The 72,089-nt window shown below is 36.3% G+C and overlaps 2 protein-coding genes across 3 annotated transcripts; one reads left to right on the top strand and one right to left on the bottom strand.

Annotated features, from left to right (window-relative positions):
* Positions 1-23,478: 23,478 nt before the first annotated feature.
* On the top strand, positions 23,479-29,365 carry LOC133877886 (serine carboxypeptidase-like 51). The gene is made up of 13 exons (XM_062316337.1): positions 23,479-24,179; positions 24,264-24,358; positions 24,523-24,630; positions 24,723-24,963; positions 25,134-25,177; positions 25,257-25,324; positions 25,419-25,524; positions 25,842-26,035; positions 26,129-26,198; positions 26,569-26,619; positions 26,989-27,041; positions 27,158-27,290; positions 29,098-29,365. Exons 1-13 carry the CDS (start codon positions 24,053-24,055, stop codon positions 29,170-29,172), a joined length of 1,365 nt encoding a protein of 454 aa, XP_062172321.1. The 5' UTR covers positions 23,479-24,052; the 3' UTR covers positions 29,173-29,365.
* A 287-nt stretch (positions 29,366-29,652) lies between these two features.
* On the bottom strand, positions 29,653-64,965 carry LOC133877885 (uncharacterized). 2 transcript variants are annotated; one of them, XM_062316335.1, is made up of 25 exons: positions 64,434-64,965; positions 61,209-61,376; positions 56,667-56,741; positions 56,338-56,416; positions 50,499-50,563; positions 50,269-50,358; positions 49,920-50,009; positions 49,713-49,799; positions 49,537-49,620; positions 42,624-42,743; positions 41,658-41,686; positions 41,431-41,563; positions 40,225-40,806; positions 39,006-39,553; positions 38,829-38,892; positions 38,597-38,696; positions 38,233-38,405; positions 36,680-36,805; positions 35,961-36,031; positions 33,904-33,966; positions 31,770-31,842; positions 30,538-30,657; positions 30,348-30,425; positions 30,171-30,221; positions 29,653-30,065 (listed from the first exon to the last, which is right to left on the bottom strand). In XM_062316335.1, exons 1-25 carry the CDS (start codon positions 64,656-64,658, stop codon positions 29,964-29,966), a joined length of 3,396 nt encoding a protein of 1,131 aa, XP_062172319.1. In that variant the 5' UTR covers positions 64,659-64,965; the 3' UTR covers positions 29,653-29,963. The 2 variants fall into 2 exon arrangements, with proteins under 2 accessions (XP_062172319.1, XP_062172320.1); XM_062316336.1 differs by lacking the exons at positions 61,209-61,376; positions 64,434-64,965 and having other exon boundaries at positions 50,499-50,558; positions 56,667-56,722.
* Between the last annotated feature and the right edge of the window lie 7,124 nt (positions 64,966-72,089).

Raw genomic sequence — 72,089 nt, 5'->3', positions numbered from 1 at the left:
AGGGACGATGAATGATGATTTATAAATACTTTAGTTATGCATGTTGAGAGTCAAAGTATTTATTTTGACGTGGGTTAAGAGTTAACTTACAGAGCATCAATGATGTAATTATTTATTGCAAATGAAAAAAAAAAAAAATAAAGAGAAAAGAAAAGAAAAAGAAAGCAAACTTTGGCTCAATTCGTTTTGGTGCATGTAAAATGTTTTTTATGGGAGAAAACCCTTAGGCAAATCTAGAGAGACGACTTTGCAGAGAAAATAAGGAAGGGAGACGACCCTCGATTTTCAGGTAAGTCTCGGGTTTACAGGTTAGCAAGTTTTCAAAAAGCATGGGCCATCCATGGAGATAGGGAGAAAATTCTAAAGAAAAACAAGAAGGTACATAGCTACCCTAGAGAGAGGAAGAAAACCCTAAGGAAAAAATAAGAAGCCATGGGGGGTCAGATTTAACCATCGGGTTTGGAGTTTTCAAGGTTTTTAGAAACCACAAAGGCATCATACAATTTCGATAGGAGCCAAGAAACAAATTTTTTGAGACACGAAATTCTCATTATCCGAATATGCATCGGATAAGGGAATTGTGGGGTAATTGTTGGGAATAATTTCACTTAGACCGGCCCATCTAAAGAATTATGGGCCTTCAGGTTAGTACCGGCCAAAGAGAATTGGCGGCCGTAAAGTCGAGACAGCAGGACTCCCGGGTGGTCCTATCCTAGGAGATAGACACCAAGTAGTCATCCCCGTAAAAGCTATTCCAAAGAATACGCTATAGGAGGTACATCTTGATTGAGTCCCGGGAATGCAGACATCTTGGGACCGAGAGTCAACTTAGTCAACCAAGGCCTAGGACATTTCCCGGGAACTCAGGTATCAGTCAGCCAAGGCCCGCGATAAGCATGCCCCAAAAACTCAGGTATCAACCTCACCTTAGGAAATCCGGACTAGAACCCTACTCCAAGTTAAATTGAGGTAGGAGTCACAATCCGGGTCCAATAAATCCGGTCAACAGTCCTATTCCCAGTAGAATTGGGATATGACTCCAGTCCAAATCTAATCCTTATAGGTCTGGGAATCCCTGAAGATTCGGACCATATCCTATGTCTACTAAGGAATCGAAGTCCAAATAAAACTCTGACGGCACTCCTAGGTCAATAAGGAATAGGAAACCTAATTCAAGTTGATCTCTACCTCTTTGCCTATAAATAGACCCATATTACAGGTATAAAAGGGAGATTGAATATTTTATGTATAGAGCATACTTTTCTCTCAAAGACTGACTTAGGCATCGGAGTGAGACCCCGGAATGGTCTCTTAATTTTAGTTGTTTTGTAGTATTATTGGCGAGTGTGAAGAACATCAATCGAAGATCGTGCACTTCACATCGTATCGAAAACTGTCATAACAAATGCCAACTCGAACCTTTTAATTTTTAAAATTAGAAACTCAAACCTTAATTTGTCATAAGGGCAAAACTTAGGAACTTTAGGGGGCAATTCTTACTTTGAAAAGAAAATAGGTTTTGCAATTAATTATATCAAACTGATCCATGAAGTGATACCACGGATCCAATGAAGAAGCTAGAACCATCATTTATCTTTCTTTATTTAGTAGTAGACTAGTAGTTATATAGCAAGAAAAGTGGCAGTTATCGGCTTGTCGCTTTGATTTGAGGGGAAAGGAAAATTATCATTTTCTTCTCGTCCTGCGGGAAAAATCTAGTTATGAAAGCCGCATTTTCCGCCTTTCACACAACAAGGATGTTTTAGGACACTCTCACGGGTTTCCTTCCTAACGTACGTACGTGTCGCTTTCTCTCTCTTCTATGGGTCTGAATCCAATAATCCAACGTGCCACACGTGTTGCACATGCTGGCCCTTGGATTGATCAAGCCAGTGAGGTGGCAACGCCATCACTGTTGATCCAAGCGGTGGCTAATATGGGGCTAAAACTACATACAAGCTTATCGACTTGAAAAATAAGTAAATTAATGATTTCCTACATTTTTAGATCAACAAAATGTCAAAGGAGTAGATTGCCAAACGTCTAGGTGAGCAGGTCGAGACAGTTAATTAAGCCTATGAATCTATGATATAAATATATTATATCCTCATTCATTTTTTAGTGAATTTATACTCTATGATTTTTCCCATTAATTCCATTATAATTGAGAAAAGTATGATCTCTTTCAAACAAATAAAAAATAAAGGTATGATCAGCACTTGGATCTTGTAGCAGGGTCATGTTTATTTAATTTGCTTCAGCATGCATGCACTGTCTATATTTAAAAAATCAAAAAAAAAAAAAAACCTACCAGCTTATGATTTCGCCTGTTCAACCACCGGTATGGGAAGGTTTTTTAGTTAAGTATGCGACATATCACGTAACTTGTATATATATTTTTCCATGATTTTACCTCACAAACTTCTGTGGAAGATCCAGCAAGCAATAAATTAGTAATTAAATTCATAGAAAAATAGTTGCAGCGAAACTAACAATTAATATCGACATATATGTGCTGTCATGTTACATATATATCATCTGGAATTAATAGCTGATCGCAGTTATTTTGCACTTACTGATGATTATTTCAATCAAGATTACATGTATATAATCATATATATATATATATATATAGATGATTAGATGTTAGATACATCGAAGAAGAATTATTTAAGTAAACAAAAACTACATAAAAAGAACTTGTAATTTGGATAATTAATTTATAAGAACATCAGAAACCTATTTAGAGAAAGATATATATATATATATCATACACTGGTGCATCTCCTCTTAACGGCATGAGACAAGATCCTAGGAAATTCGAAGCTTGATTGAAAGAAGGATTCCAACTCCTCACGCCTTGTGGTTTCAAAGAAGTGCAACTCCGTCCATTTCCTCTTGTTCACAAATACTCCGGCACGTTTCCGTGGTGTGGGTGGGCAGCTCTGTACGGTCGGAATTTTGTAATCACCGGAAGTTGGAGTTCGACAGCCTTCGTCACAATCATCTTGTTCCTTTGGATTTGGAAATTGAAGTTTTGGTAGATTTTTCTCGGAGGTATGGGCCTTGGACATGATGTAGAAGAGATGTGGATGCAGGAAGTTGAACAAGTTGGAACTTAGAGAGAAGAAAAGAAGAAAAAAAAAAGTGCAAGTGACGGAAATGTTGAGAGAGAGAGAGCTTGAGGTTATATATATGAGTGTGTGTGTGTATATATTGCTCTTACCTTCTTCTCTTGTATTCCTCCTTTTTATACCATCTATTTTTTTAAAACGTTCTTCGATCTGTATATATTTTATATATTTCCTTCGATCGATTCAATAAGAGATATCTATTTTGCCATGCTCAGTTTGTATTGATGATGTGGAACGGAGGTAGAAAGTATTTTGTTTTAAGTGATCGATCATTCAACTAATATTACGTTAGCCGGTGTAAAGTGGCTTGGCGGTAAAAAAAATAGATTTATTAAATACAACCATGCATTATATTAAGTGATTAAAAAAAAAACAAAAAAAAAAAAGGCCCATGAAAAGTATCAAAAAAGAGTAATGCTACTACTCTTTACACCCATTTATTTATCGCATTTTTTTACATTATTTGACATGTGTTTTAAGTGGCTTTTTTTTTTTTTTTTTTTTTTCCCCCCCTAAATGACAGATATAGAAAATTACTTAAAACACGTTACATCAACCGATGTGATTATGAGTGTGAAGAGTAATATTACTCTCTGACAATTTTTTCTTTTCGATTTATTTTTAAAAAGATATCCAATTAGACATTTTTTTTTTCTCCTTATAAGGGAAGGATGTCAATTATCATTTATTTAGTAACCTGAAATACATTTTAATGCATGTCATGTGCGTTTATATTTGTAGAGTTTAAAATATTCTTTTAGCTATCTATATATTTTTAATTTTTCATTAATTTTTTTTTATCTACTTTCACTATTTTCAACGAAGAGAGAAAATCATATTGATTTTATTTATTAATATAAATTATGCATTGTTGGATGTTGAGCTTTTTGAGATTTTTTTTATTTTTTTATTTTTTACTAAAACTCTAGCTAAATTAACATTTTAACTATGCTTTACTAACCTAATGTGAATTAATGCTCTTACGAAGAGAAATAATATACATACATATATATCTTATACATTTTATATTCAAATTTACTATTAAATTTATATGATTTACATATATTAAATTTTATAAATTTAATGATAGATTTAAAATTTAGTTATACGGAGAATTAATATGTATAGTATTTTTATCGTATAAATTATACCTGCACAGCATCGATCGGATTATAGCTCTTATGTACCAGGTTCTTTAACCCTGCCTCCAGAGCGCGCATCCCATGGGTACGTACGAACAATATTAATGGTCCCTTATCCCTTATGTCTCTCTCTCTCTCTTCACCTGTCATATCAGAACTCTCCCTTTCTTTCTTGTAAGTATCTGTGAAATGGACTTAGCGGCATTGGATACCTTACTAAACACTGCCAAATGATTTCTAAGTTGACGGAATAACGGATACATAGAATACCTTAAGCAACTATCTCTTTTTTTCTCACCTACCTCATAAACTAATCAAACTTTACCAGCACGGCTAAAAAAAACAGCCATTGATTGCATGCGGTTGGTACAGTTTTGTAAAACCGTAAAATTTGGACGATTATGCTGAATCAAGAAACTCCAACCAATGAAGGTGCCCGGTGAAACAGGACGAAAGGAAACGAAACGTACGGACGCTGCGCTGCAGGGAAGAGCAGTTTCCTTTTTCTTTTTCATCTCACAATTTTTGCCATTTACCTTTTCACAAAACCTACGCACAGGCCAGGGACCAAATATGTAGAGATACGTAGTTAGATTTACAGTGGCTGCTGGTCCCCAACTTGAAGTTTCGTGAAGCACTGTCACATGCATGCACCTACAAACAAAACCTTTCTACTACTAATAGATATACTTTCTGAATGGCTTGAAGCCTCAAGGGGTTGTCAAGTATTATGTACTGCATGCATTTTCAAGCAGAAGCGTGTTTCTTGTGCATCAAATACACATTCAGATGATAAGTTAGCATTTGTCTTAAAAGTATTTGAAGTTTGACGAAAAATAATTGATTTAATCGGTGGTAGAGTCAATATTTTAAAATTAACGTTGGATTTGATCTTAAAAGCCACGTCACATTTGAAAATAAAAAGATAAAAATCTTACATAGCATTACCGATGAAAAAATGATAGAAGTTTTATGAGTTAACAAAGAGCTAGTATTTTGACAAAATCTTACTCTGATAATGATAAGGAGAAAGATTGTCTTAATTTATAATTGACTTAGGATGCGTTTGTGATTGAGATTTCGTAGATAATAAATACGATTTTAAATCAAATCGCAGAACATAAATCGTTTGGGAATTTCGTTTTTAAAAATTGCGATTTGAAAATACAGAAAATCTGTTTTTTAAAATCTCAGGTAAGATTGTGTTTTTTTGAAAACGCATAATTTTAAAGGCTAAACTGTGATTTTGGCAAATGCTTAACTGCGTTTTTTAAAATTACTTTTTCAAATCACATTTTTTAAAATCATTATTTTAAATCGCACTTTTTAAAATTGCAAATCCAAACGGATCCTTATGTATCGATTGAAAAGTGCAATACAAGAAGGGGTTAATTCCCTTATATGCATGAATCATTGAATATAAAGATACGGAAATTTGACTATTCAATTGTATGTTAATGGCCCAAATTTACTTTCCTTTTTAATTGAAAAATCAATTAGCCATTAACCCAATAGATAGACTCTACTCATTATAACTTTTGTCCGAGGCATGATATAAACCGTCACCTGTCAGCCTCTTTTTAATAAAAAATACAATTTTAATAAAAAAATTTATTTTTGATGTGACATCATAGACAACTTTTTGATTAAAACCAAATTTTTTAATGTAAATAGTGTGATGGGGGACCAAATTTTTTTAATGTAAATAGTGTGGTGGGGGACAGCAAACCCCCCCCCCCCCAATTATTTTTCCTTTTGCCCAGTTGAATAATTGTACAGCATTGATGTTGTTGAATCACATTCGTCAGTTAACATAGTAATTGCTTTATTATTACAATAATTGGGTTATTAACTTCAGAAGGCCCAATGGGTCTATTAATAGATCGACCTATTCTTTGCTTTGCTAACTGCAGATAGCTTGAAATTCCTTCAAAAGAACGAGATTTTTTTGTTTGAGCTCATTCTGCAGATTTCGTTTTTCCATTATTTTTTTGTAATTTTAACATTAATTTTTTACCAACAATAATTTTTTATGAGAATTTACAAACCGATCACCAGAGTATCAACTGAACTCATAATCAGTTTCCCTACAACTTTATCATGTGATAAGAAAATGTCAAAAATAAGGAAAAGTAGTACGTCGAGATAAAACCATGTGAAAAATATGGGGAAAAAAATTGTTCTACCTAATTCCTCTGTCACACATGGTAAATTTTTTAATGCCACCTATATATATACATAGTAATATTTGTTTCCTATATTTTTATCAAGTCCATTAATGTCTAAGAACTTTTCTAAGCGATTTTAACCTTACATTAATATAATTTTAATTTTTACTAATTTTACAAGACGTTTACATAATATTGTAACATAAGATTTGTGGAATTTCTTCAAAAAAAAAAACATAAGATTTGAGGAAGATACCAAAAACCTCACTCAGTATATGGTAATTCCATAGCTCTCTCTCTGTCCACATTTGGTATGTTGCTAATGGAAACTGTAACATTTTTTACATCCTTTTCTTTAAGGCCATGCTTCGTCGAGTACTTACAAGTACAATTAGGATTCCATTCTACATATGGAATTGACAATAATAACAAGCATTTTGATATCGTGCTTCGAAAGGCCATTTTCTTTTCTTTTCCTAGCTATGATCAAATGCCAGTAGCAGATTACACAATTTCGAAATCTCGTTCGAAATCCAGTTCTTTTATGGGTAGAATCCAAAAGCTATATATCATCTTAAAATGAAATGTCGATCGGGTCATAAAAACGATTTATCACATTTTTATCATACAACTATCAAACAATGTTGATTATTAGTCATACGATGGAGTATAAATGCTTCCTACCTACCTATATATATATATATATATATATATATATATATATATATATATATATATATATATATATATATATATATATATATATATATATATATATGGATCCTAAATATAAATTGTGCCAACCAGAGGCAATTGCCGGGAAAAAATGAAATTAATTAATGTACACAAATAATATACGAGTACACTTATTTGAAGATCAAGCTGAGCTGTTGTTCTTTATATAAAATTATTCATGTGTAACATTTACAACTTTGCGTGTTTCAAATATTAATACAACAATATTGCAACCGGGTAATGCTATATTCAAGATTCATATCCGTCTTTTATCCTTTCAAGAAGATAAAAAAGAAATAGAAGTCTTGCATATAACATAATTACCTCATTGCAGCCCATCCCTAAAAGTAGCCAAATTAAACCTAACCTTTGTCTAAAAAACCATTAGGACAGGGGTCAGTTTCCCCATTTGTTTAGGACAATACATAAACGCACATGTGTCTTGTGAGAAATGAGCTGGCCTGTGCAAGTTCTAGGAACATTAGTGCACTAAAGGGTAATGGACCTAATAAGGAAACATAACAATATACACCTCTTTTCTAAATGGTTTTGTGCATACTCTGCAGCCAACCGACCTCCATGTCCATCATAGATTGCAAAATGAGCACATTGATAAGTACCGAATGTTATACATTCAAGTTCCTTAACTTGCATATGTTAATTCTTTACCATTGTTATTTGTTTGATTTTGTGTTGTTTTATTATTTTCAGGTTTTAAGTAAACATACAATTAATTCTATTAATTTTGGGCTTAAAGCACACTTTGAAAAGACCTAAAAGATATGTTTAAGCTTAACCAGTCATAATAGAAAACCTATATGATGTGGTTAAGTTTAATCAAATCAAGTAAATGATTAAATCGGAATTTCTCCAATAAGAGTCAAAACGAATTGGATTCAAATTTGGATTCTGCACATGTCTCAGTGTTTTAATCATACTTTCTGCTCTAATCTCGGATTGCAATGAAATTGGTGGCGTTGGAAAGCTAATAAACAATGCAACACATAGGTCAGAAATAACTTTTTCCTAATTCAGACGTTTACTATGCCAAAATCACCCCGCAATAAAAGACTGCAAATTTGGATGAATTTGGAATCATTTTCCTACTTGGACTAAGAGACAAAATTTTGATTTTTCTTGGATTCAAGCTTTTAGGCCTTTCAAAGTCTCTATAAATAGACCCCTAAGCTTTAAGAGAATGTGTGCTTAGCTTTAGACAGAAAATTCTTCTTGGAGGCTTGACAAGTTAAAAAGAAGAAGAACATGGCAGGAAGCCATCACAGTACTACGATGAGCGGCTAAATTCATAATAGGGTGTTGATATAGCCATTTTCAAGTAACAATGATTTAATTGTATTTTAATTGAAATTTTCTATATGCATGATGGTTGTATAACTGTGAGAATTGATCTTAATGTTTATATTCAATCATTATGAATTTCTTATCTTGTCTTAGAAAGTCTTTTATATTGATTGAACTCAATCCTTTATATTTTCTGTTATTATGTGAATAATTGTTATATAACGGTTTTAATCGATATATGATCAAGAGTGTTAGATAGGCCATGCCTAGGGAAGACGGATTGTACTACACCCTAGTTTAGTGTAATTTAGGTAGACAGTTCGTACAACCGAAGATGGGTTATACTATTCTATTGATTGTGTGTATCCTATTAAAGATATAGTTAATCCATACCTAGGGAAGACGGGTCGTACCACATCTTAGTGGTTAGGTGGACGGTCCGTGCCAACCGAATATGGATTATACTTATTCTTTAAAGGTAATTTCTTGACTACTCGAGTGAGACGAGCTTTATATTATGCATAGTATAAATTTTCTTTGTTAATTTATGATTGACCATTGTTATGCGATAAGTGGTGAAATTAATCTCATATTCTTTCTCTCATCACTACTCTCTTTACATTTATGTCTTTTACTTTTATGTATTTATTTTTAGATAACAAAAATCAAATCAAACATCTTTTAAATTAAGTTATATTTAATCTCGAAAAACTTGATAACAATACCTACGCAGTCCTTGAGATTCGACACTCTCAATATAGCCCTATCCTACAAGGATTTGTACTATTGCGAGTGATAATTTTATTATTGATATTTTTGTATAGAAAACGATCACATCACACACCTAGATAACAAAATAGGAAAAAAGAAAAATAAAACTCATGTACCCCCCAAAATTAAATTATGTGATGATTTAATTACCGAGAACTTGGAGCAAATTCATGATGGTCCAACTCTAAATTCAAGATCAAACTTCCCATGGGTGCTTACACAAAGTCAATTATTGAGTTTTGAAGTATATTTAAAGAACAAAATATATCATATTAAGCTCCAAATTCACCGAGCTAGCTAGGCATATATACAGAAAATCATTTGTTTTTTTTTTAAGGGGGAACATTACAGAAAATCAGTAATTATTTTAAGAAAAAAATGCACATATCCTCCTCAAACTACCACTCAATTATCAATGTCCCCACAATATACTTGTTGCTTATGAGACCTTGCACTCAATGCAGACCAGACATTGGGGAAAGACCGATTATGTGCCGGTAAAGCTGGATATGAGCAAGGCCTATAACAGGGTTGATTGGCATTTTCTAGATGAAGTTATGAGCAGAATGGGTTTTGCACAGGAATGGCGGGTCTTGATCATGCAATGTATATCCTCAGTTCGTTTTTCCATTCTTATTAATGGACAACTTACGGAGTCTTTCACACCCTCGCAAGGCATTTGGCAAGGGGATCCACTCTCCCCATATTCATTTATTATGTGTTGAGACTCTTAGCAACCTTCTTTCACAAGCAGCAAGCTCGGGGTGGCTCACGGGGGTCCCTTCATCTCCTAGGGACCTCTTTTGAACCATCTTTTTTTTTTTTTTTTTTTTTTGCAAATGATAGTCTGTTATTTTGCAGGGCTACTTCAAGAGATTGGGAGAGATTGGCTCAAATTCTTGAGTGTTATGAAAAGGCTTTGGGACAACAGCTGAATAAGGAAAAGACCTCGATCTTTTTTAGCCGCAATACAAGTCAAGAGGCTCATGATTGCATTCTCCGTTTATCTGGAGTCCCGAGCACACAAAGGTATGATAAATATCTGGGGTTACCAGCTCTTGTGGGGAAATCTCGGATGAAGGAATTTAAAAGTATAAAAGACAAGGTGGAAGAGGCTACATGATTGGAAGACTAAATGTCTTTCTCAGGCAGGGAAAGAAATTCTCCTAAAATTTGTGATCCAAGCCATTCCGACGTACAACATGAGTATTTTCCTTCTACCAGTGGGTTTGAGCATGGAGATAAATTCCACGATACAAAAATTTTGGTGGGAACATAAAGAAAATGAATTCAAGATCCATTGGATGAGTTGGAAGAAAATGGGATTTTCAAACTCAAAGGGAGGTATGGGTTTTAGGGATTTGAGGTGCTTTGACAAAGCTTTACTTACTAAACAAAGATGGAGGCTTATTCAGAATCCTAATAGTTTAGCAGGTAAGATTTTACAATCGAAATATTTTCTTAGGGGAAATTTTTTGGAGGCAAATCTTGGAAATAAACCTTCTTTTGCATGGAGGAGCAGCTTTGGAGCTAGAGATCTTCTCAATAAATAGTATGGAGAATTGGGGATGGCAAAAATGTGAAAATTTGACTTGATAAATGGCTCCCCACCCCAACTACTTAAGCAATTCAATCTCCAAGGGTTATTCTTCCTGCAGATGCTATGGTTAGTAGCTTGATTGACCTGGATTCTCACTGGTGGAATAGGCAGCTCATCTATTCTATTTTCAGTAAGCCGGAAGCATATGTTATTTAACAAATCCCGATGAGTAGGTATGGCCACAAGGACACGTTGATCTGGAGGGGGACTACCACAAAGGATTTTTCTGTGCGGAGTGCTTACCATTTGGAAAAAGGATAGTCTAGAAGCTTCTCGTGGTGAATGCTCTTTTCAATCCGATTTGAACAACCTGTGGAAGAAGATATGGGGGATGAAGGTGCATAATACTCTAAAAAATTTCCTTTGGAGGGCCTGTCATAATATCCTTCCCACGAGGGATAACTTACATCGAAAAGGCATGGATTTGGATACTTTGTGCATTTTCTGCAAACCTAAACCGGAGACTATTTTTCATGTGTTATGGACGTGTCCCTCAGCATTTGATGTTTGGGGGAGCTATGAAGGGAAGATCCAAAAGTGCACTACATCAAGTAACTCTTTTGTGGAGGTTTGGGAATATTTTTTTGTTGAGTTTAGATCTGATAAAGTTGATATTTATACTGAAGTGGCCCGACAATTGTGGTTTAGAAGAAATAACGTTGTTCACGGAGGGGATTTTGTTCACCCAAATAATCTTATCATTATGGCTAAAAAACACATAGCAGATTATAAGGTAGCAATGGAATCTATTTCATTGGTGAATGAGTATGAGGTAACAGGTCATTTTGCGGAAGATATTGTGTGGAAATCACCTCCATCTAGTACTTATAATGCAAATTGGGATGTTGCCAATAGAAAAAAAAAAAAAAAAAAAAAAAAAAATTGGTAAAATGGGTTATAGAAGTATTGTGCATGATTTTTAGGGGAATGTACAAGCTGCTTTCAGTCTACAAGTAAATATCTCGGCTGAACCAGTGGTTGGTGAGGTTTTGCAGCGCTCCAAATGATTGAATTTTACAGGATCTGGGGTTATACACGAATTATTCTGGAGGGGGATTCTCTTATTGTGGTACATGCAATTAATCGTATAGGTGAGAATTGGAGCAGGTATGAGAATATTATTGCAGATATTCAAGCAATTCTTGCTGGATTTCGTAGTTGGATAACCTGTCATACAAAAAGAATAGCAAATTCGGCTGCACATATTTTAGCACAAATAGGATCTCACAATATGAATCATAGTACTTTGATAGATGTTATTCCCGATTGTATTCGTGAGATTGTTTTATCAGAGTCTTCATATCTGGTTTGTAGAGTTTTTTGTTCTGATTGATTTTATATTATCAATGAAATCAGTATTTTCTTCAAAAAAATTTATCAATGTCCCTCCAAACTACAAATTGTGTCAATGTCCCCCTTCAAACTATCAAAAAATATCAATGTCCCCTCTCCTAAAACCAACAAAAAAACAAAAATGACCCCAAATTTTTTGAATAAGACAAAAATGTCCTTATAAATCAGGGGGAAAAAAAAAAACAAAAACAAAAGAACGATTTTTTTTTTATAAAAAGAAAAAAAAAACTGAAAATTATATATATAAAAAAAAAAAAAAAAAAAAAAAAAAAAAAAAAAAAAACTAATAGTGTAAAACACATATAAAATCTTCTCATGCATAAAACAGAAACAAAGAATAAAGGACAAGAATTATCTTCGTGATCAAGATATAAAATTAATATATCTAATGATATACATGAAATTATATTATTATTTTTTTTAAAAAAAAAATGCAAACCAACATTATTGACTTATAGATTCTATTATGTTCATCAATCTCTTTGATTGAGATTATAGGAATAATATAATCCTCTTTTATTTAATGATTTATTTGTATATTGATTCGTGATTTGCTCTATTGGAGTGACTAAATTAAATAATCAATCACAACGATTTTTTAGACTCTGTTGGGCTTGGGCGAGTCAGATAATTGGGCCAAATCAGGCCCGCCATGCAGCGAACCCAGATTAGATACTCCATCACCAGGCCCACGTACAGCTCAAGCCCAAGTTTCTGGAAGTTGGGGTTTACAAGTTCCATATATTTAGCGGGCACATCATAAATTTTATCCTCGTTTATTTATTTGTAGAATTAGCCATGTGGTACACCTTATCAATTTGTTGAGCTATATATATATATATATATGATTTTGAATTAATAAAACAGTAACATATGATTTATTTATGGGATAAATGCATTTTTGTCCCTTAGTTTGGAGTTTTGATAAATAGCTTTTTGAGTTTTAAAAAAGTGATTAAAAAAAAAACAAATTAGTCTTTACTGCTAGAAAAGTTGAGAGAATCCGTTAATGTGTTAAATGAGGTAGTCGAACAACCAAATGGCACAAATTTTTTTTTTTTAGGACGTGGTTGAACCACCTTATGACCGGCCTAATTCATGCTCATGTAAAACATTTACGGATTCTATTAACTTTTCTAACAGTAATGGCTAATTTAATTTAATTTAATTTAATTTTTAACTCATCTCAAAAATTGATTAATCATTTTTTAAAATTCAAAAACTATTTATCAAAATCTTAAATCACATTGACCAAAAAAAAAAAAAAAAAAAAAAAAAATCTTAAATCCCTTTATATATCGAGAAAGTTTGCCTTTCTATGTGAAGGTGCATGTGAACAAGAATCCTCCAAAGTGACAGCTAATTGTATGGCGAAAATGTTTCTTAGTAGAGGAATTAGCAGCCGACGGAAAAGAATATCTTTAGCAGAGCTGGATTACAGTAAAGTGGCCCTACTACCATGTTTACGCGTGAGATTAATTTGTTTGATTCCTTTTTTAGCCCTACTACTAACCCGCAGCCACTCTTTTTTCTTTTTAATTTTTTTTTAAAGGTTTTCTTTTTCTTTTTCTTTTTTTTAATGTTTTTAATAGATTTATATTATTTATTATAATCGACACGTGTCGCCATCTTGTTGACGTTGACGTGACACCTAACAAAATTTGTCAAATTTTTTTAAGAAATTTGACTCCAGTGAGCGATTTGTAAATTAACCCAACCACAGTCTGAATTAATTTTGATACCAAAGAAAGCGATTTGTAATTTAGGTCAACCACAAGGACTAATAGTGCAATTTTCTCTAAAATTAATAGTATTCATTTCATAATGTCAACAAATTAAAGTAGCTTTCGAAAATTTGTCATTTCCGATCAAGAGAAAAGCATACATTCGAAGAAGAGATGTGTTTTATTTGAAAATTGTGTTATTTGTACATATATTGTGTGCACAAACATTGTACACACACACTCACATTTGGTGTAGAACCCATGTATGTAGGATGGGTCACATGTCAAATATGAGTGTGTGTACAATGAGTCACAAACCAAATGTAAAACTGTGTACAATATATGTACGCACAATGTATGTACAAATATATCATTAGCCGTTATTTGTACACACTTACATTTAGTGTGGAACCTATATATGTAAAATCCATCTCACATACAAATATCATTAGCGTTCGAAAAAACGAAGCGGTCACATTGTGGCAAAAGGGGTTTATATAAATACGCATCATCATTGGCCCCTAAAACTCATAATTCCTTTCCATGATGGATTCCAATTATAAATCACATAATAGTGTCACATGATGGTAGTGGAGCCTAAAGTTGCTAGAGTAGGAAAATTATTTGATCTTGTGGGGGGAAAGAAATTGATTTCTTGCTTAATGCCAGGTTGTTGTCTAAACTAGCCCCAATACAAATCCAAAAAAAACTGCCTAAAAGTCTGAGTGTCACTGATATTCCTCCATGGAAATCTTGTTCCACTTGTCTTGGTAATAAGTGTCCAATGTGTGTGTTTGTTCTCGTCACTATCATAAGATCGTTCTAATCAATTTTAAAATAATTTTAAAAATCATAATTTTGCATATATAAAAGATAATTCCTAAGTATTGATTATGACAGAAATCAAACGCTTATGTCCCTGCTGTAAAATATTCACTGCCACAGCTTTGTTGAGTGACATTAATTATCATTCTTCCTCTAAATCACTCCTTCCTGTTGATGACCAGCTTAATCGAGGGCTATACCATCTTAAGTGTATTGTAGTTCTTGGGTACCTAAAAAGCTAATCAAAACTAACAAATAGTGGGTCCAAAACTTTTGAAAGACAAAAATGAAGTGACAAGTGTTTCTAAAGCACGTGCTCTGTGCATGCTCTTTTATTACTAGTATTAAGAAAAATATGAAAAGCGCTTGATATTAAAAAAAAATATGTACTTTTTATATGTTAAAGGACACATATCACTATAGATTGATTTGTAAAAATTAGTTACAAATTTCTGTCCAATATTTTGCAACCAAACAATTCGGAAATTTGAGTTAGGGATGAAAGCTAGGCTATTTCTGACCCCAAAATGTTTATTTTTTATTTTTGGATATAGATATCTTCATTAGCCGTAGTATAGCCCTAACCGACAATTTATTTATTTATTTTAATATAAAAAAAAAAAAAAAAAAAAAAAAAAAAAAAAAAAAAGAAGCTTTGCTTAAAAACTACACTACGTTCTATCCATGGTCCCATTCACGTGTGATGAGTCAATCACAATATTGACTACACCCCCAATAATTGGCAATTGAACTTTTTTCATCATGGACCTTTTTGTAGGATCATTTGTGTAGATCTTGTGACTATAGCTACTAAACGACATAGGACTTATATCACTTTTGCTAACGTATATATTTGAAGATGAATGATTGATATAATATAATTGAGCCAAAATCATAGGTTTAAGTTTTGATTAACCTAACAAGTTATATCCAAGCCTTATTGATCAACTCTCATCCCTTCCACTACCATATAATTAGGTTGATGTAGCAGTGTCCATTAGCTCAGTTGTATAAGACTAGGATGAGAGTTTAGCATTAGGGTTAGTGTAAGTGGTAAAGGTTTTGGACTTATGCTCCGTTTGTTTCGACGTAAAATGATTTTCGTCGTAAAATATTTTTAGCAAAATCATTTTCAGAAAAAATGATTTTTTTGAAAATATTTTTCGGCGTTTGGCTCACACGGAAAAAATTACAAAATGCAAAAATTAGAGTTTGGCAAATGTCACTGGAATTTGACAACGTGAATCCGGCAACGTCCAATCGCCGTTGCCGGACTCCGGCGAGCAAGTTTGGCCGGATCCCAGCCGGATTTGGACGAAACCGGCCGAGTCCCAGCCGTTTTGGCTAGATTCGGCATGATCAGTCCAAATCCGACCGAATCCAGGCCATTTTGGCCAGATCCGGCCGGATTCTGGCCATTTTGGCCAGATCTAGCCAATTTCTGACCATGGCTGGAATCCGGCAATATTTCTGCCAGTTTCGGCCGGAATCTGGTCCGTTGGCATCCGGCGACGGTGGCCAGATGTCGCCGGATTCCTGCACTGGCAGAATTTCGACGATCGGATGTTGCCGGACTCCGGTGCCAGCTGGATTCCAACGATCGACAATTGCTGAATTCCGACAATCTGATCTCAAACGTGCGTGCAAGGACGAAGAGTTTAATTTCGGAAAACAATTTATGATTTTAAAAATCGTAAATCGTTTTTCAAAAATTAAAGAAGCTTTTACGGTCAAACTGAAAATGATTTCCGTTGATCATTATTTTCGACCCTACCAAACACCGTAAAATGTCGAAATCATTTTACGCCGAAACAAACAAAACATTAATAACATCACTATCAGGTCTAAGGTTTGAATCTTCTTAGGTGCAAACCATTCCTTGGCATCATGCTCACGGCGAAGCCGAGTCATACCCGATCCGAGTGGAGGTCGCCTTGCACGAATTCAGGGTTTGTCCTTCAAGGATAGATATATACAAGAAGTGACCCTACTTTGAGGGGTTTCCCGTCATTAAAAAAAAAAAAAAGTTACTTAAAAAGACCCATTAGGTTATTTTATCTCTAGCTCCAATAACAACTCAGAGGCCCCATTGAACTAAATTTCAATGGAGCAAAAAAAAAAAAAAAGAAACTTATAATTTCAAGCTTCAACTTAATCTCACTATCCAACAAGCAATTGTCATCAGGATGCTAGTCAATAAACAACTTGGTCAAAGGCAAATCAATCCCTAATTAATCTTAGGGTTCAGAAACCGAACAATTATGAACCTTAAATATTAATGTTGTACCAAACTTTTATTTTTTAGGGCAAAGTAGTTGGCAACTCTAAATCATGAAGATGCAGACAACCATTATCTACTATCCATTGAAGCCTTACAACTGTGAATACACGTGGATCATAAATGTGTACCTACTTTCTGATGGTCCAAAATCCAAATGTGCACTTCAACTTCTGTTAGAATATATAATTTTAATGCATATTTGATTGTATTCAAAATCATTCTGATGACATATCGTCTCCGATCTTTTAGTTAATTAATCAGATTTGATTATAAATATTAAGTACTAAATATGGTTTGATATTATTTCTACTTATCATATTTGTATTATCTTTCATTTATCATAATTCTCCTATAAATATGATCATTTGTAATGTAAATCAATTAAGCTATAAGAGTGAAAATGTAACCCTATTGGACTATTCCCTAATGGTAGATGTAAGTGTCTAATTCCAAACCAATCGTAAACTTTCCATTTAATTATAAGTTTCTTTACTATATATACATCAAGGTAAACTGGGATACTGCTATAGATAAGTTCAGTGGGCGAATGAGAATTGGTATTGTGGTGCAGGATCATAAGGGATAGGTGCATGCAGCAACGAGCATGACAAGATTGGATCATTTAGAACCGGTAGCTGCAAAAGTCTTAGCAGCTTTCCATGCTTCTTTATTTTGCAAGGAATTAGGTTTACATCATACTATTTTGGAAGGTGATGCGCTCCAAGCGATTAAAGCGGTGAGTTCCAATGTTCGTATCTAGAGTAAATTTGGACAACTAGTGGATGATGCTCGTTTCATATTAAATTCTCTTTCTAGTTGGCAGATTCATTATATTAGTAGAATCGCTAATAAGGCGGCTGTTAAACAGTTCATAAATCAGGTTTGGATGAAAGAAATTTATGAATATATATGTGATATTGTTTTACTAGAGCAATCTATTCTATTTCTTTGATTGATCAATTTATAAAAGTATTACTGTATGATTCAAAAAAAAAATTCCAATTCACTGCTTTCCACGTGCATGAGACTTGAGAGAATCAAAAACTTCAAATGATTTATAAGTTTTCCCAAATTAACATACTATGATTTGGCTAAGATGTTGTAAAAAATAATAATAATAATAAATAATGTTTTCAACAACTTTAATGGTCCGTTTTGGTGTTCAATTTTTGAAATCAGAATTCAATTCTTATATATCTGGTACGTGAACTTCGAAGTTTGACTTTGTGAGATAAAATTAAAAGAAGTTGAATAAAATATGATTTATTTAGAAAAAATTAAATTAAATATTATTTGTTTTTGAAAAAAGCAAAAACAGAATTATATTTATTTTTAAAATCATAGTTGCCAAATATAAAATTAAATCTAAACCGTTGAAAAAAATTATATGACTAAATCATGTAGAAAACGGCCTATCCACCAACTTTCACAAACTCTGAAAGTTGGATTCCACTCTTCTTTTACTTGATGTTACCCAACAGGCCCCTCCTTCTGATTATAATTTATCTTTGGAGCTTCATCTCAAGTCTTTAATTAATGAATATCTTATTCAATAAGAATCTCTTTGGAAATCCAAATCTAGAGAACTCTGGCTCACCTGTAAGGATTTTAATACTAGGTTTTTTCACACTAGTACTTTAATCCGTCGTCAGCAAAATGCTATTGATCTTCTTCATACTCCCCATGATGGTTGGCTCTCTGATCGGACTGATATTGGTGGTTGCTTTGTTTCTCATTTTAAGAATATTTTTTCTACTTCTAATCCTGCTCCTTCTGAGGAACTATTGGCTCTATTTCATTGTTCTATTTCTGATGCTGAAAATGCCATACTATGTTCTATTCCGTCTGAATCTGAAATCCATGCTTCCCTGGCTAGTCTTGGTGTTTCTAAAGCACCTGGTCCTGATGGTTTTACTGCTCTCTTTTACATGAAATATTGGGATTGTATTAAAGATACTGTTCTACAGGCTGTATGGAATTTTTTTCAAGCATAACCAGCTATTGAAAAAGCAGAATCATACCTTTATAGCTCTTATTCCTAAAAAGATTGGAGCTTCTACTGTTCATCATTATCGTCCTATTAGTCTTTGTAATATTATTTATAAGATTATCTCAAAGCTCATGGCAAATAGGCTCAAGCCTCTTTTTTCTAATATCATTTCTCCTTTCCAGACAGCTTTTGTTCCTGGTCGTCATATACAAGACAATTCTATTTTGGCGCATGAGATGTTCCATACTCTTAAATCAAAGCGTGGACGAGGGGGCCTTATAGCTATTAACATTGATATGGAAAAGGCTTTTGACAAAATGGAATGGAATTTTCTCTTGGTTATTCTTTAGAAGCTTGGCTTTCATGCAAAATGGATTCACTGGATTCGGCTCTCTATTACTACCTCTTCATTTTCAATTCTGCTCAACGGCAGTCCTTTTGGCTTATTTTCCCCCTCTCGGGGTTTGCGGCAAGGTGATCCTTTGTCTCCCTTCCTCTTTATTATTGGGACTGAGGTTATTTCCCGTCTTTTCCATGGTAGTCTTCGTGGTTTTAAAATTGCTCGATCATGTGCTCCTTTAAGCCATTTGTTGTTTGCTGATGATTTGGTTATTTTCACAACTGCCACTGTAAGTGAAGCCTCTATTATTCAGAATTGTTTGGATAAGTATAACCTTTGATATGGGCAAACTATTAATGTCACAAAGTCTAATATTCTTTTTAGTAAGAATACTGCTCCTGCACTGATATCTGCTATCCAGACTATTCTTCCTTATACTAAAACCCCTGCTACTGCTCGACATCTGGGACTCCCTATGTTATTTGGTAAATCCAAAACGGCTGCCTTTTCGGATATTTTGGATAAAGTACAGGGGAAAATTGAAGGCTGGCGTTCAAAAACCCTCTCACAGGCAGGGAAAATGGTTCTGGTTAAGGTAGTGGCTTCTGCTATTCCCTCTTATGCAATGAGTACTTTTCTGCTTCCTAATGGATTATGTTATCAGTTGGATAGAGCTTTCAAAAATTTTTGGTGGGGATTTCCAAAGGACAAATCTCGAAATCTCTCCCTAAAATCCTGGAAGTCTTTGTGTTTGCCTAAGGATCAAGGTGGCTTGGGTTTCCGGCTTATGAAAGATGTTAATTTTTCTCTCATTTCTAAACTTGGTTGGAAGTTATTATCACAACATGATTGCCTATGGGTTTCTCTTTTCAGGCAGAAGCACATTAAATATGGTAATATCTTATCTGCTCCTCTTTCTTCTGGATCCTGGATTTGGAATGGCATTTGTTCTACTATATCTTTTCTTTCTTCTAGAGTTTGCTATATTCCTCATTATAATTCTCAGAAATTTTTTACCTGAACCTCGTTTATCCTCTTTTAGCTCTTCTTATCCTTTAGTCATTGCAAATCTTATCCATCCCTCTTCTTTGACTTGGAGGCAGAACTTATTGCAGTTTCTTTTTACGCCATCCACTGTCTCTAAAATTTTGAAAATACGACTTCAACCTTTGTCTGATTCCATTCTCTGGACTCCTTCTACTACAGGTATTTTTTCCACAAAATCAGCTCATCACCATCTTTCTTCCTTTGTTCCTTCTTCCCTTCCCCACTTTCCCCAGTTTGTTGGAAAGCTCTGTGGAAGCTTAATTTAAATCCTCGTTTAAAGCTTTTCTTGTGGAAAATGGTTTGGAATATTATTCCTACTAAAGTGCGTATTTCTTTCTCCATTCCTCATTCCATTTGTGATACTACTTGCTCGTTGTGTTCCTATCCAGTGGATTCCCTTTATCATCTTTTCTTTACTTGTCCTATTGCTCGTATTGTTTGGAGGCAATCATTCTGGTGTTTGGATTCTACTGCCTTACCTATTGCTGATATGATTGATTGGATTCACATTATACTTAATCCTGGCACTATTGGTATTCTTGCCTCCGATATTCATCTATTTCAAATATTTGTTGCTCTTGCCTGTGATAGTATTTGGTTTGCACGCAATAATATTGTTCCAAATACACTTGTCCTCTCTGCTACTATTAACAGGACTGCTTTGGAACATCATTTTGCCTGGACTTCAAAACGCTCATCTCCTGCTCCTTGGTTGAAACCCTGTGCTCTTTTTTACAAGATTAACTATGATACTGCTATTAGGGATTTTTTTTTCTGCTCAAGCTGCAGTCTGTCGGGATTCTTCTGGTTCTATCATACAGTGCTCATCTCTTATTAGTCCTCCTTGCACAGCTGTTTATGGGGAAGCTTCTGCTGCTCTTTTGGCTGTTCGTCTAGCCTTATCTTTACAGCTCTCTTATTTTATTTTAGAAGGTGATTCTCTCACTGTAACTTTGGCTCTTCAGAAACCGGATCATACACAAGACTGGCGTATTGCTCCTATCATCTCTGAGGCTTTATCCATGATTCCTTCTTCATCTACTTGGCTGGCTAGTCATGTTAACCGAAGTGCAAACTTCTGTGCCCATCATATGGCAAATTGGGCCGCAACCAAAAGTTTTTCTGGCTGCATTCCCACTCTTTCTTTCTTGTCTGGACCTTCTCCTACCTGTTTTAAAAAGGCTTCCGCCTCTACTTTTTTAGTTCCTTAATTTGTTGTTTCAAGGTTCAATGCTCATGGTTATATTAATTAGACTGGTATTATTTTAAAGGGTTTTTATTATTATTATTATTATTATTATTATTTTTAAAGAGTGGTATCATTGCATTAATTAGAACAAAATCGCAGCCTAGTATCCTCAATGGTTAGTGATGGCAGCCGGCCATATGGTCATCATCGTCATCTTCATCATTGTTCTTTTCTTAATATTAAAGTTGGTATTTTTAGAATGTGAATGACTTTTGAATATTATGCTTAATTATTTATGACCTTTTGTTTTGGATTCATCAATAAATCCAACCTTTTCTTTCTCCCTTCTCTTACGCAGTTGTTTGCCCACATAACATCAGATGATGTGTTGAACCCCTTAATTGGGCCACTTGGCAGAATCCCCACTTGCCGGCCGGCCAGCAAATATCAATCTGAAATGGAACAAATGGGAAGATTAACGTCGATGACTTGTAGCAATTATTGGTTGGAAGATGCAAACATCTACAAACTTCGTTTTCGTTCATAATTTTACAGCCAGAAAAACAGAATAAGTGGAGCATGTCTTGTAGTATTGTATTTGGTTTGTTCTTGCTACGACTACCGTATAATTATTATAATTAAGATGATGTGACGGTAAAAATTAATTTTTAATTTTTTTTTTTTTAACTATTTCTTTTGCTGTTCCAAAGGTTAAATTTCGCTGTTACTGTTACGTCATCCTAATTTTACATACTATATTTTTATTCCAAAAAAGAGAAATAATCAAAAAAAAATAAAGGTTTTGTGATATTGTGAGCCTTGTGATTGGTGGTGTTGTGTAAGTAGTGAAGATTTGGTTGTTTGTGTTGATAGAAGGAGGGGTATTGATGTTATATTGGTTGTTTGTGAAGAAGTTTATAACGTACTGTCAAAGGTTTTACAATCATAACCTTAAATTATTAAAATTTTCAATGTCAATATCTCAAGTTTAAACCCTTTTTAATTTCACCTCTCTAGTAGAATTTTAAAAAAATTTCTAACTGTAGATGCCAAAATACCCAAAATATCCCATTCTTTTTATTTTTTATTTTTTTTTTTAAAAAAAAAAAAAAAAAAAATAGAAAAATTTCTCTGGTACCCATGACGTGGCCATGGGTCTGGTTTAGGTTTAGGTTTAGGGGTATTGTTGTTATATCGGTTGCTTGTGGGCAAGCAAGTATCATTGGGAGTTCTCCAGTCTAAGTTTAGTTGACTTGCAAGCCACTTTGAAGATCTATAGTTCTGAGACTTAGAGTATTTCCATTGTATTTTTTTATCAGGAAAATATAGTAATGGCGTTGCGTGAATGCATGTAAAATATTACATTTATCAGGGGTTACAGAACCCGGCCAATTTTATACGTAAAATATTGCTTTGTTTGGAAAAAAAATTATCAAATATTTTTTAGTCTAGTTGGGTTGCATTTATTGAGGTCGTATCATTGGAAGTTCTTCAGCTAAGGGAGTCATTGGGATTGGGACGAGGATCCTTTTCAATTTAGATGAAGTGGAGAGGAGCTGTTTCTTTATATACAAAGACATTTTTATAATTTTAAACCATAAATATAAAGGACTAGCTCCTCTTCAACCGGAACCGGAGAGGCTCTGATGCCTGGGAGTGGTCCATGAGAGGATGGATCTAGTCTCTTTTCTTAATTTATTTTTTTAAAAAAAAAAAAAAATTACAAGGACCAAACTTTCCATGTTTTTCTCCTGTTGAAAAGGTAATAAAAATGTCGAAACCCCTTACTTTATGGGATGTACTTTTAACGAAAAGAAAATCCAACCACTCTGGGTTGGATAAAAGAGCAGTTGTTTTTTTAAGACTCTCAGCAACTCTAACGTCCCTTTCCTCACTGCCAAACAAAGCTACAATATTCCTGCAAGCAATCTCCCCTTTTCTTTCTATTTTTAATAAATGAGATGAAAGCACAAACAGAAACATTACAGATCGATACACGTACAACTGGTTGTAAATGTAATCTCCATACTCCCACCATTCAAAGCCCATCCCTTCCTTTTATTAACTCTTTCACCATATTTCTTCTAGCTATGCCATAATACCTGTCAATTGAGATTGAGCACCATCTCAGTCAATACTATTTGTAGTTTTCATTGTTTTCATCCTACTGAATTCCATATTTCGTCGTTTCGTCCTTTAATTAGCTGATTGAATGGGTTGTATTAAAAGCTATTAAAAGTTGTTGAGTGGGTTGTTTTAAGCTATTGGTGGAAGACCCTTATCTCAAATTATCTGTACAAGTCTCCCTCCTCTGTATTAACCGACCCGTATTTATGTTCAAGACACAGACAAAATAAGCTTTCACTTCAGCTGCACGTATATTCTCTCCTTTACTGAACGTTTGTTTGATCAATTGGAGAAGTCGATCTCTGACATCTTTGCCTTTTCTAAATGGGAAAGTGGGGTGTTGTTATTTTCTCTCTTCTGTTCTTTTCTTCTCTGTTTCTTGGAACAATAGCAGCAGTAGCTTCAAGAACAGAAGGATCAGAGGAATGGGGATTTGTAGAAGTCAGACCCAGTAAGCCAATGGTTCTTAATTGTATAAATTTTCACTACTTTTTTCCTTTTAATTTTCTCAAACGGAGTGTTCATATTTACACAGAAGCCCACATGTTCTGGTGGCTTTACAGAAGTCCCTACAGAGTTGAGGATGCCTCCAAGCCATGGCCTATCATCCTTTGGTTGCAGGGCGGCCCTGTGAGTATTTTTTTTTATACTGGTTTTGAAAATGAATGAATGGGAAAAACTCAGGGACTTGTACTGTTGTCTAAAACTCATATGAGAATTCCCAGATATCATTTTCATATTCATAATTACTCTCTCCTTATCTGTATTTATTCCTTTTTTTCCTGCAAAATCAGGGTGCTTCAGGAGTTGGGATAGGGAATTTTGAAGAGATTGGGCCATTAGACACCGATTTGAAGCCGAGGAATTCGACATGGTTGCGAATAGCTGATCTTTTGTTTGTGGTAAAGTCAACCATGATTAGAACTCTGCTATGAAGTAAACGATTTTGAATTTTTTGTTGCTTCTTTTAACCAAACTATTCGGTGTAATGCAGGATAATCCAGTTGGAACCGGATATAGTTTTGTGGAGGATGACAAACTGTATGTGAAAACCGATGAAGAGGCAGGAAACGATTTAACCACATTGTTGGAGAAGTTATTCAATAAAGATGAGAGCCTCCAAAAGAGTCCCCTGTTCATTGTGGCAGAGTCTTATGGTGGGAAATATGCTGTCACTCTTGGACTGTCAGCACTAAGAGCCATAGAAGCCGGGAAATTGAAGCTTAAACTGGGAGGTAATCTCTTTTCAAGCAACATTTCTCCATTTAGCGATAACAAGAACCTGAAAAGAAGAAAAGAAGAGAGAAAAAAAAAAAAAAACAAAACAAAACAAAAAGACATGGGTCACTTTCATGTGCTCAATCTGTAAGTAATTCTGCTATTTTCATGTTTCTTCCTTGCGTAGGAGTTGTATTAGGAGACAGCTGGATCTCCCCAGAAGATTTTGTGGTACATAGTTCTTAGAATTACAGTATGTTATATTGGAACTCTTATATTCAGTTGTTCAGATTTTAAATTTGATATGCAGTTTTCATGGGGTCCTCTTCTCAAAGATGTCTCGCGGATTGACAACAATGGCCTGCAGAAATCAAACAGGTCTAATTTATCCACTTCCAACTAAGATGTAGAAGAAAACTATCTTAGTATTGGAAACTTTTCAGTTGACTAACAAACCCATTTCAGAAAACAGTGTAGCTCAGAAGATTAAGCAGCAAATTGAGCAAGGTCAGTATGTTGATGCAACCAATTCATGGATGGAACTTGAGTCAGTGGTTGGCAGGAGCAGCAATAATGTGGTACAGTACACCTCTACCCCATATTGACTAATTACTTCAATAGGGGTGGCAATTCGTATTCGTGTGTTGGGTTCGGATCGAGTCGAGGCACGGGTACAAGACTATATATATCAACTCTAATCCGACCCATTTAATTAAATAGGAAACTATATTTAATTAAACGAGTCAGACCCTTCAACCCTTACAAGCTAATTTCGCGTTGGGTTTGTGTCGAATGCGCGGATCGTGTCAAAAATTGCGAACTCTAATTACTTGTACCTAAAATCCAATTATAGCCTACAATGTATGATATTGCTTTCTTTTTTGTTGGTTTGCAGGACTTCTACAATTTTCTATTGGATTCGGACGACGAATCCATAATAGCCACAGAATTATCAAAAGGGATTGCAGTAAGAAGATATTCAAGATATTTGAGTTCCTTAAGGTTAAGGTCTACTCCTGGTGGTGGTGGTTTGGATGGCTTGATGAATGGCGCCATTAAAGAAAAGCTTAAGATTCCAGAAAATGTGACGTGAGTTTTCTTTCTTCTCTCTCTAAAAGGACCAAAAAAAGTTGCTGAAAGTACACATAATCCATCAAAGAAGTATGAATGTTTTCTTTCCAGGTGGGGAGGGCAGTCAGATGATGTTTTCACAGCGCTGGAAGGCGATTTCATGAAGCCTAGGATTAGTGAGGTAAGAAGGGTGGAATTGAAGAAGTTATAAAAGATTAAAAGGGTTTTGCATTATTCATACAAATCAACTCATTTTGAGCATGAAAATATGATGAACTTCAGATTAACATGCAATGCTTTTTCTGCATCCAAATAGAAAGATCAAAACTTTTCATCCAAACTGATCATATTTTATGGCTGGAAGGTTCCAAATTCCCTTCTGTCATTGATTTTTATTTATTTCCTTACACTGGTTCAGACGTTCAGTAAGCAAATTAAAATTAAAAGTTAATTAGTTTCTATAATTAGATTTAATTCTTCTATCAAGTTTTTGGCTTAAGAGATGTTATATAATTGAGATTAATTTGAGACCATATCTTATTCTTTTACAGGTCGATGAGCTCCTTGCTAAAGGGGTGAATGTGACTGTGTACAATGGGCAAGTAAGATTTTTCAACGATACCCTCAGTGGGCCATAAAAAACTATATAGTATTAGACATTTGGTGGGTTTCCCATCTGGACCACCCATCTCTCTGGCTTTTGGAAACTAATGTTGACCTAAGGGGAATCATTGAAGGTCCATTTGTAATTTTTAAAAACGCAGTTAAGTGTTCAGTAGAAAATCGCAGTTTAGCATTTAAAACTGCGAGTTTTTAAAAATGCAAATTTTTTTAGATTTTCAAATTGCAATTTTTTAAAACCGTATTCTTAGTGAGTTGGTTTGAAATTGCAGTGCTAAACGCATTCTTAATTGTTCTCAAACACAATTATATGTTAATTAATTTTCTGATTGTTATTTCATTAATCGTAGCTTGATCTTATATGTGCAACCAAGGGGACACAAGCATGGATTGAGAAGCTCAAGTAATCTCTCTCTCTCTCTCTCTCTCTCTCTTCTTTTGTTTATCCTTACCTTTTCTTTTTCTTTTTTCTGCTATATATATATATATATATTGAAGGGGGTTGGTTTGTGTTGTTAGGTGGGAAGGGCTACATAATTTCTTGAGCACGGTCAGAACCCCTCTCTATTGTGGGGGGAAAAGAAGCACCAAAGGTTTCACTAAGTCGTACAAAAACCTACACTTGTATTGGATACTTGGAGCAGGCCACTTTGTAAGTCATACAAAACCATCTACCGTACCACTCTCCTCATCACTAGCTTTTTTTTTACTTTTTAAAAGAATTCTCATTTTTACACTCTCAACTGCTTAATTACTTCCTGATTTCTACAACTTTTCTTAATCCATTTGTCTACTCGTCCACGTCTGAGAGCAAGTACTTGAAAGTGTAAAAGAGAGAACTCGTGTAGCGTTTCTCTTTTCTGACCTCATACCATATACCTTAACTTTCCCCCAAAGAAAAGCAAAGCAAAACAAGTCATTTTCCCTTGGCAATAGCTAATTATTGACATGAAAACAACATATCATCACGATTGCTTATGTGATATGTCTCAATAGTTGAGATGCCAGAATTATCATAGTTTGAGATATTTTTAATTAATCTAAGGCCTCCTGATATTCAGGATTAAATTAGGGTTTTCACGATCAATGACAACCTCATCTTTTTAGCTGTGAATCAATCTCATCTTTTTTCTTCTTGGCATTTTGTTCCCTTTATTTCGAATATTAGACTAGATCTCTCTTCCTTTCTTAGCTAGAATGCTATAAAAATCTCTAAAAGTATCAATTTACGTGCATATATTTTAGCTAAATGAGCAGTTACCTATCTTGTATTTGGTAGCATTCTCACTAGATTCACCTTATGACCTTTTTCTTAAAAAATAAAAAATAAAAATAAAAATAAAAAATTCCTTGCGATGAAATTGACTGTGCTGTCAGACAAATTTTCCTCCCCATTTTTGCCAAAAAAAAAAAAAAAAAAAAAAAAAACCCTAAAAGAAAGGAAAAACAGGTCTCAGCTTTTTGTGTTGCCCGCTGTACCTGTTCCAATTTCTGTCTGCATGCATGATTGCTGACTTTTCGAGTAAAATTAAACATGGGATGCTGTGAGACACACAACACATGGGGTTCACAAATGAAATGACCAGGGTATTTTTTTACCCATCCCGCCAACCTCATGTGCGCGTGGCTGCCACTGCACCTAACAAAAAAGAAGGAAAGTGAAAGGAGAAAAAAAAAACCCTAAAAGTTTGAACTTTTCGCAAGGTTAGAAAAAAGACGTGAGATTTTCAGAGTAGATGGCTGAAGAAATGAAGAAAAGAAGAAAGAAGCATGAGAGAGTTTAGCAAGTCCACGCGCTAGGAGAAAGTGTGAGATTGGCGTTTGACTTATATAAATACGTTTGACAATTACGTGAGGGTTAGTCGTAGGGTAAAATGACAGTTACTACAGATATATGATGTCATGACGGAGTCGGAGAATCAGAAGACAGAAGGCATACCACTTTCTCCCTGCCCTTTCTTGTGGGTGAGAGGCCTGCCTAATTAGATGTTGAATTACTAGCGCAGCGATGATGATGATATAGTTTATATGAGATTTATATGCCTAAATAACTGGTCGAGCGGATGAGATTTCTTATGAATTTTTTCATATTACTTGTCAAAATTACTACAATTGGTAATCCTAATCCTCAAGAGCCTCCCTCTCTGCTCTTTGGATTGCGTAGAAAATTGCATAAAAAGACATTTTATTCATAATTTTTTTTATCTTTCTCTTATTCTTTCACTTTTTGAAATCATCTTTGAATTTATGAAGTTCATGTGAATCTCAAAACATGACCCATAAATCAAATGATGATTTTGAAAAGTAGGAGAAAGAAATAATCATCAAAGGCATCATTTGTCTCGAAGAAAATCTTGATTGCGAAACGCAAAAGTGTGAGACATGCCTGCCAGATCTGAGCTGGTGGGTGGGTGGGTGGGTGTGTGATTGAGACATTGACTTTTGGTTCATAATTGCAGGTGCCTGCTGAACAGCCCTGCGTTGCATTAAACATGGTGGGTGCCATCACGCAGTCGCCAGCGGCTACTACGTAGACAAGCCAGTAGCCAGAGAGTAGAATAAACCAAACAAGAAAGAGAGGTCTGGTCAGATATGTTGGGTGGCAGAGTCAAAAAGAAGCAAACCAAAGAGTAGACTGAGAGGACAGAAAGATTTATTTCACCCTTGTTATTTCAAGTGACTATCTTACACCAAAGAATAAATGAAATTTTTCTCTTTTTTCTTTTACTTGTTTCTTCTTCTTTTGTGCATTTCTTCACCAACTTTACGAAGCCATCCATGGTTGCTAATGCTAGTACTTCGATCGAGGCTGGTCTGCTTGGATTAAATGTTTTCTACTCATTTCAACGATGAATTACATATTTTTATATTTTAGCATTTCTGGAAAAAAAAAAAAAAAAAAAAAAAAAAGAAAAAAGAAAAACCCCAGCTATTTGTTAGTACTTCGATTAAGAACAACAACAAAAAAAAAGATCAAATGGATCAGCAAAAAGGACCTTTTGCAAGTGAAAATGGAATCGGAACTTGACTATTTCCATTGAAACTCATTATTTCACCTATTATGTGATCCAAAATTACATTTGATGTTCCCTTAAAAAGGGATGATCATACATTACAAGCTCATATATATATATATATATATACTAGGACATCTGAAGATATACAACCTCAAAATACACTTTACATGTGAAGGGAGATCAAAATACCATCCAAAATATATCACTCCTATATAAGAACCACAAAAAAAAAAAAAAAAAAAAAAAAAAAAAAAAAAAAGAAGAGAGAAGAAGAAAAAGAATGGTGTTAACTAAAGTTGCATCCCTGCTCACTCAATCTTTTCCAGTACATCCAACCTGTTCTTTCTCTTCCAACCTTTCATTGAGGCAACCAGGTTGATCAGCCCAACAATTTGACTTCTACTGTATTCCTGCAAGGAAAAATGTATTTTCACGTCATGTAAAATAATCAAACAATTAATAAAGATGCCAGAGAAATCTCTCATTTTTTTTTTAGAAGGGGTGGATCTTCTTACTGGGTGAGCCCATGCCCAGTGTACAAATTCAGTTTCAGGTAGGTAGTAAGCCTGCATTAAGAGTGCGAGAATGGCAGTTAGTAATAGTCAGATAGGTCAAGCTGCAACCCTCCACCAATTCCACACCACTACAAAATTTTCTCATCATTTTTTAAGTTTATCTTTGATTACGCTTACCTTAATGAAGGTTTCTACCATCTGTAATTTGGGCTTCACATTTATAGAGACAAAATGTCGTAAACCATTAATTAAAACCTGAAAGGGATAAAGAAAAAAACTCCTTCAATATACCCAGCTTCAAAAAAAGGGAGCAAAAACCAAAGGAAATGTTGCAATGTACACATTCTTATCATGGTTAGAAAGAAACCTGAAGATCTAATGACATGAGAGCTCGTCCTTCATCAGTACACCGCTTCACTCGTGATAGACCTTCAATGAGAGTTTCCGCAACAATCTCAAGTCCATATTCTAAGAGGAGGTCTTGAACCTGGCATACAGAAATATAATATTCAAGTTGGTCAATCATATTCAGGATTTCATTACATTCAACAACTAAGCATTAAAACTCTCTTTTTCTGCTAGGGGCCCTAGACACAAATTCATAGGCAGCTAAAATCACCTCATCAAAGCCTTAGTGCAAACAAGGGGAGGAAACACGCTATTAAGATACTAATATCTAGTAATCTTTTTGGTAGGTAACTATCAGGCAGTGGAAGTGGAAACAAAACAGAAACAAGCACCAAAGCAGAAACTAAATAGATGAGGGTTTCTGAGATTTAAAACCAAGAACTCACTAAATTCTGACACCACATCAGAAATCATCAATGCCAAAGACTTAATGACCTCACTCTGTTAGAGTAGTTATATTTAATATTAGCTTGTTATTCTTATAGCTTCAGGGTATTCTTGGGTCTTGATGTTCCTACTCCTATGCAGATGCATTGTGACAATCATCCTGCTATTTTTATTGCTAACAATCCTGTTTTCCATGAGCATACCAAACATATCGAGGTTGACTGTCATTTTATTCGAAATTTATTGATGCAGAAACAGATTGTCACTCCTTATGTTCACTCTGACTATCAACTGGGTGATATTCTCATGAAACCATTACCTCGCGCCTCCTTTCAGCAGTTGTCCAACAAGCTGGGAATGTTTGATTTGTATGCTCCAGCTTGAGGAGGGAGTGTTAGCGTTGTTATATTTTATATTAGGTTGTTATTCTTATAGCTTAAGGGTATTCTTGTAACAATGTTATCTTACCCTAATATAAATGTGTTAGGTGAAGGACTTCAATGTACAGTCCTAAACCTTTTCTAAACATTCTCTCTTCTCTTATTCTTCCCTCTCTCTCTCTTTTAAACTTTACAATTCAACTCACTCCACTCCTTGTTTACAAAGAGAGGAGATGCCATTTGGTTGGAAGACCGTGATCTTATGTTGGACCAACTTTCTTGGGAAATAAACAAGGAAACTCTAGTGGATGGAACAGCATAAGAGTATAAACACAGCACAGGAGAAGTGTAAACATGGCACAAAATTTATGTTTCTTTGAAATTAATGGTGGTGCCTTTCAAAATTCACTGCCAACACCATTACCTCTTTGCGGATTTCCCCATGAGCGAGTCTTGTTTTATAGTGCTTGAATTCGCCCAACAATAGATCAACATACCTGTTGATACAACTCACTTCAGAATGCTAGTCAAGTGGTAGTGGTTTTCATATAAATAAGGAGAGAAGAAAAATATTGAAGAGATTTTTATTATTGTCAATACTAAAAAAAATTATGATAATAAAATCAACAACAACAATAATAAAGATAATACTCCTTATCTTCAAAATCCGTAAACAGTAACAGCAATAATACCAGAAGTGCTGCAAACCTTTTAAAAGTAGCCTTGTAGAGATGCACTCTAATATTTACTCTGAACAGACTCGTATATGAAGGAATCATATAAGAGTAGAAGGTTCACAGGCTTCAGGAGTCAAAAGCCACAACTTATAGGACAAAATGTTTGAATAGGCCATAGGTTTCAAACACCAAAAGCCGACCCTAACATTAAATTTAATTTGGCAGAGATTCTCACATTAGTAACAAGACGCAGCCACAGAACAAACACCATAGTGTAAAATGATTCAAGTAGAAGGCATGAAAGGGAGAAGGCCAACAAGGCTAAGGTGGTGAGCAAAAGCTTTATGAGTTATCATTTAAAAAAAGGCCTTAAATAGAGCAGATCTGACAAAAATAGAGAAGATCCAATGACCCATTCACCCCCAAACCATTCATTCCACTAATATGTCGCAGAACCCCACCTGAGCTACTCCCATGTATCATCACCAAACCACCCTCCTGCTGTTGAACTTCTTCCCCACCCGCCTCAAACAGAATTTTGTTCCTGTCTATGAAACCCCAAAAATATCCGGGTGATTAACTCCGTCCCCTCCCTCCTCGAACAAAATTTTGTTCAGACATCTTTTGCGGTTTAACTCCTTCCCCACCCACCCTCAAACATAACTTCGTTACTTTCTGTGCAAAACCTGGGCATTATCGCTTTACCTTTCTAACACTTTCTACCAACTCCCGAGCTAATCATAATTTCAGCATCACATCCCTTCCCGCTGATATCAAACTGTTTTTTGTTCTTGTCTGTGCAACACCCAAACATAAAAACTGTTTCTTTCAACTTCTGAACAATTTCCCAGCTTGCCAGAATTTCACTATCAATTCCTTCCCTTTCGCTACCAAATAGCTCGTTGGTCTCTTCTGAGTAAGACCCACCTGCTCCAGCAACTATTATGGTTGCCTTCGGAGTTCTCGCTGGTCCCCCAATAACCTCTTCCTCTGCTACTTCACCACTCGCATCTACTGTTCTAGCATCTATCGGAACACTTTCTTTCGTACTAATCTTTCTAGCATCTAGCCTTAACTAATGGTCGAAACCGCCTCTGATACACTGCCCCGCATAATGGATCAACCTCTTCTTCTTGTGTCAACCGGAATTTGTCTTCAAAGTTTACCGTCATCTTAGCCTTACTGGAACAGGCTGGTTGTTTCTCTTCTCCTATTTGGTTTCGACCCTTCCGCTCCTTTGGGCTCATAATTCCTATCCACCCCACAAAACTAATCTGATTTATATTCCCCACAGAAAGTTTTATGAAACTAAGGAAATTTAACGAAGGCTACACTTAAGTAAGCACCCAGAACTTATATAACCTTTACATCCTAATGTCCCAATTTGCAGACGAAGTTACCCACAATTGGAAACTGGTTCTATTCTAGTCTTTCACATCATTCACACTGCTATATTTTATCTCGCATTCCTTAACTAAAGTTTCTCCTTGGATTTCATGGGACAAAGGAATCCTGAGTGTTAGGCGCCCTTGCAGGAGCAGTGAGTGGGAACCCCCTAATCAAGCAAGAACGAAGCAGTTCTTCACACAGTGGAGTCACCATTGATTCTAATTAGTACGGCAAATCAGTCTATCATAGAAAAGGATCCCATGATCATGAACAATCAAGTCTATCATTATTGTGAAATTGCAAGTTTGTGTGTGAAGAGCAGATCCGATATGTCAATCGTTAATTTCTTCTGTATCCCAAAAAGAGCATTGTATACGTTAGTAACAAATATATATACAGCTTAATGTTATTAATGTCAGTGTTTTGATGAAAATCAAAAGTGTGAAAAAAAAATTATATGTTTGTTTACTCATAAAAAGACAAGAAACAAACCCATTATGCTCTAGTCCAAGCTCTTTCACTTCCCATTTAGCATTGGCAATCCGATCAACATACCTGCAACAAGTAGTTATCCATTAAAGAATTGCTCATAATAACCTTAAAAAAGGGGGGGGGGGGGGGGTGCTAGTTTACAATAACAGCCTCTTTAATGGCAAGAAAATGGCAATATCACAAATCTGATGGGACTGTATCAACATCATTCCAGAAATCACAGACACAATGGTGACGGGCGAACGTAGAGGCTAAGATGAGAGAGAGATAACGTTTACATTTAGCCTACTGGTATTATGCAACAAAGATTCATCATCGTTCTTCACAACTTTTTACTTTTGATTGGAACTTCCACTTTTCATCTTTACCAGAGGATTTGTCTAAGAATTAGGTAAGTCAGGTTGGAGCTTTATAAGAAATCTTCATACGGTGACAGTTGCTGGCAATAGCTCAGAATCTGGATGCATCTTAGAGCCTGATTAGTTGCAGCATCCAACCATCTCTGATCACTAAATTCAGCAGTTGCATGCCCCGTAGATATGCTAATGCAGATGATTCTGCATCACATTATTTCCACTCGCCTTTTACAAAGACTCAACCTTGTGAATGTTGCAAGGTCCCAGTTATCTCAGGCTATTCTAATTCATCATCTAGAGTTGGTTTGGATTTCCTCTTACGTGCCTTGTTTTCCTAATTCCAAGCAATTTCAAAGCTGTTTGTCAGTTTTAGATTTTTTTTTTTAGTAAGCAAAAAATGTTGTTGCTTACCAAATATTTTCTATAAAAAAAAAAAAAAAAAAAAAAAAAAAAAAAAAAAGTACTTATTACACTAAATAAAACAAGTAATGTGGGTGTACATTTTTCCTCACGAGCAGCTCCAATTAAAACTTCAAAAGAACGATAAAATCTAAAGATGAATGACCCTGGAAATTTCCTATAGCATATACACCACAAAGTTCTAAGAAACATAGCTTTAACCAACTTCCCATTAAGCTCCACACCATATAACACACATTGTCCTCTCATGCCAAAACAGACAACAAAAAGCAGAACTGCACCACTCTCATGATGACCAAACCTCTCTATCCGATAAGAAGAAACCTCCATAACAGTCCCAGGCATCACCTAAAGCAATCCAAACAAAGACCACAACTTGCTTGCCACTGCACAAGGTAGTAGGAGATGGTCAACTGTCTCAACACTGCTCCTAGACATACAACACTAAGCAACTATAATTTTTCCTCTCATCCTAAGGTTGTCAACTATCAAAATCTTACAAAAAGCAGCTGTCCACCCAAAAAAGATTAAGCTATTTTTCATGGAACCTTCACACACCAAAATGCTTTTTCCAAGCTACAGCCCCCCTCAAGTGCCTCATAGAAAGAACAAACCCCATACTTCCCATCTGTAGAAAGCCCCCAGAAAATCCTATCCTCAACTCAATCAAAGGAGAATTAGAACAATTCAAACAAGAACCAAAACTGATTCCAACTCCCTATCCGGAAAAGATCAAATGAATGTAATATTCCAGGTGTTGAACTTCATCTCTGGTCATTCCTAGTTGCGACTTTCCAAATAAAAGATCCTTCCCAATCCTCTGCAATTAGAAATAAGTCCAGAAACCTATCCTCAAAGCAACCTCACTACACCAAATGTTTCCCAGAACCAAATCTTAGCACCATCCCCAACCTAGAAATAAACAAACCTTGAGAAGACTCTTCAGTTTGAGAATACATTGAAACCATTATTTGGGTTACGACTTTGCTGAGTGGAGGGACCAAGGCTACCATTCAGAAGGCCGACTTCAGGTAGAAAATGAACAGCTTGAAATGATCAAATATATTAGCTTCCTACCATGTTTGAAAACATCCCAATCCCCAAAATCACAGGAAACAATACAGAAAATTGTGGATTGATATCAATCCACAATTTTAGATGCAAAAATGCAATCCATAAACGGCAGATGCAAAATACAGATGTAGATGGCAAATCTATAGGGCTGGACATAGATGTCTTAAACTTAAATACAATGTGAACAGCAATATATTTTCTTCTTACCCATTAATGTGGAGAAGTAGTTTAGCTGTTGTCCTATGAATGTGCTCTACAAGAACCGGCACAGCATCCACCTGATAAAAGTGACATATATTAAGACTATTTTCAGTAATAGTATATGCTTTTTTTAACAAAAAAAAAAAGTAATGAAAGCCAAAAACATCTCACACAAGTAGACGAAAACAATATAAATAAGGGAAACAACATGAATTACTATTCTAAAACACAACCATAAGTTCATTCTTGGTCCTCCTGAGCAACTTTACTCACTAATGAGAAAACGTGAAGAGCAATCAGTTAAAAGGAAAAATATAATCAGCAGAAATTGTGAAGACTAGTTACCTAAGAGGCTTTGTTTTGAACTAAAACCATACAACCTAAATATAACTGAACCTCAACATGAAAGACACAAATAAACAGAATAGCATGTCCGCTTTAGTGTATGTATTGTGCGTGCACATGCTGTGCATACATATACAGGTGACTCTCCGAACAGAGAACTTAATCTAACTGTTACTGTTGAAAAAGTTATGAGATGGAAGCACAGAGTTTTATGATTTTGCTCTATTAATTAAATCTTCCAATAGTCTTACTAGCCCAAAATTTCATCAAGTAATTCATTATATTTAACCAGAACTGAAATTCACATCAATTTTTGTAAGATCGCAAACCACCATAGCAAATACTGAACGCTCCAGGAGAACTTCAAGGGAGGAACATACCAGATGCACATAAAAATCTTCAACTACAGTTGCATTATTTTGCAGAAGCATCAATTGGAGATGAGCTTTAGATCTATGCAATATTCGAGCAACAAGAGATAAAGTATCAGCGCCTGCACATCTTTCCTGTAACATAATGGTCATATTATTTGTAGGTAGAAATGTATTACAAATGGCTTCAGTTGTAATTTAAGTAATCAAATACACTGCCAAGCATATGGATGAGGAAACATTATTTTTTTTTTATAAGTAAGAAAGTTTTATTAAAAAAGCGTAATGCGTCCCGTCGTACACAGGAACAGCCAAAGCAGCCCACAAAAAAAAAAAAACCCAACAAACTCTCAAAAACCAAAGCATTATAAGCAGTTCTTTCCTGTAAAATAATGGTCTTATTATTTGTAGGCAGACATATATTGCAAATGGCTTCAGTCCTTTTTTCTTTTCCCATTTTTTTTTTTTAATGACAGGGAGCCCCTCCAAAGTAGGGCCACTTCGTGTACCCACCCCTGTAACGCAAACCCCAGACTCGGGCAAAGCACCCTCTCCACAAAGATCGAATAAGACTCCAACTTTGCCAGCGGGCATAACCCCAAGAAATTGTTTGTACCCAAGAGAATTTAAAGCTTCAGTGATATTGTAAGTAACCAAATACACTCTGCGAAGCATATGGATGAGGAAGCATTATAAACAGTTTAACCACTTGAGAAAAACAAACCTTTTGAATTTGATAACAAGTTGAGATCAACTAAACATATTACAAACTGGTCATTTTGAATTCTTTTCACAACCACATGGTTCACACTCAAAAACCAGATCATTTTTTCTTCATGACCATTTTCTGTGACCACCTCTTCAGTCACCTTTGTTAACAATAGAAGCAGCAGCAGATCTCCAATGTACTGGAGTGGTAACTTTGAGTAAAACATACTACTGTAATGCTCTTAGATAGACATACACACGAACCAGAGATGAACCAGGAACCTCGTGAAAATTTTGGACAGAAGCTTACTCATCCTCCATCTTCATAAGAATTCTAGGGTTCAAAATTGTGCATTCACTCAATTAATTTTCATAATTATTTGCATTTGTAGAATGTCCACAACATTGAAAATGACAAAATTTCTACAGTAATCTCTTTATACGTGCTTGTTTGTCAATGCTTTTTGCCCAAGCCTTTTGCTTTCTAGAAAAAAAAAAAAAAAAAAAAAAAAAAAAAAAGAGCGCAAAAACATTAACAAACAACTCAAAATACAAAACACTCAAAGCTACTTTCACCTTTTTATGTTGGATCAAAGCACTTTTTCTACCAAAAAGCAAAAAGCACCTTCTAAAAAGTTTTGCCAAACAAACCCTACATTTCTCCACAAGTTCCCTTTGAGCAGAAAGAAGAGCAAAGTTACCCTAACGGGTGTAACTCTGAGAAACCACATTCCAAATTGCTTTGGTAATTCTCAGTAACATGAAGATATTTATGAGAATGGGAAATTCTTACAAAGTACATAATCATTCTTCTGAAATGAGTACATTTTTATTTTAGAAATTTGAATGAATACCTTGAGACCAGAAGATGATCCTGGAAAGTGACCAGAACTTGTACTGGGAGGACTTGTAGGTGCAACGTCCGCATGTGTAAATGATGTATTCAAGGATGTGGTTGAAGAGGACTGGGGTTTTATCCACTGGTCACAATCTTGTGTAATTCTGGATAAGGCTGTTTTTAGTCGATCTGAGCATCACAGATTATATATGGTCTTTAAGTATGTTTCAGTTGAAACTGGAAAAAGATCTACTCCAGTCAAATTGATATTTGATCACAAAACCAGAAAATAAAGATGACGAATTAAAGAATGAACAGATAAAAAAATGTATAATAGGATGGTAGAAATTGATAGGAAAAAAAAATAAAAAATTACTTACAACTAAGAGAATCAGTTAAGCCTTTTCCATTTGAACTGGGGTGCTGACCAAATGTTTCAAATACAAAATAGAAAAAAACCCCAAACAACTGGCATATCCCCTGCAACAATGTACTAATCAGGAAAAACAATTCAGATAAAAAATTGCTAGCATCATCAAGCTTTTCATCAATAAGCTTTAACAAATACAGGCAATGAAGCAAAAAGGGTAAATGTCAGAGAGAAGATCATACCTTGAAAAACTCCATATTGGCTATTTCTAATTTCTGCATAAGCCTTGCATATTTATCCATCGACCTAATAGGTAAAAATTTACATATAACTTAATGGAATCATACAGAAAACATAATCAAAGGTATAATGCCTAAGGAGGGAGTATTCTTTTTATCAGTATTAATAGAGTATTTCACCTGAGAAGACAAATAGAGGATCCTGTTTGGGCTGTAATCTCATCATCTTTCCAATTTGAAGGGTTACTTTTTGGAAGATTGGGTTTGGAAATTCGACTTGGAAGTTGGCTGTCCTCATCAATAAAGTCTGCAAGAAGGTCTTCGTTTTCATCTTCGGAAATAGAATTAGAGTTGTTCTTATGATTTACATCACTCTTTCGTGGAGAGAACTTGTCACCATGATAACTGTCACTAATATTTCCATCAAATTCACTGCAGATGGCCCCATTAAGTAGGGAAGAAGTATGACCTTCTTTGGAAGTGTACGTAATTTTTAGCGAAAATGGGTTTCCACTTTTAAGCCAATGTAAAAATCCACTCTTCTTCACACCGGTATCAACTAAGCTTGCTGATTTATCAGAAGGAAGCATCCTGGCATTACCAGAGTTACCAATAGATGGAACTATTAGGGGTGCTCCATCACCAAGAAGCCCAGGAAAACTAATTACTTGTACCGTATCTGGTGGCAATTGAAGCCAGTTTTCCTTTTCCAAAACCATTTTAAGTGCCTGGAAGACAAACAAAACATAAATGTTACTATATGGGTCGTGTTCTTCAGAGTACCAAGGCTGATTTTAGGCCAGAAACAGAACTCAATAATAAACGAGCAACAATAAGCAAAGAATTGGTGCCATAGAAAGGAAGACACAACTTCGTTACTTCACCCAATAAAGGAAGACAAACATGAAAATTTATTCTTCACTGAAGCAGATACGTATTTACCATTTTTTTATCTTATCACCTTCGGTTAACAGTTTTTCACCAAGTCAATGCAAACAGATTCAAAAGCAGTGTTTATCCATAACATACTGGCACCTGACGAATGTCCAAAAATCAACTTCTCAAAAAAAACTATTTCACAGCCACTAAGTAGTGCATTCTTCAAAAGGCAGTCACAGAGAAAACCTCTCCTGATATTCTTGAAATCCCAAAATGCTAAAAGAGTATTTAATTTGATGCCTTCACTAGTAAGTGAAATTAACTTTGATCATTAAGTATGAATTGTCAAAAGAGTCAAACTTAAGGGATCAAATGTATTGTGTGCATTGTATGGATAAAGTTCGTATCCTATCTCACAAGGCATGACATTAAATGTGTATAGCATGCAGCGCCAAACAAACATATCAAGCAGTATGATACGATACAATGTAGAGAACACGAGCTAGTAAAGGAAACGTACATAAATATTTTGCCGATGGAATGCTACAAAATAGTTTTCACAGACGACCTTCAACTTCTGCCTCAACTCAACTGCCTCAACTCCACAGAAGGCTTCCCCAGCCAAGATGAAGACATTCATATCTTCATAATTTTTCAAAAATTGGTGAATGCTAGTTGAACAAACAGCAGCAGAAGAAAGTAATACAGATATACGACTAGTTGTCAGCTGCCAAAGATTCTTGCGTCCTCTCTGAAGGGTTTGTGAAACAAATGCTGTAGCATCTTTCCGCAGTTGATACCACGGAGATCCACTACTAGATGTCGTACCATCATCCTTTCTAGACTCATCAACTGTATTTCGAGATTCTAAACTAGCCAAAGCAGTAGTTCCAGTGGTCTCAACTGAACAGCTGGTGGTTGTAGATTCCCCCCTAGATGAACCAGGCATTCTGTCTAGAGATGCAGATTCACAGACAGAGCCATTCTCTCCTAGGGAATTGCAAGAATATCTTGTATCAGAATCAATTTGTTGAACCTCTCCCGAACTCCAAGGGATGTCTTTTTCCTTCAGCTTTGTATTTGAAGCTTGGCTTGCTGAATCCTGAAACAAAATCAACAGCAACAAAACAACTAAAAGTAGAAAGAAAAGGGAGGATCACAGGAAAGACCACATATGTTAATAATTTTAACTATTAGTAACAATGGCATACACGCATCTATGTAATTCATTAGCAGCTAAAGGTAGCATCAGAAGACCAATAATTTTTCAACCAAGGAAAATTATTCTCATTCATGTTCAAAGTGCTGCAAGGACAAGAAAAATGCCAAAATGAATGTGGGAAAATATGGCTGCAATAAAGCTTAATAGCCAGCAACATTTTAAGGAGCCAACCAGCATAGTTTAACATAAGGCTTCATTGCCTTGAGAACAAATTATCCACACAAAAAATATGCCAGATTGTCATGTCATAGTTGGGAAGGCAAATTCAAAGTAATTATACGAGTATAATCTTATCACATTGCATAACTTTTTTGGAACAAGATCTCAAGTAAGGGGGAAAACAGGTTCAAAAGTACTTAAGTTAACCAGCTGAGAGTAGACAAGCATTAACCTAGTTGTATGTATCAAGAGGAAGAATAGAGAATAGAAACCAAAACAGCTTAGAAATTAAACAAGGAATAACCAAATTATATACTGAACAAAGTAATAGGAACTGGATTTTACCTTATCATCCAGCTGGAAGCCCATAATTTCATAATAAGAACACATCAACCGAAAAAGGACTGCTAGCGTAGTTAACAAACACTGCCTAAACTTAGATTCAGGTATCCGCAGGCATAGATCACTGTAGGTAAGTCTAAAATACAAATGAAAAAAAATTAGAAAGCGTATAAAAAGTATGAGATTATGTTACAACATTAATAAAGGGCTTTAAACGTGTAACTGCATACCTAGTATTTTGCATGTGTACTTCCTGATCCTGTAAAGGATAATTAATCATCAACATAAATATTTCCTCTGATAAAACAGTGAGGGAAACAATGCCATAGAGTAACAAAAGAAAACAATGGCGCGTAAAAGTACTCCTTTTATTTTTTGGCATATCCAAGTTATAGCCTCAGTGCATATATTCAAAGAAAATGATTATTTCAGTTAAATTTTATGCATATGTCCATATAACTAAAGCAGGGGTGATAACACCCTAAGAGCATTCCTAGTAGTCTCACCAAAATAATTTTTTGCTTATTTTGGTGAGCCAATTTGGTGAAAGTGTCCAAAATGGCTCTCCAGCAGCCTCATCAATTTGGTAAGTGAACAGTACTCACCAACAATAGTGAGCACTGTTCACTCACCAAATCTATATAAAAAACTATTAAAACTTTTTCTCTCTTCCCTTTTTTTTATTTCTCTCATGCATCACACACAACCTCCATTTTGAAAAATATTATTTAAACAAAATAATGATAGTGGATAGCTAAAAATGGTGAGGCTACTGGAAGTGCTTTAAAAAAGTGGATGGCTAAAATAGAGAAAAAGTAGTTTTTAACTATTTTGACTAGTAAAATTTGATGAGGCTATTAAGAATGCTCTAAGGATGCAGCTTTTCCCATATGTTCCTATAAAGAGGTTCCTTATGTAAAGGATTATCAACATGAAACATGGTCAGATGGCATCAAGATACAATAGGATATAACTATCTTTAATTAGTCACCAAGGATATCATGCAGGCTGTAACATCTGCCCAGTGAAGAGATAAGAGAAAAAAAAAATGAACAAAAATAAAAAAAATAAAACAAAATGTAAATTATGTAGGCATTAATTAACAATAATGCAGAGGTATCTCTCAATTCTTCTCTTTCCTGGTACTTACACCAACACAGTCCACGGACTGCTATATCTTAATTATGTCAGCATACCTCTTGCACAATATTCTTCAATACAGAGTGAGTTTCTGACAGAACCTCCTGCATAAAGAAGCTCTGTAACTTTTCAGCAAGACCAGATACATCCCCAATTAGTGCGTAAGCATCAACCACCTGCAGAGCATTGTAATAATCTGTCAACCTGACACAAATTTGCACAGAACTGAAGAACAATACTATTTAGTCCTTCCAGTGTTCCTTGAATACAATCAAAATGATAATGCTGATTGGAAAGTAATCTCCGTATGTATTCCATTTATCATAACAGTATGATGAAGCAGGTGATCTGAATATCTGATGAAGATGCAGTTGAAATGACTATATTGAAAATGGAATAGCTGGAGTTCTGATAATAAATCCGCCCACAGTATGGAATAGCATTGATGAGAGCCTAAACTGTACAATAATCTGAATGAAAAATCTAGAAAATAGACTACCTTTGAAAGACATCTTATCCAATTTTTGGGATTATTTCACTTTCTGCCTCTATCTACCGTTTTATATCAAACAGATTGCCAGATGCAGCATTTTCTCACTGCATTAATTGGTATTAAACCCAATCAACCCATGGCTTCACATCAAATGAGCTTACAAAGCATGAAGGAGATTAAACTTCCAATTCAGTGGATATTCAAAACACATCAACTTAGAGGCTCTCATGGAAATTCCAGAAAATGGGCTCTTCAATTCTTGTGCTATCCAGGAAGAGCCAGAAGTGAAGAGCATAAAATCCTAGTGCACATGTTTTTCAACAAAAGGTAATCTAATTTCATGTGCATCTCCTGAACTAATAAATTAGTTGGCATCTAACAAGATCAGCATTGGATAGTTTGACTTCAGTATAAAATGATGGAACTCTTTTCTTTTTTTTTCTTCTAAGTAAATCAATCTCAATAGAAAATATAGACGCAACCCAAGTACACAAGAAATATACAAGAAAGACCCCAAATTAGGGAGAGGAATTCTTAGATTGGGAAGTGATCAAAAGTAATTACACAAAATGGTCGACGTGAAAATCATTAATGGCTTTGAGACTTCTCCAACAAAGTTTTTTCACAAATAAGGATGATCTGCTTCTTTGGAACTTCTCTCTCTCTCTCTCTCTCTCAAGCACGTGTTAGCGCGTGCTGGCACTTTCTTTTCTGTTATAGGGATTTCGAGGTGGTGTCTCATTGAATCCAAATCGTTTGAGTTGGTGGTGAAGGGCAGGTCCTGGGTGTAACGGATTTTCCAAAAGAGTAGGGGTTTTGTTGGATCCACTTGCTTGGGTAAAGCTAGTGTTTCGTGGTTGTTAGCTGTTGTAGAGGATTTGATTCTAGAGGAGGGGACAAAGGAGTTCTAGAGATACTCCAAAGTTGGAATCCCAACTCTCCTCACCCAGCATTGCTCAAACAGGCATGGGCGCTTCTTGGCTGAGGCGGAGTACGATGGAGGCAGGAGGGGTCTTAGTCTAGTGCCTACAGGAAGAGGTGGTAAAGGTTGGAGGTCATTTGCCTCCGAATTGCGCGTGGTTTTTGCAACTTCTTTAGTCATTTTTCGGTGGTGGGTCAGATAGGGCTTGTAGAGATGGTCGATCATTGCTGAGCTTGGGTGGAAGTAGGTCGGATCTGCCTTTGAAATCACAGGTGGAGGTGGTTGGGAATAGGTCGTATGCAGAGGTGCTTGTGGGGCCGAGAAAGTTTCTGTCATCGTCCTCTTCCTCGGGGGGTAAATTTGCCCACTCCAAAGGGACTAATGGTGAGTGGGCAAGTAGCGTATGGGGGTTCAAAAATCCCCGATCCTCTGTTGATGAAGTCTGCTTGAGGGAAGGCAGAGGTCTTTTGGGTGATATTTTTTATTTTGCACCCTGAGAGAGACGTTGGTTCACATTAAAATGGACTTCTTGTTGTTTGGAGTGGCTTGATATGGGGCAAGGCCCATGTGGTTTTGGAAGTAGGCTAGGTCCAGAGAGCAGGGTGTTAGTGTTAGCTGAGCCAAAGCCTATCTCAGCAGATCTTGTTGTGCCTAAGGCCCCCTCTGTAGCGAGTCTCTTAAGCCCACTTTGCCGACAGTGGTTATGGAGAGTTCCCCCACCAGCGTTTCGATGCCTTTAAATTAGTATCCGGCAAGGACTTAGCCTCTTCGTTCAGCTCTGATCAGATTGTTTTGGGAGTCATAGTCCAACAGGGGGATTTTGCCAATAAATATGATCCTAAGGTGTTACACTTGGATTCCCTCTCACAGTTGCTTCCTCTATCTCTACCTTGAGACTCTATCGTCAAGGAGCCAAAGATGAAAACAATCAGGAATGGGCTATTTGGTAATGGTATATGTTAAAGTATTAATTAAATGATTAAATTCTCTTTTTCCTATCATATTAAGCATTTGGGATAAGTGGTGATTTAACATAATATCAAAGGAAAAGTCATTAGTTTGTACCTTAACTCCCCCCTGATTTCAGTTAAATAGTCCTAGTGTTAGATTTTACTTGTTGAGGAAAAGTTTGAACCAAAACATGAGGGGCAACGTTAAAATATTAATTAAATTATTAAATTCATTATTTTCTATCAGCTCAATTTTTTGGGATAAATGGTGATTTAAAAGTGTTAATTAGTGTTGTTGAGTTTCCTGTAGAAGTGACTCGTGTAGCCAGTGAGGTAGATGGTTTGGGTGATGTTGTTTTTGACTCGGGGCATGTCGGTTTTGTTAGTAAGTTAGGCCATGTTGATGTTTGTAGCAAACCCTAGGTCTGCCAAGAGGGAGTTAATTGTTAATTTATTTATTTTTCCCGGGGGGGAGGAGCATTAATCTCTTTGCCGGACTTTGCTCTTTATTCATTTTGCTCTTCTCTTGGGTATTTGAGGGAGGCCAGTGTTAATGTTGACAAGGGGAGTTAGGAACACTTTGCCTACTTTGGTTGGGAAGGAGCTAGGTTGTGCAAAAGGGAATAGCCAGCTTGTTAGCATGTTGCGGCCATGTTGGGATGTGGATCTTTGCAATAAGGAGAAGGCTATGGTCTGCACTCCTCTGAAGTCTTGCCCTTTGTTGTGTTTGGGAAAAATAATTGCACAAGAGTGGAGTACTCATATTGGGTTTTGCAAAAGGTGAAAAGAACATAGTTTTATTCATCAAAAAATATTTAAAATATTCATCAAAAAAAAGGTGGAGGAGATCTATCGTGTTGGGGGATTTCATGTGAGGGTTATGAGGAGCAGCTAATGGCTTTATTGTTAGCCGTTGAAGCGAGTCGCTCCCAAAAGGATTTGGCCTCCAACTCCAAGTTGGTAAAGAGTAAGGGTAGTTCAAGCCATGGAAAGGGTAAGGGAAGAGAGTGAGGAAGGCAAAAGTTATAAATGATTTAGAGAGGTCCACTCTCATAGAGGAGGCGAGTTGGAAGCATAAATCTAGGGCATTATGGTTAAGGGAGGGCGACCAATGCACAAAGTTTTTTTCCACCGAATGGCCAATGCTAATAGAAGATATAACTTCATCAAATCCTTGCTAGTTGATGGTTCAATTTCTACCGACCAGGGTGAATCCATTGTGCAATTTTATAATAACTTGTATGACAAGCTATTAGGTTGACAACCTAAGTTCGACTATTGATGAGGTTGAGGCCAATAGGTTGGAGGAAGAATTTGGGGAAGGGAAGGGTCGGGATGTTGTGAAAGCTATGAATAGTGATAAGGCCCTGAGTCCTAACGGCTACTCTATCGCTTCCTTCCAAGCTTATTGGGATGTTTAAAGGAAGATATTATGAAGGTCTATCATGACTTCCACGCTAGAGGCAAGTTTGAAAGGGTTCTAAACGTTATTTTCATTGCTCTCATTCCGAAGATTCCAAGCGCTGTTGAACTCAAGGATTTTCGTCTGATTAGTCTAGTGAGTGGCATTTACAAAATCATTGCCAAAGTTCTAGCTAACAGGCTAAAAATGGTCTTGGATAAGATTATTCCCAAGTCTCAGAACGCATTCATTCAGGGCAGGCATATGCTAGATCTTGCTCTCATTGCTAATGAATGTTTGGATAGTAGAATAAAATCAAAGGAGTCGGGAGTGCTTTGCAAATTTGATATATATATATATAAAATAAATAAATAAATAAAAAATCTTATGATCACGTTAATTGTGATTTTCTGTTGTACATGCTAAGGACGAGTGGTTTTGCGGGAAATAGTGCACCTAGATAGCTCATTATACCTCCTCAATGCGTTTTTCTTCCTATTTTGGTGAATGACACTCCCTCCGGTTTTTTTTAGTAGTTCTCACGGCCTGAGACAGGGGAACCCTTTGACTTTGTTGTTCGTCATTGTTATGGAGGCATTGGATAAGAAGATCTTTGTTGCAGTAAGTGGGGACTTGTTGTCTGGCTTTTCTGTGGGGACTAGGAATGATAGTGGGATTGATATCTCTCACCTCGTGTTTGAAGATTAATTTGGCTAAGTCAAAAAAGGTTCCTATTGCTAATGTCAATAATGTAGAAGGCTTGGCTGATATTTTGGGATGCAGGGTCTTCTCATTGCCTATGAAGTACCTAGGTCTTCCATTGGGTGTGTCGTTTTTAAATCAAATCTATTTGAGATGGCATTATTGAGAAGATTGATCATCGCTTGGCTGGTAGGAAGCGGTTGTACTTCTCTGAAAGGGGGTAGGATTACCTTGATCAAGAGCACATTGTCTAATTTTCCTACCTACTTCGTCTTTGTTTCCCCTCCCGGATAGTGTAGTCAACTGAATTGGGAAATTACAGGGCCTGTGGGGAGGTATGGGCAAAGAGATCAATTTTCACCTGGTAAGTTGGTCTTAGGTGTGTTCTCCGATTATTAATAGGGTTTGGAGGTTCAAAATCTGCTCATGTTCAACCGAGCTCTTTTGGGGAAGTGATTATAGCGTTATGCTTCTAAGAGAGAGGCCTTGTGGACCTCACATACGATTGTCAGTTAAGTGGGTGGTGCTCTAATGGAGTTAATGGGTCATATGGTGTGGGGATCTAGAAAATCATTAGGAGGGGTTGGTTTTCTAGTTTTACTAGATTTGAGGTGGGAGACCAATCCAATGTTAGTTTTTAGTAAGACGTATGGTGTGGAGAGTGGCCCCTTAAGGGGGTATACCTAGAGTTGTTTAGCATTGCTTGTCTTGGGGATGCATCCGTGGCAGATCATCTTCAATTCTCCAATGGTTCTCCACAGAGGAACATTAATTTTGTTAAAGCAGTGCATGATTGGGAGCTAGAACTCTTTATTACATTCTTAGATTGGCTACACCATTAGATTGAGACTGGATGGTGTAGACAAGCTTTATTGGATCCCCTCCAAGAGAGGGCGGTTTGAGGTTAGTTCGTTCTATAATGTCTTAATCCCCATGATAGGACTCCTTTCCCTTGGAAGTGTAATTAAAGGAGTAAGGAGTGTTTCGCTTGGTCGACAGCTTTAGGTAAGATCCTTACTTTGTATAACTTAAGGAAGCAGCAAATCATTGTGATTGATTGGTGTTGCTCGTGTAAGAAGGGTGGGAAAACCGTAGACCATCTTTAACTCCATTGCGAGTTAGCTAGTGTATTATGGAACTCTATCTTGGGTTTATTCGCCTTAGCGGGGGTCATGCCTCATCAAGAGAGAGATCCCTTCGCTTGTTGGAGAGGGAAGTTTGGTAGCCATCGAAGTAAAGTTGTCTGGAAGATGATTCCGCTATTCTTGATGTGGTTTATTTGGAGAGAAAGAAATGGCCAAAGCTTTGCAAACAGAGAGACGATGGTGACGACGTTAAAGGCCTTCTTCTTCAACTCCTTTTCCATTGGATGGAAAGGATGCCTATGATTGTTTTCATATTTCTAGTTTTCATGACTCTTTTTCTTTTTTTTGTTTAGGTGTTTCTCTTGTATACGTAATGTATATTTGGGTGCACCCTTTGGTTTTTAATGAAATTCAATTACTTATAAAAAAGAAAAAGTTACTTTAGAATTAACGAAAAAGAAAAGGACTATGGACTTAAAGAAGTGAAGGAGTTGAGACGCAAGAAGATATCAAAGATTGAGATGCAAGTGGTGGACAAGTTGGGTGTCAGTTTAATCAGCAAATGAGAAGAGAACAACATGCAAATGCAAAAATACATACATTTGAAGAGTAGAACAATGTCTAACAGAAAAGTGAAGAAAATCAATAAGAATACCAAAATGAGAAGGGGAAAAAAGATAAAACTATACAGAAGTATTAAACAATTACAAAAATTCAAATCAAGTTGTTAAGCCCAAGAAATAAGCAACAAATGTATCTCGAAACCATCAATTACAGCTATAATGTAGGAGTATCTATTATCAATCAATATGGCAAAGACCAACACAGAAAAAAAAAAATATATATATATATATATATATATATTATGACCTTATTGTAAAGTTAAATTAAATAAAGTTTGTTTTATACTAAATTCAATCCATGTTTTAAAGCAAGTGTTGTTTTTGATGCACATAGAAACCAGATCAAAGTTCAGATAAGAAACTTTGGGTGAGGGAAACAGGAAGTAGAGAAAGAATAGGAAATACTATTTTACCCTAAAAATAAAAAATGAAATACAAATAAAACAATCATAGTTACCAACTTGTCATAGAATCTACCAGTCTCATATAAGCTACAATGGTATTGATAATCTAAATAAAAATATGAAACTGGAATAGTTATCAATTTATACTAATAAAATGTCTCAATAAATCCAATGAATAAATAAACATACAAGATGCATCTACTTGCAGGGCACGAATATATTACTTTATATGAACATAATTGCATTACTAAGGAATGATAATAGCATGTGCATAAGAAAACATATCAACCTTATAAGAATATAATTGCATGTAAAGATTTGACTACATAGATGCACCACTTGCAGGAAAATAATAATTCACTTCACAGCAAAAGATTAATATACTCACAGTTAGATAGCCCTCCTCTTTGAACTCCTGGCAAACTCCTAGTAAAAGTGAATCCAGCTTCTGAAGAGTTTTCCCCAGCCAAACCTGCATTATTATTTTGGTGGGTGGGGCACTCAAATTGTAGGTAACAGTCATTCATTGGATAAATGCTTCCTAATTGCTATGTTAATACATACCTCCACACCACGACTCATCTCTTGTATTGCCGAAAGCTCTGAAAAACTATCTAAGAGCTGCAAATACTCGGATAGAACTTGGAACGCCTTTATAAAGGTGGCCATTAACCAAATAAGAGCAACACGTGAGCAATAAGATTGTAATGACAACAAACAAACAAACAAACAAGAATTGTAGGTCATAACCAACCAGATGTATGAACCCACCTTGCAGTAATTTCCTTCCTCAACAAGTGATTCAAGTGCCGATTGCATGTCAAGTGCATGACGAAGTTCAGTTAAAACTGGAAGCATGTCCTGCAATTGCAAATAATGATACATGTATATTTATCAAGTTCACTGCATAAAGAACATTCACCCCAATCTATCAACCTCTTCTCTAATAAATTCCCTAACAAAATACGCTTACAGGAAGATGGCAGCTTTTTTTAACAAGTCACTATAATGGTCTCCTATATAATATGAAAGATTCACAGTGATCTTCCAGAGCAAAAACCAGAAAGATAAAGTCATAGATAAAGATCAGTGTTGCCAAGGTGTAAAGAGCAAGCAATACCAGAAGAGCCTGTTTCGTTTTTGAATTTGAATTTACAATGAGGTCCCTTGAAACCTCATTCATAGATGAGGTTAGGTGCCTTCTTCCGTTCTGCAAATACCACAAGAAAAACTGTAATAAAAGCCAGATCTATCAAGGACTTAATGATAATAGCTTCAAATAATCACAAAAGGCACAGGATAAGGTAACATTCATTACATGCAGCTAACATGCCATATATAAATGCTTACCATGCAGATGACAGTTGCAATCTTCAAGTCTTTCTCCAGTTCCCTGACCAGATTCATCCCCTTCACTGGCCAAAAGCAAATATCAACATCTCATTACAACTAACACAACTTGCAATGTGAACTTATGAGTAAGAATTAATGAGAATCTGCTATCCACATCACGAAAGAAAACAAAAATGTAACTTTACTATCTACCACACATCATTCCATGGCCCAAAGTTCTCCTCCCACAAACACCAGATCAAGCATAGAGGAGCCACTCTTCATACATGGAAACCATCCTTTCTAAAACAGCACCCCTACCAAAGACCAGAAATCCTACTTTCAGGGGATTGAGTGTAACAACCTAGGCCCCCCTTGGGTAATTTTATTAAGTAGTTATAATTTTGTTCAATTTGTTGCGTGGTAGTTGTTTGTTTAATAATCTCTTATAAATTCGTGGGTTTAATAGAGGGGCATGTGAGAGGGCTGAAAAAGACTGACAAGAAAGTCAATAATTTTAAGTCTAAGCCCTAACAGAATCTGGCCAGTTGTTTCTTTTTCCTCAAAATAGGAAAGTTTCCTTTGTTTTTTTTGATAAGTAAGAAAATAGAAAGTTTCCTTTGTTAAAACAAGTTCTAATTGTATGCCAACTCCTCCCTATTTTCCAAGAGTTGTTTCCTAAGTTATTTCAAAAAGAAAGAGGTTCAATTTTACAAGGAAACCTGAATATTTACTGCTGCCAGTTTGTACTAAAAACAACCTACGTTATTTTCCTGCCACCCTAGCTCCAAAAAACAGTTTTTTCAGCCGTCAGTTTTTCAGCCCCATATAGACTCAACGTGAGTTTTAAAAACCCAGCTCTCTCTTTCTCCAAGTTAAACCTAAAAGCCTAAACAAACTCACTCAAGGCTGAAACCAAAACAGGTGATTTCTCCAGGTTTTTTTCCTCAACTTTTCTATTCAGAAATTCAGATTTCATGTAGCCTATCTAAAGTTTCTGTGTTTCTTCCATGCAAAATCAGTGGGAAATTAAGCCCCAAAACTGATTCCTAGAAGCTGCCACTTGCTGTCCAGCTTCTAATCAAGAATTTTGTAAGTGTTCTCAATGATTCCTTCAAGTTTTTGAGAGTTTCTTTTCAACAAACCCGAGAAAAATTTATCCTTTGTGTTTTTCCTCATTTCTATGTTCTAAATTTTGCAAAAACGGTGCAAGAAACTGGTTCTTGCAAAGAGAATTGTTGCTGCCCAAAGAACGAATTCGGTTTTATCCTAAACTCAAGGCCGGATTTGGCTTGGGTATGGGTTCTGATGAGTCTTATAATAGATTTTTTTATATATAAGTAATTGCAAATTCATTAAAAAAAGGCAAAGGCGCAACCCAAGTAGACAAGAATTCTACAAGAGAGAAGCCTAGCAACTAGCGGAGAAGAGATCTAAAAAAGCATGAAAATTCGAAAAACTACAGTATGAGACAGCAGCCCAAAGATAGCCTTAAAGATTAAATCCTTTAATTCCACTAAGGTCCTCTCGTGGTACTCAAAAACTACTACCGTTTCTTTCCCTCCATAGACACCACATTAGGCAAAGTGGAATCATTTTCCAAACTGCACCAAGCTAAGATATAGCCCCTAGCACTCTCGAACAGGCAAAGAGATCTACCACCCTTCTAGGCATAACCCATACCAGCCATAATTGATATTTTGTTATGTTATTGCGAGAATCATAACAAAAAAAAAAAAAAAAAATCTATTAGAACATTAATAATAAATTAAATTTTGACATTTGAGCTTCCTATGCATGCTGCCAGCACTAAAGAAAACATGTTGGATCTATTTCCTCACATAAACGACATAGATATGGTTTGTACAGCATAATTACATGATTTCCTGAATGTTTAACATTAGCATAACATGTTTTATGAGTGGTTGAGTGTGTTGCATTGCATTGTAGGGACCAAACAACAAGATTAGGTTGTTGCAGAAAATTCTGCAGCACTGCAGTCACCAAGAAAGGTGGTTGTATGGCCTTTTACAAAAAGATGTTTTGCAACAAAGTGACCCAAGAATAAACCCTCTTTAAGTTGTCTTTCTAATGGTCCAAACCATGCGATCACTGGACACTTGTAGGATTTACAGCAGATTAATCTTCGCTGAAATGTTGCTGGAATTACAGCACACACACTCAAACACATTATTTGAACCTTGAGGCGTTTAAGCCTATCTTTTTTGCCAAGACCAGACCTGTCCAGGGGACCTTAAGGTGACTTAAAAACCATATAAAGACTAGATGTAAGTGGTGTTTAGACCTACACTCTAAAGAGCACAAGAATAAGTTCATGTTGCATGATCCATGTGCAGTAAATTGAACATACATGCATAGTATAATCATTCAAAGCAAAGAATTGAACTTAAAATACGAAATAAGTGCCTTAAAGAGGAGAAATGATATTGTCCCTTAGTGTGGGAAGCAATGTTTAAGAGGATCAAACAATGGTGGAAAGGAATAAATGGTATACGAGAGCGTTAACAAGAGTAATTGTTGTGAATGTTTGCTTAGGTTGCTAAGTGAAGTGTGTTGAACTTTTGAAGCTAAGGAGAGAGGTATGTAGATATGTTCGTACCTTTGCTTTCTTCAAAATGTCAACGTCATGTTTTCTTAAAATTATTTTCAAGGTATGTGATGTAATGTTGGACTTCATTTGGTAGCCTTTTTATGCATCCTAAATTATATGTTGAAAAAAAGTTTAAATGTAAATGACTTTATGTGCATACTTTTGCTACATTATGAACATGTTATAAATAGGTTATGAAGATAGAGTGTCGGCTAGTTGGAAAATAATATATGTCTAGGGGTGGCAGGGTTACCTTCATCAAAAGCACACTTTCTGATTTACCTACATACTCTGTGTCCCTCTTTCCTCTCCCTAAGGGTGTTGCTTACCATATTGAGAAGCTTCAACGTGATTTCTTATAGAGTGGGCTAGGCAAAGAGTTCAAATATCACATGGTAAGCTAGGGAAGGGTTAGGGATTCGGAACTTGTTGATGCTCAATCCTCTCAGAAAAATGGTTTTGGAGCTATGGGCTTGAGAAAGAGGCTTTAGTGGAGAGTGGTGTTGGACTCTAAATTTGGAAGTATATCGGGTGGATGGTGTCTTAATGAGCTTGCTAGGGCATATGGGGTGGGGTTATGGAAGAACATGTTGGGAGAAGTTTTCAAGTCATACCAAATATGAGATGAGAGATGGCTCCAATGTTAGATTCTGACATGACCTATGGTGCGGGGGGATAGGGCCCTTAAGGATGTCTTTCCAAATTTATATCCCATTGCTTGTGCAAAAGATGCTTCTATTGCAACTCTCTTGGAGCATTTTGGTGGTTCCATTCAATGGAATGTGAGCTTTGCTAGAACGACTCATGATTGGAAGAAGTTTTCAAGTCATACCAGATTTGAGGTGAGAGATGACTCCAATGTTAGATTCTGGCACCACCTATGGTGTGGGGGGATAGGGCCCTTGAGGATGTCTTTCCAGATTTATATCGTATCGCTTGTGCAAAGGATGCTTCTGTTACGACTCTCTTGGAGCATTCCAGTGGTTCCATTCAATGGAATGTGACTTTTGCTAGAACGGCTCATGATTAGAATGTGGGTGTCTTTCTCTCGTTCTTCAAGGTATTGTATTTAGTTAAAGTAAGACAGGAAGGTGAAGACAAGCCGTAGTGGGTTCCCTCCAAAAGAGGGTTGTTTGCTGTTAAATCCTTCTAAAATGTCGTGGGTTGTAATGACAGCTTTCGTTTCCCATGGAAGAGTGTTTGCCGAACTAAGGTTCCTTTTTTAGGGCAACCTCTTTTGCTTGGTAGACGGCCGTAGTAGGAAGGATCCTTACCATGGATAACCTCAGAAAGCAACACGTCATTGTGGTCGATAGGTGTTGCATGTGTAAATGGAATGGAGAGTTCGTGGACCATCTTCTTCTCCATTGTGAGGTTGCCTGTGCCATTTGGAATGTGTTCTTCAATCGATTTGGGTTGTCTTGGATTATGCCTAGACAGGTAGTCGACTTGTATGCTTGTTGGTGGACTACTGACAGCTCTCGAAGTGATGCTGAGTGAAAGATGGTGACGTTGTGCCTTTTGTGGTGTATATGGAGGGAACGGAACGACAAAAGTTTTGAGGACCAAGAGAAGACTTTGGATGATATTCAGCCTTTATTCTTCAAAACTCTGCATCTTTGGACAGCTGCTTTTATTTATCCTCTGGAAATCATGGTAATTGTGTGTTGGCCACTCAAGAGTTGAAAGGAAAGAGAAGATTTATGATGTGTGTAAATTTTTTATTTGTACTTTTTGGATGTTTTGAAAATTAACATTGTTTCCCACTTTATTTACTATATGTATCTACTTACTGAGAATTTGACTCACCCTTTGTTTTTGTTTTAAAACAACCCAGATGATATCATGGATGGTTCTACAAGCCAGGTAAACTAGAGAAAAAAGCCGTCACATAAATAGAGAATTGAATAAGTGCACCTACCACATTAGAGCATTCACAATGAACTCTCTACCTCTAGCTTTTCTCTAAAATCTAAACAAAACTCACAAAATACACCATTTAATAAACTCTCTACTCAATGTTAAATTTAACTTTGGTGAGTAATGCTCTCTAAATGTAAAGAGTCTAAAAGTGAAAGGTAAAGATTTTTGTTCGTTCTCTTTCATACTTTTTCTTCTTTCCTCTCAACTAAAGTAAATTTTTAATGCAAAGAGTTCAAAAGAATTTAGTTAAAGTAGAAAAATATTTAGAGAGTTTGATGTCTAGTGGTTTTAAAAAGTGGCTAGAGAAACCAACTAAAGTAAATTTTTAAAGCTAAATTTAGAGAAATTTTGAAGAGTTCAATGTGAATGCTCTTAGGTTGTTTTGTTCCAGCACAGTTTCTATGTGAAGACTAACTGTTTAAAGGTTAAAATTTTAATGGGATGAATTGTAATAACGGTAACACGATGGCTTAAGTTTACATTGGTATAAGACATTTGGTTTCCTTTGATTTTTAGTTTATGGAATTTTTATATCCTTATGTTTCTAGTTCACAGATGCGTAATATTGACATATGTGTAATATTGTCTTTCCACAGAAAAGGGGAGTTACATGGATGGAGTGCTACTATTCTTCAATAGTTTGTCAAATAACTAAAACATTTTCTTTTGGCGCATGGGGAGGTGTGTCTTGGCCCTTGAGACCACAGCACCAGTGTTGGCTACTTTAAAGCAAATTTCAAGGTCTCAAGTGGGGATTACCATCAAAAAAGAGAATTAAACCTGAACAAGATGCAAGGTTGAGAAAATAAAAAATTTCATCAATCAAATTCACAGAATGTCGCAAACATAAACTGAGGTTAATGAGAAGATGCAAAAGAAACATATGAGAGAGATGAATTTAATATTGGGTACTCATAGATTTTTAGAGATTGGTAAGATTGAGTGAAATGACCGCTTAGCTATCAAAAAAGATATCACCCCATCTCTACGAATGTGATTCCTCTTTTTAACTGTCTCAAGGCATATAAGACCATGCCTAGTAGTTTGTAATGAAAACCTTACAAAAATGAACTATACTTATCAACAGTAAGTAAATAAGTTAAAAAAACTACTTCTTCCTAGTGATATGATACAAGATGTACAACAGCATCACACTGGCATACTGGCATACTTTGGGACATATCACAATTGAAACAAAAGTCAACTACATGGTACATAGAATATGGACTTGTTAGTATGACCATTGATATGTAAATATATATATATATATATAATTTCATTACAAATGCAGAGGAGGTTGACAGAAGTCATTGAAAAACTTACCCATTACTTCATGATGCTCCATAACATGGTGGGATAAACTTTCTGCTACTTTATCCAGTTGTGCTAATCTAAGAGCTGCCTACAAAAGAGATGAATTCTTATTGACTTGCAGTTAAGAAATTCAGTAGAACTTTCAGATCTTTCACCAAAGTGCAAAAACCGTACAATACATGCCCTTTTTAACCAATCTTTGAAGGAATCAAATGACATAATGGCAAATCATTACAATCAAGCATACACGGATACATATCCGTGCACATACATGCTGAACAATATGCAGAAACTAAAATATATCCACTAGAAGAAAAGACCAAGAAAAGGAACAATACCTCTTTCTCAAAATACGCTAGATCATTTTCATCAGATGGAATATGTTGTAAAACATGCCTTACTGGATCAAAGTCCTGCAGAGGCATTTATAACAGCTCATCAGGAAACAGCTCAAAATTTAGTCCTCACAAAGACAATAACTGGGAGATTTATCATAGTTGGCAACAAAGCAGACGTGATATTTGATATTCACTAGACTACAAAAGGTTTCTAAAAACTAGTATGCAGATCGAAAAATAGAAGTTCCATTTCATGATTTTGTTGCACAAATGTAGGTAAAGGAATTCCAGGTTTGACAGAAAGAGAAGCAGTGATGAAGAAAGAGGAAAAATATTTAAAAAAAATGAGGCAAAAGAAAGAGAGAAAATAATAAATTCTTACCCCTAACTTTATAATCCGTTCAGAGATGGGGAGGGAGGGAGGGAGGGAGGGGGGGGGGGGGGGGGGGGGGGGTAAGTTTACAAGTCTAATATTCACAATCCTAAAAATTCCTAAAAATAATGAGTACATCATTACCCCGACCAACAACCCATCCCAAGTTGGAGCAAAGATATATGTAATGCCAACTTCCCAAGAATATCATGAAGAGATACTTTGCTCACTCCCATAAAACCATCAGCAAATTATGGTATGGTCTTTACATAAAGATTTCAGGCAGCTGCCAAATTACGCTGATAAAGTTCCAGCCAACTCATTACTTTATCTGGTTTTTTTAATTATAAATAATTCAATCTCATTAGAAAGTGCAAAAGGGTGCAACACGAGTACACAAGAAATATACAAGAGAGATCTCCTATCAGGGATTTTATTTGATTATTTTATACCCATTTATGAGCTCGAGTGTCAACTTTAACAAAAGTAGTCTAAAGTATACGATTTCATGCAACACACCATAAGTCATGCATCGAAATATAGACAGAGAGCTGAACATGAAGCCTATTTCTTTTTCTTTTTTTTTGATAAGTATGAAGCCTATCTCTTAATCTTTTTTTATAAGTAAATCAATCTTAACCTTTTAAATGACCTAGATGGTTTTCCCCACTTCTCAGAACAGAAAGTCTTCATTATTTCCAAGAAAGACCTTTACAAGAGCTCAAATAAAAGGGGGCATGGTGTTTGGCAGGGGAACAATTCTCACAAGCCAAAATCTGGTCAAAAATTATTTTTTCTATAAGGAATTCAAACTCATTAAAAGGGCATAGGGGCACAACCTTAATACACAGGAACTATACTAGAAAACCCCTAAAGTATAGAAAAAGAACAAAACTCCAAGAACTCAAAGAAATTAGTACCAAAAAAGTAGCCATGTATAAAGGGATTGGAACAGCATCTTCTTTAACTCTAACATCACCATCTGACGATCTTCAAACCTCCTTGCGTTCCTTTCTCTCCAAATACACCACATTAAACATAAAGAAGCCAACCTCCCCAATTCCAAAACATTGTGTTGTTCCAATTGTGTGGTGTGGTGAGGTGCCTCTTAAGGAAGCCTTCCCAATTTTGTACGACATTGCGTGTGACAAGGACGCACATGTTGCAGACCATTTAGTTGTGGTGAGCGGGTCCTATCAGTGGGACGTTAGCTTCTTCCAAGTGGCCCACGACTGGGAGGTGGATGTTTTGGCTTCTTTTTTCTCCTTCTTGTACTCAACCAGAGTGAATTGTGATGGGGTAGATCAGCTCTGGTGGGCTCCTTCTCACAAAAGGAATTTTGATATTAGATCTTTCTATAAGGCTCTTATTTGCAAAGAGGCTATTCATTTTCCCTAGAAAAGTATTTGGCGGACCAAGGTTCCCTTGAAAGTGGCTTTCTTTGCTTGGATGGCAGCGCAAGGGAAGATCCTCACTTTGGACAACCTCAGAAAGAAGCGTGTCATTGTGATTGATAGATGTTGCATGTGCAAAATGAATGGGGAGTCGGTGGATCACCTTCTTCTCCATTGCGAGGTTGCACGCGCTCTATGGAATGCCATCTTTAGTAGCTTCAGTTTGTCTTGGGTTATGCCTCTTCGAGTGGTAGATTTATTCGCTTGCTGGTGGACGGGTGGTCGTTCTCAGAGTGCAACTGTGTGGAAGATGATCCCTTGTTGCCTTTTGTGGTGCTTGTGGAGGGAACGCAATGATAGGCAGTTTGAGGACAAAGAAAGATCTATTGAGGAACTTATTTCCTTTTTCTTTCATTCTTTGTACTCTTGGGCGGCGGCGTTCCTCGCACCTTTATCATTTAGTTTTAATGATTTCCTTGTATTGTTTTCTTTTTCTTCCTAGATGCCTTTCTTGTATACTTCTTGTGTACTTGATTGCGCTTTGCGCTTTTTAATGATATTTCTCTTACTTATCAAAAAAAAAAAAAAATTGTCCCTTCCAACTCACCAACTAATCTCTCACCCTTCGAGGCATAACCCATACAACCCCAAACAACTGAAAAGGCAAGCCTCCATAATTCTCTTGCAACCTCACAATAAAGAAGAAGAAGATCAATAGATTCCCCACATTTCTTACACATACAACATCAATCCACCACAATGGCATGCCTCTCTCATAAATTATTCAAAGTTAAGTTTTTTCTTAAAGTCGTCGTCCACACAATGAACGTCATTCTCGAGGAAGCCTTAACTTTCTAAAAATACTCTTCCAAGGATCTTGTCAAAAATAAACGATTGAAGAATGTTAAATAACTATAAATATTAAAACAAGCAATTCGAACCAGAAAAACCAATTACCAAGGGATTGGCATTGAAAGGAAGAATTCAAACTCTCACCAATTGGTCAGAAAAACCCTAAAGGAAGTACTGATGAAACACTAAGGCAGTAGACAAGAAGATAAAATTCAAAACCATATGAAGAAAAATGTTACAATTAGGATAATCAATTCCTAGAATAAGGGAAAAAAGTATTATCAACTAATTTAATTGATTTTAAGCCCCCGGCTTCAGACAAACCTGTTAATTTCCAACAATAAATAAAAATAAAAAACTGATATTTCCTCTAAAACATGTAGAGAACCTACCACAATCATTTTTCTAGTCAAAATCGAAGGTTCCAAGCTCTCACAGGAGAATTTTAAAGATTGAAGACTAAATAATCTTCTTTTGTTCAAACAAAAAAAAAATAAACTCTTTCTTATCAAAAAAAAAAATTCTTTCCTCTTTTTGCACTGATAATCTGATGACAGAATTCTAGGATTCTGAAAAGAGAAAAGCTGGATAAGGTGGTTGTTAAAGAATGAATTAGAACCAGTTTCATTATTGTCAACAAAGAAATTCGATTAACCAGAAGAACTTCCAATGGCTACACGTCCTTTTGGGCCCTCTGACATAAGTTACTCGATTTTCATGAAGCATGGACAATAAGCAAATGTAAACTAGTCATTAGTACAGTGCCAAACGATTGCATTCCTCAAGTTAGAATGGTTGAAAACACATCGACATACTCTCCAAGAGATCTCCACACAAAGGAAGAAACTTTACTCACCACCGCCTCTTATGATGCATAAAATATTAATTCCATTTACTTAAAACTGGACTGCCTGAAACATGTGCCAAAAGACACCAAGCAAGCACCTGGCCAATAAAGCCTATGCAACACTACTTGCAGAGGCACAATATTGAATACATTGATACTGTATTTGTCATGCATGAGTTCAGAACACAGAAGTTGCTTTCAACTACTCCTACCATGCATACCAGAAAAATTGGTTACCAACCTCCAACGTATGCCAGCAGAGAGGGAAATATCCTTATAACACTAAAGCCAAGGGAGGGGCTGCTTAAATACAGGATTCACCCTTTTCACATTTTTTACAGAGCATCGATATAAAGCACATATATATTGAGTGGCTCTTCATTATTCAGTACAGCTTAGAACACGCCAAAAAAATAAAACTCAATTCCATTAATGTAAAAGTGTGTAATAACATCTTGAGTTGCCCAAAAGGAAAGATCAGACACTGATGAGAATGATTATCCCACCTTCCTAGTACCAGATATGCTGAAAGATCATAGTTATACTTTCTTTCACAAAAGAGAAGGTACACACAGTACACGTACAATTAATATCCGTGAGCATTTTTTGGGCACTAACAATACCACAAAATACTTCAAACAGCTTCATAGGCCATCTTTACATATCTAACCCTGATAGACTCAACTACAGCACTGAAGATGTGGAATTCTTAGACTCAAAATACAAAGTAAATCTAGTACCAATCAAATTACAGCTTTGCAGTGCCACACAAAATGCAATTCAGAAAGGGCTAGTCTCATGCTCCAAAAAATTACAAACATCAACGGCATTCTTTTGCAAACTTAGAAACTTTTAGAAGCAGATTACACACAATTGCCTCTTAACGATTCTTCTTAAACAGTAATAAAAGGATTTGATCAAAGTATATAAGCACACATTAGCAACCTTTCCACTACTTGAACAATGTCAGTGAAATACCAATGCCATATAAAATGTATAAAGTATTTACAATATAAAAGACAGTAGAAACATAAGCACTCCCAAATTGGTACTAGATTGATATAAGTAAGTAGCACCTCTTCATAGAAGTCTTCCTCTAACTCATCAACAATTTGACCATGAGGTATGCTTCCATATATTGATCTCAGCCCTTCAGAACTTGATGGCAGATTAAACCTCTGATGCGGAGGCAGTCCTGCAAGAGCACGAGCAACAGCTGCTGCTGCTGCTGCTCGAGCAGGAACCTGTGCAGGGTAATAGAGAACATATGAATTAAGCTCTCACACTGATGGCTCATAGTTTCAATATGGATCAGCATAGGTAATCAAGCACATACACAGTGGAAAAAAGAATATGGCAAGTAATAGTGATAATGCACTTTGAAAGAGTCTTATGAACATTCCTAGCGATGTGAATGCACATTTCCTTTGATACATCAAAGGGATAACCCACTTTCAAAAGCCATCAATAAATTTACACCAAAACAATAACAGTTGATATACATGTGAACCACCCTGGTTAAACCAAGCAACCTGGCTCAAGGGGACTGAATCAAGCACAATCTTCTCTCTTCATTTATTCATATCCAACAGTTAGACCTTTCTTTGATTTTAATATAGATTCTTTATTCCTAATTTCTGCAGTACAATTAGAAAAATATTGGATTAGGAAGCGTTGTTACCAAAAATAGTCATCAATGCAAGGAACATGGTCTAGTTTGGAAATTTTGGAATCCAGTATTCTATGAGTCAGGAGATTGAAAATCATGTCAAAATCAATAAATAAAGCACATGGCTTAACAAAAACTGTCCAAGATCAATACGCATTGTACAATTTTTTTCGGGTCTTGAACCCCACGACCTTACTCTCCACCCCGTTTTTATGCGGGAGAAAGGGCCATTTGAACTAGAGTTCATCGGCTTAAAATGCATCTTTTTTTTTTTATAAGTAAGAGAATTTCATTAAAAAGCGTAAGGCACCCTCAAGTACACAGGATGTATACACAGAAGCAACTCAGCTAGCCCACATAAAAAACCCAATAAAACCACAAGGAACCCACAAGAAAACCCCTAACCCAATAAAATGCATCTTACATTGAAAGAAAATACAACTAGAAAATCAGGAGCAAAAAAAAATCACTAAGCTTCTAACCTCCAACAGTTGTCAACAAAAAGTCAAAAAACCATGAGATCTATGAAATAAAATAAAGCTTACATGCAATACATGCCAGTGTAACGGGGTAAACTGTAACCTTTTGACTCAAAATAATAATAACAGTAATAAAAACTTTAAACAAAAAAAAAAAAAAAATTATATATATATATATATATATATATATATATATACACACATATATAATTACAAAACTCAAAACAAGCGCCTTTTGTTCTCCCTTTTCTTTTCTTTTTTTGCAATTTGAGCTCCATCAAAAAGTACACAGTTTTCTGCTTAAGCTGCACCTCATTGAAGGCAATTCATGTAAGACACTCTAAGGCACTACATATGATCCTCATTGAGCTTCAAGCTTAAGTATGTTTGGATGGAAGTAGAGAAGAGGAAAAGAGACCAGAATGGGTGGGGAGCTCTCCTTCCCCATGGTTGGAGGTATTCTTAGGGGTAAAGGGAAAGGATTTGGGGGGCTACCATACCCCTTTAAAAACTTTTTTTAATTCCCTTAAATTGAGGGAATTTGAGGGGAGAGGATACTACTTTACTGAATTTTTCTCCAATTGCCCTTTACCCTTAATAAGGTCCAAACAAACTCCTATCACTTATCTCTTTCTATTATCGATTTATATGATTCCTTCTTCTTTCCTCTCCTTTCCACTCTGCAACCAAAGAAAATGAGGGATATCTACTCACCTCTAAACTCGAAAATGAACTCCATACTAACGAGATATGTAGTATTCACATCTTTCCTAAGACAACTGTGAAGGAGAGATGGGAAAAAAAGAAAAAGAAAATCGAATTTTGAAGGAGTTCTTTTTTTTCTTTTTATCTAGGCCACTTTTGAAGGAATTTGATCACATCAAATGCTACTAAAGAAATAAAATCCAAAACCCCCTAACACATGATAAGATTTGACTTTAAACTTTTGACCCTTCAATAAACATCATCCAAATCCAAATCCTGTCATCTTCAATACCAAAAACCTTTTCTGAATACAACATATCAAACAAAGCAGCCTTAAGAGGCAATGAAACTCTTCTATGGACTAAAGAGCAGAGCTTTCCTGGCCATAAAGTGGATTGCTTATCAAGGTAAACACCATGTTCTTGGGGAATCGAGTACATATAACCCTGTTCTTCCTTCTCTTTAGGTGTCGGACTCCCAGAAAGTAAACAGAATGCAATTGATCCTTATCCTAATAGACTATGAGAGTACCTTCCTCCTGCTTTATTAGTAGAAATATGATTAGTGTCACTCGTTAGCCTCTCTCTTAGGCTGAATAAACTGATTTTAAGGAAAGCTCTCATTGAACACTGAACAAAAATGGAACGGGTCCTTAATTTAAGAGCGGGTAATCTTTTGTTACTCTACACCTGCGAGTTAGCATATCACTATAAAAGCCAAGTTGGTTGTGTCCCTGAAGACCCCATGGAAGCTGTGTACCCTGGTCCAAAGAATCTTAACATGGAGCATGGCTATTTGATGATGGAGGAGAAAAAGACTCCAACACAAACCTTTACATCAGTGAATAAATAATTGAGTAGCCAACTCTTTGAATGCTTCTTTTCATTGGATCAATAAATTATTACTCATTTTCTCCTAAAATATACCTAAGATGTCGACCCCAAACAAATTGTAAATTTTTTATTTTTTTTTTTTTTTGATAAGTATCAACACCAAACAACTTCAGGAGATATTGTCTTCTTGAGTGCACCTAAATTCTCGCACTCAATGAACCATAAACAGCTGACTTTCTAGTCAACAAAGACAACGAAGAGGTATCCAGCCAAGCTTTTCATTTTCGTAAAATGGGTCATCCAATTATTAGCTACTCTCAGTTCATCATACACGTTCCATTTCTTGCTAACGCACTTAGATTTTTCCCCTTTGACACTAACCCTCGTATATGCCACACTGGAACTCCTACCAAAAACTCTAAGCAAAAGCCAAACGGTCGAAGTTGGGTTCACCCAAGTAAGACTTGTACATTGGTCCGCACCTAGAAATTCAGAACAATACCAGGATTCTTCAACTTTCCCGCATTTTCTCAGCAACTAAACAAAACCTACTTCAACCAAACTTCTTCTTTTTTTCGAAATCATTGACGTCGAGCATGCAAAAGCTACATTTACCTCGGGGCGATCAGAAGTAGAAGGAAGAAGTCCAAGCGATCTGGCGGACCTGACCGAGCTGAGAATCTTCTCGCCGACCTTGGACAAATCCATTCCGCCTCCTTGGAACAACAAGAACGGGACCAAGAAGAAAACCCTAGAGCTCTCGAACCCCTCGCTCAAATCACCATTGAACAACAGCGGATTCCCCAAAACGGTGCCAAACGGGAACAGATTCGGCTGCATTTCAACTCGAATCCCCGAGATCAAGATCCAGCCGCTCAAAGTCCATTTCAGAAAATCAAAGGCAGGCTTTTGTGTCTGAGTTTCGAGCCTTGGCGGAGATCTAATTGAAGTGCTTTTTTAATTTTTGTTTTCTTTGTTTTGGATCGGAGGATGAGAGGGAGTTTGGGAAGGAGATGGAGACGGAGATGGCTGTGCTCATAAGAGGAACTGTGGCTTGCTCGGTGAAATTTCCGTTTCGGAGTACTTACTGCTTTGTAGACTTTGGAGCAGTCCCTGTCTACAGTGGACCTGACCTCTACAGGTCGTTGGGGGAGGATTACGATTCCAAATTGTAGAAATTTAAATTAAGGGATATAGTTTTTTCTTTATATCAAAATGCTTGAAAAATGCCGGTTTTTAAAATTGTGACATGTATCGAGGCAGTCAAAATGAATTTTCATCCAAAAATGACAAAAACCTTAATAAAAGTACACTAAATTTTCAATTATAACATGTCATATTTTTAATATGTAGTATTTTTCAAGCATTTCGATAATGAAATAGTCTAAATTTCGTAATTTGAAAAATTATAATTTCTTTAAAATTGTAAGGGATCTTGATCCTATTATGGAGGTGTTGGACAAGGATCAGAATTGCTGGTTCTGAAATTGAGGAATTCAAGTCGTTCGATGGAACATGATAATTTCAAAATTTGTTAAAATTAAAAGATTTGCCCCCCCCCCCCCCCCCTTCCCCCTTTTTTTTTTCTTTCAGCCAAAAACCACACGCTTTTTCATAGAATTGTCAATTCTAGCGACAATGGTGTACCAACGCCATAAATCTCAACTTTGAGGAATGTTGCAACCGTCTCTTGAGCCTTCGGTGTGTTCGCACCACCCATATACCCTCAGGGGAGGGAAGAGGTTATACATGTGGGAGGTGAATGAAGGTAAATATATGAAGCCAGCCTTGATTGGAAAGTCTAGAGTGGTGGGTTTTGTGTGGTAGGTTCTTTCTACTGTCTACTACCCAGATGCATCTCTTTCTTTTAAGGAAAATGCTAGAGGTACTTACAAACTTTTACAAAGACAACTTTACAAACTGACTTGGCATGTGAGGTGGCTTTTTATTAATTAAAAAACTCATTTACACAATTTTTTTTTTTTGTTTAAAAACCACGTCAGTTTCTCCCCTTTCCCCCTCTCCGGCACTCTCTCTCTCTCCCCCCTCTCTCCGGCACTCTCTCTCACCAGCAGGCCGAATCTTTGACCGTATCCGGCTGGAAACCCATGCTCGGCCGACGTGGGTTTGAGAAATCCAGTATAATCTCAAATTTGGCTGTGCGTGGGTCTCGGCCAATCTGAGATCCAACCGGATCTCCTGCCGGATACCCACGCTCAGCCGGCGTGGGTTTGAGAGATCCGGCCGGATCTCACCCACGGTAGGCCGAATTTGGCGAGGTCGTCGGGGGTGGCCGGATCTCTGTTCCCAGCCGGAAACCCACGCTCAGACGGCGTGGGTTTGAGAGATCCGACCGGATCTCACCCACGCTAGGCCGGATCTCAGACATGGCCGGATTTGGCGAGGTTGTCGGGGGTGGCTGGATCTCTGTTTCTAGGAGGATCTCTCCCTAGCTCCAGTCGCCGGCCGTCCATGGCCTTCGGGAATGGACCGTCGGCTGGATCTCTCTTTCCCTCGCCGGTGGTCAGGTCTGGTTGGAGTCTTTCCCGGTGAACCTGCCGGTTTTCTCTTTCTCTCGCCAGAAAACTCTGACGTCAAGTTTATAAAAGATGTTTTTTAAGTTTTTCAATTAAAAATATGCCATGTCACATTCCACGTCAGTTTGTAAAAATTTTTGTAAGCTTCCCTTTGTACCTGTAGCAGCTCTCTTCTTTTAAACCCTACCTTAATCATTAGCCTCTCTCTCTCATCAAAAACCTAAGAGAGGGAGAAACAGAGGGCGAGAGTAACCAAACCACACAAAATTAGACCTAAACATAGAGCATCGTGTAGCAAACAAAGAGTGGTCTGCACCCCAACCCTCCTATAAAACGAGGGTTATTCGATATACATGTAATGTAACAACACGTTATTCGATATGTGCGTGTGTGTGTGTGTGTGCGAGTGTTCGTGTGTATGTGTGCGTGCAACTAGCAACCTTTAGAAGATATATTTTGGAACTTTTTAAAAGTGTCTGTTTCAAGACTTATAGCAGCCATTTAGATTATGCCTTATGAAATGAGTTGGCTGCAACAACACTCACATGTCCCAAAATTTGGCAACTAGGTCGACAATGTAACATACCTTACATCATCTCCTTTGCTTTTATTGTAGCATCCTATGGCTAGACGGCCCTAGACTGACGTCTCTTTGCTTTCATTGCAGTATCCTATCTAGATGGTTGGAATGACGACTCTTTTGCTTCTGCTATTGTCCTTCATTTCAGGTATATCACTTCTCTTGTTTTTTTTCCTTAATTTTCTTGGTTGCTCTTCATCTCAACTAGTTTATAAGGCTTGTTTGGATGCTACCATTTTCCAACCCACTTTCCTTTTTTTTCATTGATGTTTGGGTTGAAATGGGCCAAATTCAATTGTGCTTTTTCCAACTACAATCCCACAATATCTAGATCCCTTTGCTGACTGGATTCCAATACCAAGTAACAAAAAAAATTCTCTCTTTGATCGTCCCTCTCTCTCTCTCTTGCTCACAATTGCCAAAATTTATTTCCCTCTCTCTCTCTCTCTCTTGCTCTTTATTGCCAAAATTTATTTCCTAAGTTTTGATCTTCCTCGATAACTTGTTATGATTCGAGATTTGGTGGATAATATTTTTAAGGTTTAAGCTTCTTATTGATTTACTAATTAGATGCTTTAGGAAATTGGTGGATTTCGGAATTGGGAGTATAAATTTGGGGATGTTTTGCATGTTTTGGTCTTCCCCCTTCAATGAACCCCTTTGCTGTTAGTTTCATATTTAAATGTTATAAATTGGAGATTTATGTCAAACCCTAACGGGGGGCAATGCATCAAAGTAGAAGTTTGAGGGGTGAAATTAGAAGTTTTTAAACTTTGGGGGGCAGTTTCAAATCGAGTAGAAGTTCATGTGAATTTTGTAAAATTTCCCATTTTTTATGAATAATAATATTTTTATTGAAAAAAGGGCAAAACCGTTGTATACGAAGAGTAGACAATATAACCGATACCCTAGCTGCTATTACAATCTAGGAAACAAATCATCTACCATATGATCTAAGGAAAAATTGGGAACATATACAATAGCTCAATCCAAAAGTGATATCAAAAAATAAGATTTAAGGAAAAGCACGTTGGTCTCGCTATCCTCAAATAGATGACGATTCATTTATCTTCAAATGCTCCACATTAAAATAGTAGGAATAACTTTTCATATAGCTTATTTGGGATTTCCCCACTCTAAAAATTTCCAGCATTGGAGAAGTTGAAAGTTGTTACTAGGCATGACCCAAGAGACCCTGAATCTGTTAAGAACTATCAGTAGTATACTCACAATGGATGAGAAGATAATCAATAGTTTCTTCATCTTTCTTACAGAGGCAATACCATTTAACTAGTTGAAACTCCCGCCTTCTAAGATTATTCCTCGTGAGGATTCCACCCAAAGTTGTTACCCACAAGAAGAAAGCAATGCGAGGAGGGGCATTTACCTTCCAAATGGTTTTCCAAAGGAAAAGAACTATGCTTACCTGATTGTAACATAGTACAGTAGCTCTTCACAACAAAACCATGGCAGCTTGAAAGGAGTCCACGCCATACTATCCACTTCTCACGGGTGAGGATTCATGGAGTATAAAAGAGTAAAAAAAGAGTCCAAAGATTCAAGTTCACAATCATGAGTTACTCTAATGAAGCTATGATTCTAAATGGTGTGGGGACTGGAGAGATCCATGTACTCATATACCAAAGCCTCATTGTTATGAGCTAAGGAATGGAATTATGGAAAAGTGCTCTTTAGAGCCATTTCTCTACACCAAATGTCATGCCATTAGTGAAATTCAAGAACCATCCCCAACCTTATAGTAAACAATTTTTATTTTTTTATTTTATTTTTTTTTTTAAAAAAAAAACTCCAAAATATTTCCTAATATTCATCCAGAGACTCACCCCGTAAGGACCTCGAGCTACCTTTGAGCACAACCCCCATCTCTGAATCCCATACTTCAACACATTTACCAATAATGGTTTTGTTGAACAGCTTAAGATGTTGTATACCCAACCCTCCTCTAGGAATAGGGGAGCAAACTGTCTTTCAATTCACCAAATGCAACTAGGTATCCCTGCCTGGACTATCCCAAAGGAAGAGCCTTTGAAAACGCTCCAATTTCTTGGTTATGCCAACTGGTAAAGGGAAGAGAGACAAAAAAATATGTTGGAATATTAGAAATCGTACTCTTGATGAGAGTAAGACGCCACTCCTTTGACAATTAGATCTTCTTCCATCTCGCTAGCTTTTTTTCTATTTTTTTAACCACCCCATCCCAAATGGCTTTAGATTTGAAAGGAGCACCTAAAGGAAGATCCAAGTAGCGCAACCGAAGGAATTACATGTTACAACAGAAAATACTAGACAACTCCTTAATATGCGAAACCTCCCCCACTGCGACTAATTCAGACTTTTGGAGGTTAACCTTCAAACCCGAGATGGCCTCGAAACACAGGAAAATGTTATATAAATTTAGAATTTGATCAAAGTCTTTGTCACACATAATGTGTATCATCTGCAAACAATAGATGAGATATTTCCAATGGATTATTGTTGAGATTGTTAACTCAGAAGCAAAAAAAAAAAAAAAAAGCCCCCAGGCATTACTATTGCAAGTATTCTACTGAAGGCATCCATAACTAAAACAAAGAGAAAAGGTGAGAAAGGATCCCCTTAGCGAAGACCCTGAGAACTACCAAACAAGCCATGCGGGTTGCCATTGACCTGGATATAAAAGCGAGTCGTGGAAATGCAAGCAGAAATCCACCTCCCCCATTTGGACCCAAAACTAATACACCTCAAAAGATATGAGAGAAGGTCCCAATTGACATGGTCATAATGGTATGTTTGGATACAAATAAAAAATAAATTATACTTGCTACAGTGTTTGGGTATTTTATTGGTATTCGCAATTTTGCAAAAATAAATCAGTTTTTATCTCAGAAAAGTCAAACCATCCAAATATTTTTTCAACTTTATTTTGCATCATAATTGGTACAGTAAATTATAGTTGAATTTAGATTTCAAAAAATCGAACACCCAAACGTGCTATAATAAGCATTTTCCAGGTCAAGTTTGAATAAAACTTCAGGAATACTTGATCTCAACTTGTTGTCCAAACATTCGTTGGCTATACGAATTGAGTCTAGAATTTGCCGTCCCCCAATGAAAGCATTATGATTGTTAGAAATGAGAGCTCCCACTACTGGCTTTAATCTATTTGCAAGAACTTTAGCGAGGATCTTATAAACACTCCCTACCAGGCTGATAGATCTGAAGTCTCTTACCTCCGTCTGACCAAGCTTCTTTGAAATAAGAGCAATGAAGGTAGCATTAAGGCTATTCATAAACCTTTCATGCTCATAGAAGTTATGAAATAAATTTATAAGATTAGCTTTCACAATAGACCAACATGAATGAAAAAAGCAATACTAAAGCCATTCGGGCCCGCCGATTTGTCTTCTTCCATACTAAGTACGACTTGAAGAACTTCATCCTCTTAAAATGATCTCTCCAACCAAACTGCTTCTGAAGAAGCTAATTAGGAGAAATCCAACCCATCTAACTTAGGGTGCCAATGAGTTGACTCAATGAAAAGGTTCGAATAGTAGTGAGTGATAGTATCTTTAATCACCTATTTCTCGGAAGTAACACTACTATCAATACAAAGGCTATAAATAAATTTGTTTCTTCTGTGAGAATTAGCAAGACGATGGAAGAGCTTTGTGTTATGGTCCCCTTCCTTAAGCCAAATAGCCCTAGATTTTTGCCTCCAGCTGATTTCTTGCATAAGGGTCACTTTCGCCAAATCATATTTTTTTTTGCCTTTTCTCTCCCCACTCTCTTTTCTACTAAGCTATCAGTGGATTGAATCTCCTTTGAAAAGGCCTTCTTTCACACTTCTACATCCCCAAAGACCTTATTGTTCCAACAAAACAAGTTAACCCTCAACTTATTTAACTTGTTAGCAAGAACATAGTAGGGAGTGCCGTAGCACGGATATGAATCCCACCACTATTTTACAAGCTCTACAAAACCTTCAGCTTTCAGTTACATGTTCTCAAATTTAAAAGACCATGAACCCCTGATCATACCTCCACTGTCAAGCAATAATGGGAAGTGGTATGACAAAGGACTAGGAAGCCGACGCTGAATCAAGTGAGGAAAATGTTCTTTCCAAATAGGAGAAACTAAAAACCTATCGATAATGGACAAAGAAGGAGGATCTTGGTTACTGGACCAAGTAAAGCTCCTCATCAAAGGTAAATCCAACAACATTTGATTAGAAATAAACAAAGAATTCCCTCATAACAGATGAAGACCGTGGAACCCTAACTTGCTCATTAGAGTACTGTGTAACATTAAAGTCTCCTCCCATGCACCACGGAACATCCCCCCAATGAAAACCCCCAAATAATTCCTCCCAACGCAAATGCCTCTCTAAATCATCATTAGGGATGTAACCCCTGAGAAAGCCCAGATAAATTGGTCCAAAACTGATTTGAATTTGCAGGATAATGAGAACGAGCCTATCGCCTATTCAAAGCATTCCACAACGTATTTATTCCACATCAAGATAATTCCACTAGAAGTTAGGAGCATCACCCAACCCGTGAAAAGGCCCCCCCACAAGCTCCGAATAACTCACATCGAAACAATATCAGCCTTCGTTTCTTGAAGACAAACTACATCTGACTTCCAACTTTTTAAGAAATTGCTAATGCTAATTGAAAATATATATTGACTTATAATTTAACCAAGCGTGTGTGTGTGTGTTTGTGTGCAACCAAATATCTTAAATGCGAAATTTAAATAAAACAAGCTATTTGTTACGAAGTGGAAACTCTTTAAAAAGAAAAACCACTTCGGGGTAGCCAAACCTAGGAATTCCACTATCCAAAAACAAAGTTGATTACAAGATACTCGTACTCACATACCATTATGCAGTAGTCATACTTTTAACTCTGACACGAAGCCTATCACGAACACTTCCTAACTAGATCTTCCACCTAAAGGGGTTTTTTATGGATTCCTTTACTTTAGAGCCAACTCCTACGATAGACTTCACACGAACTATTGAGCACATACCGACAACGGCTTGAGAACTAGCTAATCTTCAATTCTCCCTAAACACCCTCTCAAATCTAAGAGAATTCAATACCGAATTTTGTACAATTTACAAGCCTAGGGCCCTCTATTTATAGGCTTACA

This window comes from Alnus glutinosa, chromosome 9, assembly GCF_958979055.1.
Source record: "Alnus glutinosa chromosome 9, dhAlnGlut1.1, whole genome shotgun sequence".
Taxonomy (NCBI): domain Eukaryota; kingdom Viridiplantae; phylum Streptophyta; class Magnoliopsida; order Fagales; family Betulaceae; genus Alnus; species Alnus glutinosa.
This window is presented reverse-complemented; position numbering and strand designations above follow the sequence as displayed.

What these genes read in the sequence shown, in the direction of transcription:
- LOC133877886 (XM_062316337.1), top strand. Translation starts at nt 24,053, where the DNA reads ATGGGAAAGTGGGGTGTTGTTATTTTCTCTCTTCTGTTCTTTTCTTCT. An exon ending in ATTGAAGCTTAAACTGGGAG is followed by an intron (nt 24,964 to 25,133) that starts GTAATCTCTTTT and finishes TTCCTTGCGTAG; the next exon opens with GAGTTGTATTAGGAGACAGC. An exon ending in GGCCTGCAGAAATCAAACAG is followed by an intron (nt 25,325 to 25,418) that starts GTCTAATTTATC and finishes TTCAGAAAACAG; the next exon opens with TGTAGCTCAGAAGATTAAGC.
- LOC133877885 (XM_062316335.1), bottom strand. Translation starts at nt 64,658, where the DNA reads ATGCAGCCGAATCTGTTCCCGTTTGGCACCGTTTTGGGGAATCCGCTG. An exon ending in AGGAAGACTTCTATGAAGAG is followed by an intron (nt 56,742 to 61,208) that starts GTGCTACTTACT and finishes ATGCCTCTGCAG; the next exon opens with GACTTTGATCCAGTAAGGCA. An exon ending in AGATGAGTCGTGGTGTGGAG is followed by an intron (nt 49,621 to 49,712) that starts GTATGTATTAAC and finishes ATAATAATGCAG; the next exon opens with GTTTGGCTGGGGAAAACTCT.